At 45.2% G+C, this 72,089-nt stretch overlaps 1 protein-coding gene across 2 annotated transcripts; it reads left to right on the top strand.

The window, feature by feature from the left end:
• Positions 1-24,830: 24,830 nt before the first annotated feature.
• Positions 24,831-35,003, top strand: LOC121277211 (programmed cell death 1 ligand 2-like). 2 transcript variants are annotated; one of them, XM_041186368.1, is made up of 6 exons: positions 24,831-25,343; positions 28,560-28,628; positions 29,596-29,955; positions 30,405-30,683; positions 31,646-31,792; positions 33,511-35,003. In XM_041186368.1, the coding sequence occupies exons 2-6, from the start codon at positions 28,574-28,576 to the stop codon at positions 33,546-33,548; spliced, it is 879 nt and encodes a 292-aa protein (XP_041042302.1). In that variant the 5' UTR covers positions 24,831-25,343; positions 28,560-28,573; the 3' UTR covers positions 33,549-35,003. The 2 variants fall into 2 exon arrangements, with proteins under 2 accessions (XP_041042302.1, XP_041042301.1); XM_041186367.1 differs by lacking the exon at positions 24,831-25,343 and adding an exon at positions 25,415-25,624.
• The last annotated feature ends 37,086 nt before the right edge of the window (positions 35,004-72,089 follow it).

The following is a 72,089-nucleotide window of genomic DNA, read 5'->3' as shown; positions in this document are numbered from 1 at the left end:
AAGTAGAACTGGTTCATTTCCTTGCAGAGCCTTTCTATTGACAAGGACTTGTTGAGAAGCCTAGACACCAACAACACATAGAGCCCAGCAAAAATTTGATTCAGCTCCATCTAAGGCCCCCAAAAGCATTGATTTGCTCCCTGGCTCTGGCACCAAGCCAGCATCAGTGGACCCTGATCAATGGTACCCATCGCCGCCAATGATCTGGAGTATCCAGCTCTACACTGCTCCAAACCCAAGGAATACAATTCACTGTCTCAAAGGACATTGACAATTTGGATCCACCCTTCACCAAGAAAAGGAGGCATGAAGACAAAAGATTCCATCACCTTCGCCCACGCCCATGTTCACTGGATTATAACCAGGTGATTTTCACATTCTAGCTCATTCTGTCATTGTGACCGAAATGAAATCCAAGGGGGTTTTAATCGATTTAATCAAGGTATGGTCCCTTTAACTAAGGGATCAAACCCTATGTCAAATCACAGGGTGAGTCTCACCCTCACACTGTGCATCACAGTGAGAACAGACATCACAATAGGTTTGTAAGCTGGGTAAATTTGAGTCAGGAGGCTGTACAACCAGTTTCAGTGAAAGAATTGAAACTTCACAAACTATTACTAACAAGCTGATCTACCTAGGAGTGGAAGTGATCGTCTGGAAGAACTACACAGGTTTACTATGTGAGGGGAATGTGACCAATAACAACATCAACAACCTATAGATTGGACAGAAGGCTGCGAACATGGAATGGTTTGTCTCAACATGGTTACCTTGTATTGTAATTTGTAAATTGGATAAATTTGAGATGGGAGAATGCACAACCTGTTTGAGTGATGGAAATCAAGCTGACCTGACTTTTAGTCCCCAGATGATCACTTTAGAAGTGAATGTGGACTTGCAGAAGGTCTGAACAGCTTTGCTTTATGAAGGGAGCTTGAACAATGGATATATCGCTAGCCAGCTGACACTCAAAAGGTTGCTGCTGTAAAAGTTTATATATGTAGTTGAGAGCCTTCCAATTGAGAGCACTAATGGTTGATAAGTGCAGCTTTGGGATAGAATGAAGGGCTAAGTAAGGACAGGGCTGAGAGAGGGAATGAGTGAACAAGTGAACAATCAGCTTCTCAAATTACCCACCAACACTGAGAGTTCAGGGTGAAACCTTGAAGAATGAGGAGTGGGAAGTTGAAGAAATTCTTCCCATAAATGACTAGAACTAGTGTTATTGAGATAGAAGCTGTAAAATGATTCCAAGGAGTTGCCAGTTGTCCAACTCTAGAAGCACTGAAATCTAAGCTGGCGCCAGTAACATTACTAGAAATGAAACAAGCCAATTATTTTGCACACAGAATCTGAATTCAGTATTTATGGGTTAAATGGTTTTACTATATGAGGGGAGCTATAAAATATCCATCATTGTTTTTGTTGCAATCCTATATTTTCGGTGTCTAATTTCTTTTCTTGCCACAGGTATACAGATAGTGTCAAGATGAGCGAGAGGAAATTAAGTTTTTAATCAAACAGCCAACAGACTCATCATGAGAAACAAAACAGCAAAAGCAAGTGAATCTAATGCAAGAAACAGAAAATCCTGACTAAAATCAATCAATACCAGTAGAGATACCGCAAAGGAAAGAGCGGTGCAATTGAGAATCTTACCCAATCCCTCTGTGTCCCAACCATTTCTCAGTGCCAGCTGCAAATCCTTTAATTTAATTTTTAATTGATGGTTAAAAACTAGGCTCCCCACAAACTTTCTAAATATTTTGTTACAGGGAATAGTTGAGGCAAAGGCCATTGCATCTTTTCATGGAAAGTTGGATAAATATTGAAATAGTGGAATTTGTTGGTCAGACTGCAGGACCTCACAGAAGCTGCCTATAGTTGGGTTGTGTCTGGACACTAAAGTCACTAAGGTATTTGTCCTTATCATTCTGCTATGCTTTATTCTGACATCAATTTCTATTGTTAATTGTAAACATCCCCCAGCTATTCCAGGCTGGCTATTTCACATCCAGCCCATGGCATTGAGAACCAACCCTGCTCTCACTCCAGTCTCAGTTTGACACTGCTTGGTGTTAACTATAATGGTACTATTTAGGACCCCATCTATACAGCCATCACTGCCTGATGTCAACTGGACACCCACCTTGGGACTGAACAGGAGAATCTGAAGGAGGGAGATGCTCTGGTTGTTGCCTCATTTTTTTCAAGTGAAATGGGTTGGTTAATTTCCCTCATTAACCAATTCCTGCCATCCCGCCATCCCAGTACACAGCATTGGTTGAGATGTTGGCACAAATCATAATCTTCAAGACCTTGTTCACCTGAAGCAGTGAATCTGTCTTGCTGGCCCATTGCAGATTTGGAAGGGTGGGCCACTTCCAGTAATTCCATGTAGAAAATACATATTATTTAAGAAGATTCCAGCAAAGGAAGAAGTTTTGCAGATGTGAATTGTTTTGCTTTCCAATGCAGTAAATGCTAAGTTGGATGTAGCAGCAGGAATGACCATGGCTATATTGTTTCAGGATTAGGGGACCAGGGCTGGTGTAAATATCATCAGCACTTGTAGCTTGGTTTCCATGTTGTTGATTTGCCCATCAGAGGAACCATGAACTATAGGGCATTATAGCAGGTGACCTCAGTATTTTCTACCATCCAGCGAGTGAGTGATGGTCACAGTCAGCTTGATCATCCCGAAATCAACTGTTCAGGAGATTTCACCACTTGGGCCTTACTCTGTCAGTAAAGTTTGCAAAGCTCACGCTTGTCACAGCATCTGAATTAGCGCTGGTGACCCCGGGAGCACAGTGTTTTCCAGGGGTTGGTGCTACCATCATTGAGCTATGCAAACTGATGCTTCGATATATGGCTGGGGGCCTACAGTCAGGATGAATGTGTTTCGAGGTCAGTTGACTTTGTTGAGTTTACTTGAAATTTCAATAGTTTTGAACTATGAACTGTACAGGACATTATCAACGCTCAGCCTCAGTGCAGGGAAAGTGATTGTGTCTGCAGACAGACAATATTAGCAGTAACATTATTAAAATAATTCACTGTCACTGTGTCAAAAACCTAGAACTCCCTTCCTAACTGCATGGTGGGAGTACCTACACCACTTGGACAAAATGGTTCAAGAAAGTGGCTGACTGCTACCTTCCCAAAGGCAATTAGGGATGAACAATAAATGCTGGCCTTGCTAGCGACATCACATCCCACAAAAGAATAAAAATACAAGATGTTTCGCGCTCTTGGGTCCCTCTTCAAGATGACGCATTGGGCAGGGTTTTATCTGCTGGAGGCAAGTGGATACAGGTGCTTGCTGAGGCTTAAAGCCCTAGAAAGTGGCATCAGATCAGGGAAAATACAGGGATCCTGCCCATTTCCAGTTTTACTCCACATGGGTTTGAGAGTGAGTGGGAGACCCCCATGGAGCTATCAGGTTTGAGATACTTTGATCGCAAAATAATTACAGCTTTAATCCAACACACTGGATTTAACTATTTCCTGAGCTGTGTAAAACTCACCAAGGTCAGAAAGAGACAGAATAGTGGGGAGAAACTTATGCAGCTCCACTTTGAACCTCTGATGAGGAACAAGAGGAGCAGCAACAACAATACCCACAGCAGCAGCAGCAGCAGGAGCAAAACCAGCAGCAGCACCAGCTCCCTTCTCCTCAGCCACATACCACTCAACAGGGCAGAGCTGATGGACTGAGATCCAGCTGGGAGGAGGTGAGACCCTAAAACATGGTCTACATGCAGAGGGTCAGCTCTCTCAACCTGTGTGATTACCACGATGTCAGGAGGCTCAGAATTTCATGGCAGGTCAATGCTGACATCTGCAGCCTCCTGGAACAAGACCTCCTTCCCAGTGGACCAGCTGGACACATGTTGTCAGTGGTCAATGTGCCTCTCACTGGAGGGCTATCCCCCAGCTCTCTGCCTGTCCCCGCAGTTTTGTGCTCTCTTCTGGAAGGACACTCCTGCTGCTCACTTCCTCAGACACTTCCATCCACAACTGCTTGGATAGTCTGGCCTCTTCCTCTCATCCTTGGCAAATATCATCTCACTTCAGACCTTCCGAATCTGCAGCGGGAACCAGCTAAGTGTCTGAGACCTGCGGTGGGGGAGCAGCATTGCAGGAATCACTGTCCAGTTCAGCCATTCTAAGCTCTGGTAAATTGCTGTCCAGATGCTGCAGATGTCAGCAGGGACCTGCCATGAAAGCCTGAGCCTCACGAGAACTCCTTCCATTGACAAAATCAACACATCACACAGGCCACTATCGCTGAGTGGTCATGAAACACGGAAGCCGGTTACTAATGCTGTGGCTGAGTTAAAGAGCCATCGCAAAATCCACTATTCAATCAAACAGGATCCCAAACCACTACCAACCTCCCTCACTGCGAGAAGGGATGTTTAGGATAAGATTCCATCCATTGCTTCTCATTGGTGCTTGATTCATGGAGAGAGATTCCTGGTGCCACATTGGGTCAGAGTGGGAACACAACAGTCAGGAGAATCAGCTGCTCTGTAACCCTGGATGATTCACAAAGAGGTAGTCCAGTCGCTACATTATATTGCTGCAGAAGGTGCTGCAGAACTCCTTCCATTGACAAAATCAACATGTCACCCCAGCCTCTATCGCTGAGCAATCAGACGGAAGCCAGATGTTAATGCCGTGGCTGAGTTAGAGCCACAGCAAAATCTACTACTGAATCAAACAGGTTCCCAACCCACTACTGACCTCCCCACTGTGTGCAACTCCTTTAGGATAAGATTCCACCCATTATTCCCATTGGTGCTTGAATCATGGAGTGAGATTCCTGGTGCCACATTGGGCCAGGGTGGGAACACAGCAGTCAGGAGGATCAACTGCTGTGTAACCCACCCTGACCAGGGGATGATTCACACTGAGGTGGTCCAGATGGTGCGGTCTATTGCTGCAGACAATGCTTCTAGTTAATCATTTACTGGATTCACAAGCCGTGCTTTTCAGATACCACTGGTACTGAATGCTGCCAATCTGAACTCAGGGGCACACTGGAGAATAACAAGACACTTGAAGAGTAAAGATGATCCTCATTTAATTTAGAGAATCGCTATCTTTCCAAACACTGCCCAACAGTTACTCACAGTGACAGAGGGTGCCGTTGGGCCAAATAGATCAATAGGTTAAGATGTTAACACTTTCTCCCTCCACAGATGCTGCTAGACTTGCCGAATCTTTCCAGAATTTTCTGTTTTTATTTTAGATCAATAGATTTTTATTCACAGCCACTAGATCCAAAATTGGAGCTGGGTTACTTGGGTCTGGAACCTCCCAGTAGTCTGTTTCAGCAGAACACCTATCAGATTTTAGCATTCCTGCCATGTGATAACAGGTACTCTACATGTATCCCTGAAACATCTACAACACTGAGTCACCCTCATATCGCCAACACTTCCCACTATGCAGACTGGCATGCATGGAGAATGCTCGCTTTACTGTGTTTGTTCTGGTCAGTTAAGTCATCATTCCCATACAAGTGCTTCCATCATTCTTGTCCTTCATGTTTCTTGTTTAGTTCCCTATAATCTGTACTGACTAGTTTGAGTGAAGGGCAGCTCCCCGGTAAATTGATCCATTGTAAATTCCTGTTCATTCCACAAATAACACAGCACTTTCTAATTGCCTGTTTGTCACCTGATCCTTGTGGGGTTATTTGGTTTATTTTTCCTCATTATGGGTTGTATTTAGGTGTCAACAATCTGAGTTCTAGGGTGTGTTAAATGTTAACAATGAACAGGAGCTGCACAGTTTGGGGAAAACGTGGGTTTGCTCTCCAGAGTTAGGACATTTAAAAGAGAAATAGCTTTGAAAGTGTGATCATGCCTCATGAGATTTTCCTGTGACAGACGGTGTTCCTGTACCTTGATGATCAGGCCCACATTCTGCTCCTTTCAAACAGTCAGTTTGTTGGAGCTGATGTTTTATCCAATGACAACTGGCTCAGTAACCACTGAGACCAGGACAGCCGAGTGGAACAGGATCAGATCCCAGTGAGTGAAAGGAGTGGGGTCATATCCCAGTGAATTAAAGGAATGGGATCTGATCCCAGTGAATGAACAGATGACGATCAGGTCCCAGTTAATTAAAGGAATGGGATTAGCTCCCAATAATTTTTTGACTTAGTTATTCATGCATAGAATGTGCATGTTACTGGCAAGGTCAGCACATCTTGTCCATTTTCCTTTAAAAGGTGGTGTCAGAAAGGGAGTTCCAGGTTTTTGGACCAGTGACATGAAAGCACAGTGATTTGCTCCAGGTCAGAATGACATGCGGCTTGAGGGGGAACCAGGAGATGCTGGTGTTCCTGCACCTGGTGGCAGAGGTTGCAGCTTTGGAAGGTACTGTCAAAGAAGCCTTTCAATGCTGCAATGCATCTTGTTGCTGGCACACACTGCAGCCGTGTTGCACCAGTGATGAATGGTGGGAATGTTTAAGGTGGTGATAAAGGTGGCGATGGACTGATTTGTACTGAATGGAGTTGAGCTTCTTGAGTGTGGTGGGAACTCCCTCATCCAGGAAAGTGGAGCATATATTCCCTCACACTCCTAACTTGTGCCTTTAAGGTGACGGACAGGCTAGGGGGAGACAGGAAGTGATTCACTCTTGCAGAACACTCAACCTCAGACTTGCTATTGTAGCCAGTGTATTTTTGTGCCTTGTCCAGTTCAGTTTTTGGTCGATAGAGCCTCAAGATATTGGTGATGGGGAATTCAGCGAACTCAGGTAATGCTGTCAAAGGCCAATGTCAGATGTTTGTAAGGAGGACCTTTCAGGGTCAAATGGGCTCAGTTTGCTTTTGTCAGGTCCAAATGCGATACTAGGTAAAGGTCATCAGGTCCAGTCAATATTATTCCTCACGCATTTTTGAAGGGATTTTGATCTTGATTTTGAGCCGTGTGGATTTCTAGGCTACTCCGAGTGGATCTGGAGTCACACAAAATCCGGATTGGGTAATGATGGCAGCTTCCTTTCCCTCAGGGACACTAGAGAACCAGCAGGGTTTGGATAACAATCCGTTAGCTTCATGATCATCATTCCTGATACCAGGCTTTTTCTCCAGAGCTTATTTAATTAACTGAATTCAAAGCTAGAAAATGGCATGGTGGGACTTGAACTCAAATCACCAGATTATTAGTCCAGGGCCTTTGGATTATAAATTAAATCCACTAACATAACCACTGTGTTACCATCCCCAAGATTAAAGGAATGGGATCATATCCCAGTGAATTAAAGGATGTTTACAGCTGGCACATATAAAAAAATTGGAAGTTTTCATTCAAAGCATAAAGACGCAGGTCAGAATCATCCCAGATTTGCACTGAGTTATTGCAGGTGGGTAAAACGACTTTTTCACACCATATCATCCCAAGCCCACCGCATTAATTATGCATTCCTGGGAAACAGAAAGGGAGTTCCGGGTTTTTGGACCAGTGACGTGAAAGCACAGTGATTTGTTCCAGGTCAGAATGACGTGTGCCTTGAGGGGGAACCAGGAGATGCTGGTGTTCCTGCACCTGTTGCCCTTGTCCTATAGGTGGCAGAGGTTGCAGCTTTGGAAGGTACTGTCAAAGAAGCCTTTCAATGCTGCAGTGCATCTTGCCGGTTCCATGGCAGGTGGGCTCTCATTCGCCCACCACACCTTCACCTCACCGCTTCATCACGCCGGGCGCCATATTTAAAGTCCAGCCGCGCGCACACCTCTCAGAGCTTCTGGCTCATGACGGTTGCAAAGAAGACATGGCCCTGAAAGGCAAAAAGACTGCAGCACCACCCCCAGGTTCAATGAAGCATTCCTCGAGCGCCTTTTGGACACAGTGGAGGCTCGCGTGATGTCATCTACCCCCGCTCTGGCTGCAGAATGGGCAGCAACCTCAATAATCCGGCTTGGGAGATGGTGGCAGCAGTGGTTGGCCCCAACGCCCTTCAAAAGAGGACAGCCAACAAATTCCGCAAGAGGATAATTAATCTCCCTCCATTCCGCCAGAGTAAATCACTTCTCATCACTCTCAACTCACACACTCACAAACCCATCACACATCCACAGGGCCCTCACTCACTCCTGATTCAAGCGACATGATTTACTTTCTCACACACACCTTCATTGACCTCATCCCATCCATAGGACCACTCGCCACCCACACAGGCCAGGCATATTTTTCATCTGGCCTGACAGGCATCCTGCTTACACTCTGCCCATTTCTGCAGGACAAGCTGACACACAAGAAGAGGGAGAGGTTGCAAACTGGTGGAGGAATGCCTGAAATCAAGGTCCTCACAGGCTTTGAAAATAGAGCAATCCAGCTGGCCGGCGATGATCTGGACCAATCCTGTGCTGATGGTGAGGTCAGCGGTGCTCTATCAAGTGAGGATCCAGCAGCGCAACTTCCATCAGACAGCCATGCTGTGAGTGATGTATCCTGTTTCACAGGCCACCGCCATGCACTAATTATCTCTCCTTGCTTCCACAGACACATGGGGAGGTGGTATTGTCACTAGACTAGTGTTGCAGAGACCCAGAGTAATGCTCTGGGGACTCAGGTTCAAATCACACCATGGCAGATGGTGAAATTTGAAGTCAATAAAAATCTGGAACTAAAAGTCTGATGATAACCACAAAGCCATTGCTGATTGTTGTAAAAACCCATCTGGTTCACTAATGTCCTTTAGGGAAATCTGCTGAACTTATCTGGTCTGGCCTACATGTGACACCAAACACACCAGCAATGTGGTTGACCCTTAAAGGGCAATTAGGGATAGGCAATAAATGTTGGCCAGTGACATCCGCATCCCATGAACAAATAAAAAAAACTGGGAAACAGTCAACGGAGTCCACGACCCAGGGCCTCCAATCAAGCCCCAAAGAGGAATCTGGAGGCACCCTCCCTGAAGTCCCGTCACAGCGCTCACCCACATCCTCCACCAGTGCAGGACACACACCTCGGTGGGTCTTCATTTTACAAGGCCTCAGGGTCACATACTAGTGAGCACATTGCACTGTCTGATCCACAGCAGGTGGCAGCAGTGACTTTCCAGGTGTCCAGCACTCAGAGGACTGCTGGAAGCCAGAAATTTTGCTGAGTCCGAGTCAGATGATGAGCCTCTGGACTCGGTCATGTCATAGTTGCTGGAGCTGCAAAGTCAAGCTTGGGAACAACAGGAAGAGATTCCCGCTGCACTCCTCAAATTGCAAGGCACAATGCAGGAGTCCATCTGCCTTCAGCTTAAGGTGATAGTGCCAGCATGCCAAGGCACTGAGGTCAATGCTGGTAGGATGGAGGCCTTGGTCCAGGACGTTGCTCCTGCACTGCTGCATGGGCTCAGTTTCATCAGTGACACCATATTAGCCTCTAACAATGTGTACACAAGAGGATGCTCGGCAGTTCAACCTCACCCCTTCTCCTCAAGGAGTCAGCCTGGGCCCATAGGCACCCTTAGGGAGAAGGATCAGCAACTGCACGCTCATGGCCCATCCATCCAGGTGACTCCAGGAGTGTCCAGCTCATCCGAATCCTGGGACCTCAACATCTTCAGCTCCACAGGCCGAGGAGGGTGCCACTGCCACACAGCAGTTCCCCGAAAGTAGGCCGGGGCCCACCAAGTCCTGGCCCTCCAGAGGACGCCTGCCAAGGTTATCACAGACAGGGCATAGCAGTCAGCAGGCTGCCTCCACCTCCGCTGTGGGTATCCAGGAAGCACCACGATGTAGTGGTAGGGTTAGGGAAATTAAGAAAATGTAGTTGCACAGCCTGGGTACGAGTGTTATTCACTTGTACATACTGTTCACTATTGTCAATAAATTCCCAAGAATGTTACCCTGCCTGTGGCTCCTTGTACTGATGAGCAGTGCTCGTGTCACTCAGATGTGAAACCTTTCTGCACAAGATAAAGACAGGTGTCTCAGTCCAGGGTCTCTTCCCTGTGCTTTGTGCAGCCTTCAGGCCAAAGTGATTGTCCGGCCTTGCACTACCTGGACACATTGCTGATGCTTGCACCGTGACAGTGCTTGTCATTGCTGCCAGAGTGTAGTGGGCAGGAGTCACAGAGTTCTCTCATTCTCTCTGTGTTCTCTCAGCATCTTTAAGGTGGGTCTGGCCCCCATCTCTTCAGCACCTCTGACCAGTGATGCTGTGCTCCTGAAGGGTTCAGGTGTTGAAAGCTGATAAAGGATCAGATGCTTTTAAAGTTTCATGGCTACGTCTCTATGATATGACCCTGACTACAAAGCACAAGAGAGCTGCCCTCGGCTAGACAGGAGTCAAACACTCTCAGAGGCTGTATGAAGATCTATGGAGTGTCCTCAGTGCATGTCGTCATCATCCTCTACAAATCTAGCAGCTATGAGGGCCTCCCGAGCCCACCTGCCTCGTCTAGCCATTGCAAGGGCCTCATCCCCATCATCGTCACCTTTGAGGACCTCCTCACCCTCATCCCCTTTAGCATCCTCCTCATCGAAGGAGACCTCCAGCTCCTCCATCTCCTCCTCAGCCAATTCATCTCTCGTTCCAGCGCCAGGTTGTAAAGGGCATAGCAGACGACGATGATATATGACACACAACCTCTGTGGACTATATTGCAGGCACCAGAACCTTATTTTCAGCATCCTGATGGTCTGCTCCACCAAGGTGCGAGTTGCAGCATGAGCCCCATGATACCTTCGCACTCGGAGGCCGCCGCATGGGTGTCATCAGCCATGCCCTCTACAGGTATGCCCTTGTCCCAGAGGAGCCAGCCCTGCAGATTCTGTGGGCCCTGGAAAACGTCAGGGATCTGTGACCAACTGAGGATGTAAGAGTTGTGCAAACTCCCTGGAAACCGCGCGCAGACCTCCAGGATGTATTTGTGGTGATTGCACACCAGCTGCACATTCACCGAATGGAATCCCTTGTGGTTGATATAGTTGACCGTGTGTTGTGATGGAGACCTAAACGCCACGTGAGTGCAATCGATGACACCCGGCGCCTGTGGAAAACCAGAGATTTGGGCAAATCTAATCGCTCTTGCATCCTGACTCTCATGGTCCTGAGCGAAATGCACAAAGTTGTGTGGTCCTCATGAAGGTGGCATCTATGACCTCATGGATGCTTTTGTGGGTGGAGGCTTGTGATATCTCACAGAGCTCACCTGTGGAGCTATGAAAGGAACCACCGGCATAAACATTGAGCACCACACTCACTTTCACAGCCACTGGCAGTGGATGCCCTCCATGTCCCCCTGGCAACAAATCCTGCAATAGCTGGCAGATGTGACCACCCAATTCCCTAGACATGCGCAGTCTTCAGCGATACTGGTTCTCAGTCATCTCCAGGAATGAAAGGTGGCATCTATAGACCTTGGGTCTTGCTAGGCACCAACCAGCCACAGCTCGCTGTCACTCTTCGGTGGCATGTGCGGGAGCCCCGGCCACCCCTTCTTCCAGAGGGTGCTTCTTCTTCCTCTGTATACCCAGGCACCTTGGTGGCTTTCTTCTCTGTCATCTTTGCTCTCTGTAAGCCACGAGACATACAGCTCGGTCACCAGGCTCCATGATCCTGACATACTCCTCCTGCAAAATGAAAGAGACGCATGGGTTAGCACGGGTGCACTACGGACCAGTCTTGGTTATGGGTGAAGGCCCATTAACGCATCCCGAAGAGTGCAGGCCACCACTTGGATGGCCAGAGATTAGTGAGCTGCATGACAGCCCGAAACTCCACCTACTTCCACCCCACTCCACCCAACCGATTGGCAGCAGCTTTGCCCATTGGACCGCATGCTGTGCTCTCAGCTCAGGCACAGGCATTCTTCTAACCTGCGCTGCAAGGCTGCACTATTAGCTTGAACCATGGGGCAGACTGATCCAAACCAGGATGCTGACATTGCAAGCGGCTATGAGCGCCTCCAGCAGTGACTGCTACATGGACAACTTTAGCAAGGAGATTATACAACTTGCCCAGTTGTCCAACTGTCCTGCCATCCACTAAAACGCTCATTAATTTGCAGCCTGTGCTCGAGGGGTGAAAAGTTCTGGAGCACTTGGTGGCACTTTGGTGCCTCTGTGTTGCTTGAGTGGGCAGATAAGCTAGAGGCCCGACTCCAATCACATCAATCTGGCTGCACCTGAACTGTATCAGCTGCAGAGGAATGGTCACTTTATACAAGGTTTCCCTAATGTGTGGCTGCTTGCCTCGCCCACCATCACCCCCCCAACCCTGTACGTGCTTGTGCACTATCACCAACTGCAGGGCAGCCCTTGCAATCCACAATGCATCTCAACCTTGAAGTCCAACAGGTGACCCGAGTGAGTGTGCACAATGTTACTGTGCACTCAACTTCAAGTACCCCGCAAAGTGCAGCCCCCCGCATGCTGCCTTTCATATGCTGTTGTGAAACACTAGGCGGATGATCCAGCAAGGTTGCGGGGGGACAATTCTGGCGGTATGGGCTTATAATGCAGATGTATTATAATGAGGTTCTCTATGTCTGACGGCAGAAAACACAGTTCACCATCGGCAGGCAGAGCCGACGATCATAAATTGGTTTCACGAATTTTGTCCTTCTTGCCATACTGTCCACGTCACCGAACACGCCAGTGGGCAGGGACTATTCCGCCCACAGAAGTGAGAACTCTGGACAGCCCATCAAAAGCTTTCAAATCTTCGAAGAATGCGCGGGAAGTGGCTGCTTTTACAGAGCTGGGGACTGGAGATAGTGTCTGCAAAGTCGGAGTAGAAGAGCAATTGCCACATTATGTAAGGCCTTATTAGGACCAGAGTGATATCCTGGACTAGTTTTCAACCACCAATGGAGGTTGGGGAGGAATTTTCCAGAATCGTTTTATAACCTGGTTTACCGACTCTCTCAGGAGATAGGACATTGTCAGCTGAGGTGATGAAGCCTTTTTATTTGTCCCACTGTTATGTGGAGCAAGCTGGATGGGCAAAAGCATTTTTCCATGTTCGTTATTTTTCATATGTTTTCATGCTTTGTTGCAACAATTTAAATATGAGAATTTTAACATTTAAAAATAAACATGGAAGGAAAATGAACTAACTCTGTGTGGTCTGATTTGCATATGGGTCATGGCAAAGAACAGATAGAGGAATAGAGGAGTTCTCCTGTAGAGGGACTGCAGCCTGGGGATTAGCACTGGGGTCAGCTGCTGACTGGGTGAACTCTCTAAGCCACACACCAGAACAAAGGCCAGATAGAGAGCTCTGAAGAAGGGTCATACGGACTCGAAACATTAACTCTGTTTCTCCCTCCACAGATGCTGTCAGATCTGCTGAGTTTTTCCAGCATCTTCTGTTTTTATTTCTTAAGAGCACTATTGATTTAAAGCCTTACCAGCCGCACTTCTCCTAATGTCCATACCAAAAAGAGTCACGCAGGCTTGACTCACAAATTTCAATTCTACACATGGCACTGACTTTGGAGTCTTGCCAGAATGTGGTCTACTTCCCTGATGTACTGTCTCTTTTCCCCTTCCCCGACCCAGTCTGGCAATTAATTTGGGAGGCAACCAACTTAAGCGCCACTAAGAACCAGACTGTGGGAAAATTGTGCTTTGTGGCAGGCTGGAGACGGAGGCGGGAATACGATGCAGGATCAGTTCCGCCTTCCAATTCCCACCTCCAATGGGAAAGTCCAGCCATAGGTATCTTGTTTCCTTCGATCAGCTGCTCAGAGCCCAAGGTTTTATAATTAATTCCAATTAGTTGTGAGGAATGAACCTGAATAATTTGATTGCTATTTTTGACAAGTACCATCTTGCCATCACAATTCATTACCAAAGCCCTTCCATTCCCTATGACATAGAGTAGACCCATTATCGTGATTTGAGTTTTGCCTGAGTTAGTCTAATATGATGACATAGTGCTCTATCACTGTTTTTTCTAATACCTCAGCCTGAATTAAAGCCTATCTCTCTGCATGCAAAAAATGCTCAGAAAAAGAATCATTAATTGTCAGCATTAATCTAGATCTGAAGCGTTATCACAAGAGGTTGGATTTTACACTTCACCGCTGGAGGATGTGAAGTCGGGGGGGCATGTAAAATCTAGCAGGTGGCCTTCCCACTGCCTACCTGCCCACCCCTAACCCACCTGAAATCTTAGGGTGAGGGGGAGGTGACAGGCTTGATATTGAGGCCCTTACATCACCAATTAATGGCCCCATAATGGCCTCATGCTGCCTCTGTCAATGTTGGTGGGGCAGCTTTAGCTGTATGGGCTGGTGTCGGGTGAGAGGGATCTTCTCTTGCAGGCACCTGGGCCCATTGGGGGCACACACCCCACCCCACACCCCACCCCCAACCCTTCACCCAAACATAACCCCCTTAGTTATCGATTGGCTGGCGGCTCTCTAAGATAGAACCTCCTCCTGAGATAGGGTGGAAACTTTGCCTGAAAGCAATTAGTACTGTTCCCAGTATTAAATTGCTGCAGCGGGCAGCCAAAAGGGTTGCATGCAGAGACCATGGTGCCTCATAAAACCCAGCCCAAAGAATTGAAGATAATTTGGGATTTCACCCATAAACTAGTTGGTAAGGGCTATATGCTCCAACTTTTTGAAGAGAATTCTTCATATGAACTGGCCATGTTAGGGCAGGTAACAATTCACATTCTATAAATCAGCTAAAATTTTAAGCACTATGTCATGAATCACAACATGATTCCTTTCGCAAAACTATCACTAGAAGAGCACTCAGTTGCTGTATTCATGACAATAATATTCTCACACATGCCTCTAAACTCCTCATTGGTAAATTCACCTCAGTTAAGATCATATATCAGTTAAGATCTTTGTGGATGTCCCAAGTCTTTTTCTTACTAAATGTTAGTGTAGAAATACTAAATTCTGTTGTTAGGTCAATAAAATATGAGATGAAGCAATTTCTGTTTTTGAATCATGCCTTTAGATCCTTGGCAACTATATTGATAAAGTCATGTACAAACTGAATGCTTACAATAGGAATTCTACAGCTAGTCACGCATCTCCTGACTCCCCAAAACCTGTCCACCATCCACAAGGCATAAGTCAGAAGAGTGATGGAATACTCTCCATTTGCCTGGATGAGTGCAGCTCCAACAACACTCAAGAAGCTCGACACCACCCAGGACAAAGCAACCTTCTTGATCAGCATCCCATCCACCACCTTAAACATTCAAGCCCTTGACTACCAACGCGCAGTGGCAGTGGTATGTACCATATACTAGATGCACTACAGCAATCACCAAGGTTCCTCAAGAGTACCCTCCACCTCTTCTACCTAAAAAGACAAAGACAGCAGACTCACGGGAACACCATCACCTGCATGTTCCACTCCAAGCCGCACACCATCCTGACTTAGAACGATGTATCTAATCCTTCACTGTCACTGGATCAAAATCCTGTAATTCCCAAATAGCAATGTAGGAGTATCTGCAACAGATGGATTGCAAGCTGTTCATGAAGACAATGCTGATCACCACCATCTCAGGGGTATTTATGGATGGGCAGCAAATTCTGGCCATGCCAACAACACCCACATCCCATGAAAAAATAAAAATTAGACTTCTTACAGATTTCAGACTTCTTGCTAATCTCTTCTATTAGCCTTGTATGTTCATCAATTACACCTTCATCCTTTCGCAGAATTTTTAACCAATGAGCATCAGGGTGGGCAAATTGTCTGTTTAACTTTAAGACAATTTGTTTTTTCTCTCTCTTATCCTTACCACCTGATGCCATTAATGAACTGTCTGGCACTCTGATGAGAAACATCGAGTTTTGTTAAGGGGATACAATAATATCCTGACTGGGTTAACCACAGGTCACCTAGTTTTCCAAAATATAATTGCCTTATCATGCTCCATGTCAATTTTTCTTTGTGTTTTATTTTCATGGAAGGTGTACTCAACATCATTGGTATTTCACTAGAGACTATCTCAATACTTACAAAATGACTTTTTCAGTTATTTTACATGGAATTCCTACTGTCAAGTGACCTTATGATGTTGTCTTCACCAAATCTAAGGGAAAAGTACTTTTAAATTCCTTAACCTTGCATTGATCCTCACTGCTTGGTGAATCACTATAACATTTTAACCAGTCTACCCCCCACACATTTGAGGTACATGCACTATCAAAAACAGCATAATTAAAGGATTCCATTGCAAATATATTCATCACAAGATTAGATTTATTCTGGCCAGTATAATCTTTCAGATTCATCATTATCTCCATCCTCTTCCATAGCAATATCTTCTTCATGTGTTACTTCCAAGACTCTGCTTCTTTTCTCTGGGCAACTCACCATAAAATGATACTTAAAGTCATATCTAAAGCATCTATTAACCTTTTTTTGGACATTCCTTGGACTCATTTATCTATTATTGCTGTTCCAATGTTGTCTTTTGTCTTTATGACACATGCTTTCATCACCACTCTGCATGCACTTAACCCTTCAATTGCATAACACATACATCCAGCATGTGGACTATTTCAAAACCTGCTAACCATTGAGCCTTGATACAATGAAATGACTATTTTTTTTTTTGCATTAAGGTTGAAGGGGGTGACTGTTTCCCTGGGAATTTTTTAAGGCAGCAGACATCTGATCCGACAGAGCTTCCTTCTGCGAGAACTGGACACCAGTTAGAGCCAGTTGCCTGTCCAATTGAGACAATTTAGCATAATCTAGTAATTTAAACCCTAGTACTGATCCAGGGATGTCCAAATCGAATTTTGCCAACATTTAGTACATTTTTTTTTAAACAGACCATGATATATTTTTTCATGGAGTGATCTTCGGTTTTCCAAACTCTATGAAATTCTGACCAGGCCCCATTAGTATTCAGATCACCTTCCTTGTAGATTTCATCCTGGAAATCGATTAGAAAGTCCAAACCTTCATCACAATCCACCTGACTGACATCCATCTCAAAATATACCTTACTTTTGACTACTTTGTGAAAGAAGTGACAACACCAATAGTCTTTGCTAGAGCACATACCCATGTCCACAAATTAATTTCATTCTTTCGGTAGTCATATGGATCAGATTCCAAAAATATCACGGAGTAATCATATCAACTTTCTGTCTGCCATTTTCCATCATGGCCACAATGATTTCAAGTTTTACACTAGAACGGAAGGGAACAGGTCAATGTTCCCAATTTTCACATTTAAGCTCCCATTCTTTGCTACCAGTGAGGTGAGATCAACGGCCCTTGACATCAAGGCAACATTTGATGGAGGTGTAGTATCATGGAGCCCAAGTAAAATTGAACACAATGGGAATAAAGGGGAAAACTTTCCAATGGCTAGAGTCGTACCTTGCAGAAAGGAAGATGGTTATGGTTGTTGGAGGTCAATCAGCTCAGCAGGAGTGCCTCAGGGTAGTGTCCAAGGCCCCATCATCTGTAGCTGCTTCATCAATGTCCTTCCTTCTATCTTAAGGACAGAAGTGGGGATGTTCACTGATGATTCCACATTGTTAGGTTCCGTCTGCAACTCCTCAGATACCATGGTAGTCCATGTCTGTATGCAACAAGACCTGAACAACATTCAGACTTGGGCTGATAAGCGGCAAATAACATGCGCACCACAGAAGTCCCAGGCTTTGACCATCTCCAACAAAAGAGAACCTAACCATCTCCTCTTGACATTCCATGGAATTACCATTGCTGCCAGCCCTAGTATCAACATCCTGGGTATCACCATTGACCAGAAAATGAACTAAATCACCATATAAATACTGGGCTACAAGATCAGATCAGAGGTTGGGAATTCTGCAGAAACGTTGCATCTCCTGTCTCCTCAAAGCCTGCCAACCATCTATAAGGCACAAGTCAGGAACATGACTGAAAGTTCCCCTAGTGCCTAGATAAATGAAACTGTAAGAACACTCAAGAATCTTGACAACATCCAGGACAAAGCAGCCTGACTGCTTGGCATCCCATCCACCACTTAAAACAGTCACTTCTTTCACCCCAGGCACACCATGGTACCAATGTGTACCATCTCCAAGATGCTCTGCAGCAACTTACCAAGGCTCTTTCAACAGCATCTTCCAAAATTGCGAACTCTATCACTCTGAAGAACAAGGGCAGAAAGTGGATGAGAACACTACCACCTGCAAGTTCCCCTCCAACTCACACACCATCCTGACTTGGAAATATATCACCACTGTCACTGGGTCATAATCCTGGGACTCCCTCTCTAAAAACACTGTGAATGTACTTGCGGAAGGCAGTTCATCATCTTCTCAAGGGCAATTAGGGAAAGGCAATAAATGCTAACCTTGCCAGTGATGCTGACATCCCATTAATCAATAAAAAAAAGGTTAAACATGGATAGACAGGTGGTGAAGGATAGAACACAGAAGTCTTTATTTGCTTATTAGTTTTTATTTACAGATACATATTACATAACATGCACCTCCAAGACCAAGAACAACAGCAAACTTTCAATTTGCACCAATCTCTTTGAGAACAAGTGTGTCCCCAATTAATACCCTCAATCCAAATGCAATTTATATTCCCTACTGTAATTTCTCGGCTGCATTTGTAATATTATTTTCCTGCCAATTTGTAATACCTGCCTATAGGCACAAGGAGCTCTTTCAGTCCTCTTTCACCAAAACCTCTTCCTTATTATTTTTATTATAAAACGGCGATTTTTTTTTGCTTCAGCACCCAAGCTGGATTTGCAGCATTTCCTTAAGATTTGCTATAGATGCAAATACCTTAGTTATTTGTTTAAGCTTCTCTTTGCTTCTTAAAATCCCTGTTCTCTTTCCTTGGAATTATTTGGTAATAAAAGATATTGCTTTCTCCTGCTTCACTTCCTGCCTGCAGACCACTTGAAGATAAAAGAGTAACCTGCGGCATGCAGCTGTCTTTGTGCATCCTCCCTATGGGCAGCAAAGCATTGCCTCAACGCCTCCTCACAATGTCATGAGCAGGATCGTCATAATTTACCCTGAGGCAAGTTGCAATATATCCACCTGACAATGCGCATTGTACACTCCACTGTTCTGCAACATTGGACTAGTCCCATGTTGTGTTCAGAATTCCTTAAATTTCAAGTAACAACAGTGGAAACTCCTCTAGAGAACATGAGATCCTGAGAAATTACCTGTGAATGCATAGTTGTTGTATTCAGTGAGGCAGCAGTTACCTAACAGGTTCTGCACTCTGGGATTCCACATGAGGGAAGTGGTCTATTTCTGCACTGTTGAAACTGAAGTAGATGTAGCAGCAGATGTCATCATGGGACGGACTTATAACTTACAAGCAGCACTTCTGGATTTCCCATTCTCATCCTCACCACCCCCACACACCCCCCAACCCACCCTAAGAGCTTCATCCTTGAGGTAACAGTTTTTACCTGCTTGCTTTCGATGATGCATTTCAAATGATGGAAAGCGGTGGTATGCTTCTAAAAAGTTTACTATTTGTGTCGGTATACATTTTTATATATGTGAGAATTTAGGGACATAAGCAGGTCGTTCAGCCGCTCGAGTTGTTCAATTGGATCATGGCAAGTCAGTATCTTAATCATATTTACTATCCCTTAATATACTTACCTAACAAAAACCTATCCACCTCAGTTTTGATATTTTCAAACTTCCATAGCTTTTTTTTCTGGGAGAATTCCAGATTTCCCCCCACCCTCTGTGTGAAGAGCTGCATCCTAAATGGCCTAGTTCTAATTTCAATGTTAACGATGTGGACTCTTCCACCAGAGAAAGTGGTTTCCCTTTGTCCGTCCCATTAAATCATATTACCAACTTAAACACCTCAGTTAGGCCACCCCTTCATCTCCTGTACTCTAGGGAACACAAGCCCAGTTTATGAAACTTGTCCTCGTAATTTAGTGAACTAAGTAATAAGGGTGGTCCTCAGCTAAAAGGTGAGTGCACTGGGAATCTCAAGATGTTGCATTGCCCAATGACACATTTTTTGAGGTTTCCCCTAGTGGAAGGGTTTATGTAATTTATCAGCACGTGTGACAGATTTCCAGGAACAAAAACAAACCTGCGACATCAAATGGGAATTGTAGATTTTAGGGGAAAATACTGGAAAAGCGAAAGAAGTTGAAGTAGAAAAAAATTCTAAAAAAGAAATAAAATATTCTGACTAAGAAGTCTGCAGGACTTTTCCCTGCTTTTGCACTCAACTACATAGCAACAAGTATAAACCATGGTGTGTGTGCTAGGGAGTCAGATGATCAATCTGATACCTGAAGGTGGCACCAGCATGCACTACTAAGTTACAGATATGCCACCACATAGCAATGGCTCCTTTTCATTTAAATCACTGAAATCTAATTTAATAAACGATTAACTTGATAGCTGGTGCATTTTAACTTTTTCTTTCCCTTCCTTCCTATCCTAATAACCGTGACTCAAGTTCACTGTATTTGAGTGTTGGTGAAAAAAGAAACATATTGAAGCTCTTCGTCTTGTGCTCATCAGGACATTTCACAAGAATATTGATACTGTCAGTCACCATCGTTGGTGCATTCTACATGGCAATGTCTCTACCAATCAGAGTCCACTTGCCAACCAATCAGCATTCTTTTCTCATACAGTATAAAGTGTTGTTTTCCTCTTGTGTTGTGCTCTTGCGAAGTGTCCTGGTGAGTGCAAGATGAAAAGCTTCGACATGATTCTTTTTTCAGCAATGCTCAAGTTCTGTACTACCCAACAACTATTTCACTATATTCCCACAGAATCAGGCTGTACGCCAGTGCCCCATTCTAAGTAGCAATTTTTTTGTTTCTGAGCCTCCATGATTATTGTTGTTAAGTTATTCAGTGTATACTATAGAAGGAAATCTGTCCTTATCTGACATCAGCGGTGTTCGCTGGATAATCATGTGCAGGAGGCAGTCTGGCTGATATCTTTCCTTCCTCAGCCATGGTCTGTTAGCTGGGGATCCACTGCCCTGGGTGAAATCAGCTAATTCAACACAGGATGAACAGGGAGCCTTCAGGCCTGTACCCCAACCGTGCCATTGTGGAGGGCTTTTGTCTCCACTGCCTGGCGGTAACCTGACAGAAATAAAATTAATGCAGATTCTATGAAGGTCAGGTGATTCACTACTAGATTACCACCCAAATGGTGAAGACAGCAATAATCTACCCCAGTTGAGATTTGCTTTACTTTAAAAAAAATAGCTAATCCAGCTGGTTTTTCCCTTTTTCTCACGCATGTGGCCTCAAACAATGCAGCCGATATCAACTGGAAGTGTTTGTACTGTATTCAGTTGCAAACAGACATCGAGTTACTGTAACAGCGCATAGGGAATAATCTTGTGGTATTTCCTATTAAGTAACATAAAACAGTAGAAAATAGCACTGTAAGTTCTACCAAATTTCTTGTATTCAGCAGGATTACTACATGTGAGATTACTGTTCCCAATGCCTACCACAATGTTTATGTTTTTGGGAGTATTTATATTCCAAAACCACAGGGAATGTTGCTTCAATAGATGTCTTTCATTAGGTATGATGGAATTGTCTTAGGGTACAATAAATTAGTACCCTGGACTAAAGACACAGTGGCCGAGTTTGAATTTAACCATGTGGAATTATAAAATTCAGCCCTACCAAAGCAGCCTTAAACATGATTCCAATCAAAAAATCCATGGTTGATGCTTAAATAACCTCTAAAGTGGCCTAGTAAGCTATCCAATTGTCAAGGAAACTAGCTATGGGGGATAAATGTAACCTTGACAGCATAGCTCAATCCTAAGAAGAAATAAAATAAAAACTTTTTGCTTCCATGATATACCTGTTTCTGTGGAACAGAGACCAGATGTGACTTATATTCCAAGAGGAAGAGATGAATAACTGAATACAATAAACTGTTGTGGCAGAATTGGGAACTAGGAGGTGATAAGATGTCAGAAACATAGTTGATCCTGTTGGTGGGAATTAAGGGGTTAGAATGTTCAGGACAGAAAGGAAAAGCCGTGGAATGGGCACATAGCCAGGATTTCCTCTGTCCCCTCTTGCTCCACTGTTGTCATGGGGTTTCCATTGCACTTGTGATGAAATTCAGTGATGAGGCAGGAGCAACTCACAGGAAATTCCCATATAAATCAGAAACATCCGGAAAGCATAAACTGATAAGGCTAAGATAAGCCTCCCAATGCAATAATTGGGCAGCAAGAGTGTGGCACAATGATTTGGATGATAACTCAAAATGTCTGCTATAAGCCAGAAAAAAACCAGAAAGGAAGACTTATGCAAATGGATTATTTTAATAAATCCAACCCAATTTAAACTGAGAATATCCAGTTTAAAATCTAAGCTAGTAAAGAGGCTTTCTCATCTAATGTCACAGGGATGCCATAAGAGATTATTTGCATCTTGATCTGTTTTGCCAATTGCCTGCTACAGAGGCATTGCTATCCCAGAGTAACAATGGGCATAATTAGTGTTACGGACAGGAGCAGGGGTTAATTTAAACAGCCCTGATTTCTCCTCTCACCACCCGTCTGTAAATGGAAAAGTGTTTTAATTTGTTTCCCCTTTTATAAGTGGTGGCATTTTTCCCAGCCCCTAAGTTTTGATATGTTCCAATTTTCCATTAATAACCCCACAGCAAACTCAAGATAGGAGGAACTCAAAGGGTTAGTTTATTTGCATGCACACAAAACACGGTAGGGGAGTTGCTACATAGCTCCCTGTGCACCCACACAGTAAAAGGGGGACAGGGAAAGAAAGATTTACAGAGAAAAATGATCGCACAGAAAAGAATTATTGTTTCACATGAGTGCAGAGTCCAGAATCAAAGTCCAATGGTAAACTCCTTCACAGAGGTCAGCAGGCTGAACTGCAGCTGGATAATTCACTTTTCCTGTAGAGTTGACTTCCATGATGAGATAGGCACGCAGAGATGAATCAGGCTTGTAGCTGATGGTAGAAAAGGTCTAGTAGAAACAGTGTAGATGGGCCAGGTATTCAGCCTGGCAGAGGCCCTTTTTTGTGCTGCTGACTTGGCTGCATGCCTGCTGAACTAAAAATCTAAATGACGCGTGGTGACGTCGGGATACCCACCTGACATCACCAAGCGTCATTTTATGCCAGTTATATATTGGGAATACTGAAGCCATTATCTTTGGATCCCGTCACAAATTCCATTCCCTAAGCACCACTTCCATCCCACTGTCTGACACTGAACCAGCCTGTTCAGAAACTTAATGTCATATTTGACCCAAGGTGACCTGCCCACCACTTATCCATGACATCACTAAGACAGCCCATTCTCAAATAATATAAAAGCAAAATACTGTGGATGCTGGAAATCTGAAATAAGAACAGAAAATGCTGGAAAAACTCTGCAGGTCTGGCAGCATCTGTGAAGAGGGAATCAGAGTTAACGTTTCAAGTCTGTATGGCCCTTCTTCAAAGCTAAAGAGAAGTAAAAAATATGATGGATTTTATACTTATATGTTTAAGAGGGGGTGGAGCAGGGGGAACGAAATAGAAGGTTAAGGATAGCAAGGATAGGTGACAGCTAAGGAGAGATTGACAAAGATGTCATGGACACAAGACAGAGGGAGTGTGAATAGTAGCAGTAAAGAGTAAAGAAAATGCTGAGAGTGGCATAAAGGTAAGATAGCAGAAGGTGTTAATAGCAGAACAAGGGTCAGCACTTGTGAAGGCACAACTTAGAAACAAGTGACAGATGGCCCTGTTTGTGGGGGTGGGGGGGCGTGGTTGGGGAAAAAGGTTAAAAAAATGAACAAATAAAAGAATAAAATAAAATTTAAACAATAAATAAAATAAATGAATAAATAAAATTGGATTTTAAAAAGGGGTTAAGATGGAGGACAGCGTTCATGGTTTGAAGTTGTTGAACTCAATGTTAAGTCCGGAAGGCTGTAAAGTGCTTAATCAGAAGATGAGGTGCTGTTCCTCCGGTTTGCGTTGGGCTTCACTGGAACATTGCAGCAGGCCAAGAATGGACATGTGGGCATGAGAGCAGGGTGGTGTGTTGACATGGCAGGACTGGAAGGTCTGAGTCATGCATGCAGACTGAGTGAAGGTGTTCCACAAAGTGGTCACCCAGTCTGCGTTTAGTCTCCCCAGTGTAGAGGAGACTACATTGGGAGCAGCAAATACAGTAGACCAAGTTGAAGGAGATGCAAGTGAAGCACTGCTTCACCTGAAAGGAGTTTATAATTCTCATCCCTGTTTTCCAATCCCTCCATGAGCTTGCACCTCCCTATTTCTGTAATCTCCTCCAGGCCCACAATTCTGCAAGGTATCTACACTCCTTTAATCCTGTCCTCTTCAGCAGCTCAATCGTTTTCTTTTGGAAAAATATACTTTATTCATAAAATATGACTGCCCAATCGTTATTTGTCATGGCTTTAGCCTTGGCCCTGAGCTCTGGAATTCCCTTCTTAAACCTCTCGGCCTCCCTACCTCTCTTCCCTTACTTTAAGGTGCCCCTTAAAACCGACTTCTTTTGACCAAGATTTTGGCCCCTTTTTTCTAAAATCGCCTTACGGGGTTTGGTGTTGAACTTCGCTCTTTAACACTTCTGTGAAGCCTTGGGATGTTTTATTTATGTAAAAGGCGCTAGATAAATGCAGGTTATTGTTATCGCGGCAGGGATCATTTTGTGGGGTGCTCCCTGAGCCAACTTGGTGTTTTTAATGCCTCCCGTGAGCTGGATGACCACGACTGGACATAGTACTCCAGGCGTGGGGGTGGGGGGTGGACCGTAAAGTTTTAACATTTCCTTTTGAAAGCTGTACGTGATCAGGCATTGGTGGGTGATCAAACAGTTAAGTGCAGTCTTCACCCTGTTCGTGAGGGTGGCCAGTAACTGGAAGGCTTCCCTCTGACTTGCTCATTCTCATGTCGGTCACTCAGCGGCCAAAAGATGTATTATTAATGAAATCCTCGGCGGTGAGCCTGCCGAAACGGGAGATTGATTGATACTCGAAGCGACAACTTGGGAATCAGCGACCGCCCCCGTCCCTCTCCCGCCTTCACTGCCGAGAAATCGACTACTTCCAGACAAGGCTTCACATCATAAGGAAAGCGAAGCTTTGCCGCTCGAAAAGACCCTTTAACCCCTTAAGGATGAAATCATATTTCGTGTTATTCTCGGATTTAGGTCTTGAGGGACCGGCAGCCAGCAATGTATTAGATAAAGACACGAGCGCTCAACATTAATTTGTTGTTTCATCGCCAAGGCGGGAGCCGGAGGGCAGGGATGATGAAGGGTCATGAGGACTCGAAACGTCAACTCTTTTCTTCTCCGCCGATGCTGCCAGACCTGCTGAGTTTTTCCAGGTAATTCTGTTTTTGTTTTGGATTTCCAGCATCCGCAGTTTTTTTTGTTTTTAGCAGGAATGATTTTCCCACTCTGGTTGCTGGAGTCGGGGCTTCTGTGAGAATAATTACTGGAATGAAAAAAAACACCAGCAGCACGTGAACGGAAGTGTAGCGATTCGAAACGATGACACACAGGGGAATTTCTATGTCAACACTATATAGAGACTGTAGCCTCAGTACATTATTGTACATTTACTGATAGAACAGCTCACTAGCTGGCAAACAAAGCGGAGATTCAGGTAAGACAAGGCAGCTTACTGCTAACCCGCATGTCCTGGATGTTGACTTTGGCGTGTTTTTGTTTTGTTCTGTTCATTTTCAAGTCAAAACTAGTTGGGAACACATTAAAGGGAGCAAGCAGGGGAATGGAATTCGTCTGAAGTGGTTAATGACAGGAACATAATCCTAGCTTTATGACGTTACTGAAATTAACATTTAGACTGCCTGTACAGTTTTTAAACAGGACGTGAATAAGAGTTGATGTTGTCGAGTCTGTGCATTGTTACATTGTGAGGACGGGTGGCTGGAAATCTGTGCTCCCCATTCGCATTCTTGCTGACAGTTTTCTGCATACACCATTGTTGCAACGTCTTCACCTGGCTCTCCAAATGAGCACATTTTCTAAACTTTCTTGATAATACCTAATTGCACAGTTCTGTGCATCCTTACATGGTTGGTAGTTAGGGACATGCATATTGACTTCAGTCTTCCTAATTTGTTAGCTTTCTTATTGGATGTGTTTGATTGATTCCTGTGACTGATAGTATTCCTACTTGCTTAGAGCCATGCATTAGTTTTGATAAACCTTAAACAGGATTATTGACCATAGTTGGTATTTCATTTAAAGGAAGTTTGCCTTTTTATTCTACTTGTAGTAATGAAATTTTTTGATTAAATCTAGAGTAATGTCCCATTAGTTAATCCATTAGTTTACATGTCATTATCCAACAAGGTTGTGGCGAAAAGTAACATTTTTTAACGCAAACCTTTACCTTCAATATAAAACTGAAATTCTAATTGTCAAATAATGGATATCAGAGTAGAGGAGAAGAATTTAGTTCTTGTAGTTTAGATGTATAAATGTCTGGAGCTTGACTTTTCTCATCAATGACATCTAAACCTGATTAGGTACTGTCCTGTAAACTTTCAGACCAGTTCTACATTTGAGCAGTCTTTTCACAGACCAGAATGATAAGGCTGAATGAATCTGAGGCACAAGTCTGTGTTTGTATAGTGTTTAAATAGAATCTCCCCAGCCTTTTCCACCGCCTTTTAAAATCTGTGTTTAGCACTGGTTACTTAAATATTTACTGTATTGTAACTTATTTATAGTTCTTTCCCTTTGAACATACGTAGCAGACTCCCTGAGGGAAATCTGAGAGTGTATGCCTTGGGTTGCATATGTTACCCTATGTTTCAGTAACACTGCACTGGAATGCATTCCTAACAATTTGAACATGCGAATGCCGCAAGTCACACCAGAATTTATATTTTGACTAAAAGTACTGTTTTTGTAGAAATTAAATAGTTATAGTCCAGAGCAAGGTTATAAGGCAATAGTTGAGAATACATATAGTACTGTAGGTACAGTTAAATGTCCAGGTCCTATCATTTAACATGTATCTTAATCCACATTTTTTTTTATTCATTCACGGGATGTGGGCTTCGCTGGCTGGGCCAGCATTTATTGCCCATCCCTAGTTGCCCTTGAGAAGGTGGTGGTGAGCTGCCTTTTTGAACTGCTCCAGTCCATGTGGTGTAAGTACACCCACAGTACGGTTAGGAAGGGAGGTCCAGGATTGTTACCCAGTGACAGTGAAGGAATGGCAATATATTTCCAAGTCAGGATGGTGAGTGACTTGGAGGGGAACTTCCAAGTGGCAATGTTCCCATCTATCTGCTGCCCTTGTCCTTCCAGATGGTAGTGGTCGTGGGTTTGGAAGGTGCTGTCTAAGGATCATTGGTGAATTCCTGCAGTGCTTCTTGTAGATGGTACACATGTTGCTACTGTGTGCTGGTGATGGAGGAAGTGAATATTATCTACTTTGATGACAAGTACCATCAAATGATATAATTCACTGGGATGTTTAGATCTGAGATTAAATGTTCCTGATGTATTAAATTACTAATTTAGTCTCTTCAATATGTGAGTATATATTTTTGTTCATTAAAAGATATTAAATTAGTAGGAACAAATGTACTGACTGCTTTACTGTCTTTCCATACTTTGAAATTGAAGTTACATTTTTACAGTTGTATTTCTAACACAGGGTTGAGTTGATTTTTGATAAATTTCAAACCTGTGTGGGGTACCATGTTGGCTCATGTGCTTCCTGTCCTTGCACTCAGAACTCTTCCCTTCTCCCCCTCACTCTCAAAACTTTGTGGCCCACACCCATGCTGCTCTCACAGTTCTGTGACCGCCCTCACCGCCACCCCCACTCTCTTCACCTCGCTGTTGGCTTGGCTGGGCTGGAGGAGTATCAATATTCCTACCTAAGTGGAGTTTTAAACCAATGGGATGGGTTATTGCCATTTGTGGGTCTTTGGTCCTTAACCTTGCCTGTTGTGGAGAACATCTGTATTTGGCACCCACATCAATGATGCTTCTGAAGCTCCAGATAGAATCTGTGTATGATGTAATTTAATTATCATTAGTTTTGATTGTCTGTTATATTTAATTCTATACAGCCAAGATTGAATGATGTGGATTATAATGTTAGATTCATACTCAAGAATGTGCCATTTATGTAGCTTGTTTTGAAGGAGTTGCTGTGGTTCTGTTTGTTTTCAGTTAATATAGTTTGAGTTGAACTTTAGATATCAAATCAGTTCGATAAAACAAATGTAGGCCCATGACAGGTAAATAGAGTAGTTCCTGAACACATGGTACTGTACACAGTCAGGAGAAGGGGAGGTGATTAAAGCACAGAGCGATATTTGAGTGTTCTTATGAACTCAAACTTGCCCATTCCAGAGCACAATCTTTCCTGTTGCAATCATGAGTAAAGTGTCTACTTGTTGATATTAATAGCTATAGTATCAGCCAACCAATTAAGAATACAGGGAGGTCTTAAAAGAGCTTAATGTTTATTCAGTAACCAATCATATCAAAAAGCTAACCACTCATCTATGAAATATAATTTAATTTAAAAATACATGTTTATGTTTCAGATAACTTCAGAAAGATGAAGATTATATCGTTAGTGCTTCTACTGGGAGCTCAACTACCCATGGTGACAGGTATGATGCCAAACACTGAGCTAAATAAGAACTTTACTATTTCAGCAATAAATCAGTGTAAAACATAAATGCATGTTGGAGCTATTAATGAACCATTAGAACTTGCTAAAGTGCCCTGTGTTGAACCACCAGTAGATAACTGATTCAAACTTTTCAACCAATTGTCATTGAATCCTTTCATAGGCCTCCGAGCCAACAAAGACCAGATGTCACAGCCCTGAGAGGATGTAGTTCTGTGACTTCTGAGTCAAACAGACTAAAAGGGTCTGGGTTTGATGTGCAATGAATGCAGAATTAGCTGATTTTCAGATAATGTATGGGTACAAATTGAATTCAGCATTCCTGGGTTGGTGAAGAGCAAGTTGGAGGGTGCGCCAACCACTAATGACCATCTGGAAGGGCATGTGCGTAGATCAGGTGAGAATAGAACAGTAATTTCCTCATGCCAACCCACAGCCACAGAGGCTACTGACACTCAACTGCCTAGGCTGAGGAAAAGCTGATAACAAATGTGAAAATGTCATGTGTGTTTGCTTGTGACTCCTCCTCCATGCTTAGTTATCACATTGGAGTTGGAAGGCACAGATTATATTTCCTAAAGGAGTTCTCAGGCCAGGGAGAAACTTGTTCTATTCTAGGTGATCCTAATTACTCACCGATACCCTGTGTAATTTAATCTAGATTCCTGGATTCTGTTTTCACACCTTGGGCACTAAAATTTCAGCCCCCATTCTCCAGGTCAAATGTGAGTCGTTAGCTTAGATTAACTAATGGGGTGAATTTCCACGGGTTTTCTCCTGATCGCCCACCATGGAAACCTTATGAAAACTGTGTATACAGTATTAATGGCATTTTTCAGGTTTGTCTGCTGATGTTATGGCAGCAGTCAGGAGGACCACCACAGAAGTTCACCCCCTAGATGTCTATGTCTAAAACCATTGAGTAACACCATGTTCTGTCATTCCAGCTATTTTTATGGTCACGGCTCCCAGATCATCCTACAGTGCATCCTATGGGAATAACATTACTATGGAATGTAGATTTCCAGTTAAATCCAACTTCAATACAAACCAGATAAAGGTGTACTGGCATCACATGCTGAGCAATGGAAATTCTAAATTAGTCTATAAACTGTTCAATGGGGCACCAGCTCTTCAGGAGCTGCCTCAGGAATACAGCGAACGAGTGTTCATGTTGCTAGATGAACTCCGCAGTGGCCGTGCAGTGCTGGAAATCAGCCAAGTCAGAGTTTCTGATGCAGGGACCTACCGCTGTGTTATTGATCTCAATGGAGTGGATTATAAAGAGACTGCACTGGAAGTCACAGGTGAGCAACTTTTTCCTCCTTCCTTGGCCAACAGCTGATGGATTAGTTCAAATTAGATTTAAATTGTTCTCAGAGTGTACCAAAGTGTGATGTTGCATCTGTAAACTCCTGCACAATGAAACAGAACAGAGGCAGAGGCTTCCACAAAGGACAGGATGAACATCCACCATTTTGGGCAATATTTGTGACCTACATTCAGCTGTAAAGTGGAAGTTCGGGAATAGGTTTCCAGTCTGACCTCTCAGGGCGGGTTAGTAGATAATAGGTGAAAGCTTAACATGGGAAAGTAAGAAAATAGCAATAGAGAAGAAAATCCTGCACTGGTTTAAATAGAAACGCCTTGTATGCTACACAGTTAAATCTTGCTGCAAAACATAAACAGTAACTGCAGGACTTCAGCGGGCTTAGAAACACAGCAGGTTAGATCACTCTGTGACTTTATTTTACAGCTTCTTACAAAGACATAGAGACCATCAAAACAAAGGAAAGGAAAGAGACAGAGTTTGTTTGTCAGTCTGCAGGGTACCCTTTAGCTGAGGTTGTCTGGTATTATGCAAATGGATCTGACATCAACGAAACAGCAAATACCACCCACTTCACTGGAACCAATGGATTGTACAATATCCGAAGTGTACTTAGAATAAAAGCAGAGAACAATGATGCTTATTTGTGTATATTCTGGAACAAGGAACTTAACATGAATACATCAGCTATTTTACAAAGTAAAGGTAGGTCACTTTCGTTCATTGTTTGTTCAATGGCATTTCAGCAATATTTAAGGAATTTGTGAAGCTGACATTTGTGATAGACATTTCAATGCAATGTACAACCACACTTTGATCAAAATAGTTTTCTTAGTACTTTTTCTTTGCACAGTAGACTTATAAATGCAAGCATGTAAGGTAATACAGTTTGTACAATAAAACAATGTGTAAGAACAGTAAGATGCAAATGCAAATTAAATCTGATTGGAGGATAGCTTATTTCTTCCCATTACATCATGTGAACCTTGTGTCACCTCTTGTTAGAAGAAACTAAATGCCATTTTGAAAATCTCCAACATAGTGGTTTGGCTATAAGTTAATTGACCTGTGTTGACTCCAGCACTGCAGCCTTTGCTGGGTGGTCAAATGAATATTTGGCTCTTTCCTTCTATACTAAGGCTTACATCAATAATGGAGCAAAAGTTAACATGCTAGAAATAGTCCTGGTGTTAACATTGTCATAAGGATGTTGGCAACCCCATATAAGCACAGCTCAGTGGTACGCTATGTAGTTTGCCACATGAGAGCAGAATACTGATTTGGAGCTATAATCCCTCAGCTTGTGAGTTTCTGATCTCTGTAGGCATGTCAGAAAAGCAGTTTCATGTAGATGCTGAGAATGAACCAATAACTGAAAGAAACAATCACATAAACACTAGTCACACTACTTTAAGTAGATATTTTTAAAACAAAAATAACTAGCACCTTTTAGTGTAGTAAAATGTCCCAAGCCACTTCAAGAGTATGACCAAATAAAATTTCCTAAAATATAGGTAGGACACAAGTACACAACTTTAGTTACGTGCGTGTATGTCTGCTTGTTTCTACTCACTATAACTATTGATTTCTATTGTAATATATTATAATGTTGGCTTGTAAACTAGCCTGATGCATACACATTTTAATTACCACTGCTTAACCTTTAGAAATGGAAGAGACAGATGAAAAAATTGATGTGTTGCTTTCAACAAAGAGGGGTTACCTCATTGTGGCAATCGCTGTCCCTGTAACAATCCTACTTGGAGTCATTATGATCGTGTCATTCATACTAAAATCAAAGCAGACTCAGCAAGGTAAATCATTGCTGTATTTGGTGGATCTGTTGCGTTATGACGTGCAATTTTAATAGTCATGGAATTGAGAATTATAAAGCATTAAAAATGCCCTATCCATATTTTTGAAGTTTTATCTATGTACTAATAGTGTCGTTTTTTGCTTAATCATTTGTGTCAGTTGAGCTTTTCTTCGTTTAAATGTTTGTGTCTGGGTTTTCCCTTCGTCCGTCAATCTAATAGTGAAAACAAGGATGGGAAGAAAAGGTAAAATGTAAAATCTCATTTGTTGCTGCTCAATGACATTTTCCCAATCCCCTTTGGCAAGCAAATCCCTTTGTGAGAAACTTAAATTTGTAAAAAAAAATGTAAAATCAGCAAACTTGTGAAATTAATTTTCAGGCAGCTGAATGAAAAACACCATTCCAGTAAGATAAAATGTTCCTGTCCCATTTTTGTATCAGGAAAGTGGGTGTCCTAAATAAAGAACCCAGACTCCTGATTGTTGCTCTGCATTGGCTTGGCTGATCTCGGCCAAGGCAGAGCTAGGGTTATTTTCATTGGCCTCAGTACCTTTTTGATCATGGTGTTAGGGGTAAGGTGGGGAAACCAGGCAGGATTCCTGCTCTTGATTGCTTTCCAGTGAGCCTCATCAGGAAAGTACACTTGTGGGAATATAGGGCAAGGACATTACTATGCTTTTCTGCAATGCCCTGCTCAGTTAAGTGGCCAGTTGAAATTCTTCCTGCACTCTAGCATGAGAAATGGCTATCGGAAGGCTGATGGCGCCAGTGACATCAAACTCTGCCAGGAATCAGCATAAGGAGGGAAGTGAGGAAGAACTTGACTCAACCTTTTGTTAGTTAGTTTTTGTGGTTCAGGCACTGTGGTAGTAAAACTTGAAATTCATTGGAGATGCAAAAGGGGTGGTAGCAGCTCAGCTGGACCATATACATCCATCATTGAGTTGTCAATAGAAAGGAACATTGGGCAATCTATAGCAGGCGGCCAATCAGTAAACACCCATTTTTCCCCTTCGCGAAAATTGGATTTTACTCCCCCATCCCCACCAATCACTCCCTCCATGTGAATGAGGTCCACATCATGGCTTTACAAATAGCATTGTGTTGTTTCTGCCTTTGTAGTTGTCATGGATCCCATGATCGCACCTGCAGAAACGGAATGTGAACCCCCTTAAACATTGAAAATGTGGGACTAAAATAGGCAGAAAAGTTTTAGAATGGCAGCTTGTTGAAGCCAAAGGTAGGTGGGCTATTATTCTACTCTGAGGGTTGAGCAACCTGGTAGAAAAATCACAGTCAAATGGCTTTCCGATCTCTCAATTGGCACCAAAGATAGCTTTCTTGGTAGTAGAGCACTGAGGGATTTGCAAGTGCACTGAACTAATTGCGTTATCATTCCTGATGTTGCAGTTACATAATAAAGGACTGCAACCTTCTTAAACATTGATCAAAGGAGGGCTAGAAATGTCCTATAACATAATACAAGAGATAAGGTGAGCCACTGAATGAATAAACTAAGATAGCTTAAATAATATCTTGATTATTTAGAATCCCCAGGATATATAAATGAGGTACAGACTACAGTATCATTTTAACATATTGATGCAAAATCTTCCATTAATTTATGTATTGCCCTTGTTTGACTGTATTGTATGACAGGCAAATGTGAGTTAAATAACTGTACTCAACATTTGCATGTTTTCTCCTTGTAATTAGGCAAGATAAAGATCTCGGAAACCAGCTTGCTAATATGAAACCTTCACTGTCAGAATTGGAAAGAATGCTTTCAATCCTAAAACCTGTGGTTTGCTTTGGAACCTGAGAATTGTGTATACTTCTACGAGATGAGCTGACTGTCCAAGGCCACACAAAGTCTCATCGGTTTGTTGCTGTACGGTGAACGTGGCTTTCAAGATGAGCCAACAGCCACTTAATTATCCAGCATCCTGTTCGCCATGCACATTGTCCTGGTCAGACTTCAGCCACAAATGTGTGAATATGCTCTTTGTTTTTTGAGTCCGGTGATATGGTGACAGAATTAGTTATGCAATTCACTGAAATCTGTAACTTAACCTCTAGGACTGGATCCAGATACTCAATATTATGCATGCTTGGAGTAATTCCAGCAGCTTCACGCATCTGTCAAGTGCCCAAGTTTCACGTCTGGACTGCTTTTTGTTACTGAGGAACCACAGCTTTGCCTGGCAGTGGATGACAAAGGAAAACTTCGGCAACATTCTTAAATTCAGCTTGGCATTCTGGACATAAAACCTTTTTACTGAAGGGGAAAACAAATCCCTGTTAGGGATATAAACAGCCAAAGATTACTGAAACTAGTCAGCTGGGAAAGTTCAAAGGGGTTTTAAGGAAGAGGAATTTCTTACCAAGTATTGTTTGAAGCCACAGTTGCAGCATGTGGATTTATTTTATAATTGTGATCCAGTTCAGAATCAAAGGAGTATCTCTGCCATATCACAGTAATACAGGCGTTTTAAACTGCTGCGTTAGTGCTGAGAATTTTTTAAAATCACATTGTTTAACATGTTAGGGAGAAGAAGTGAAGCAGAAGAAATCTTGTTCTAAATTTTAGCATTTAGCACTCCATCTTCTAAATCTCCAAAGCTGGAGTTTAGATTTGAATGTGCTTCTTGTATCTACCTCTACATTTTTGTTACTCTTTTTCTCCCTTGCAAGGTTTTATGTGACCATTTCCAGCCATGAGACTTTTGAGACCTCCAGCACTCAGTTCTCAATCAGTGCCACAGTGAAACCATGGGTGCTCAATTTTGGAGATTTGTCTCCACCCCTTTCAGCGAATCTCAAAAATATTTACATTGCTCAACTCCTAAGCTTGAAGATTGTTCAGAACCACCCACTCAACCAGGGGAGAGGCTTCAGAAGAAGACACATAGCAAAGGTTTAAAAAAGAGAATACTTCTGCTATGAGATCACTATTTGAGCCATCAACAATGACATCTTCAGGACTGTGAGCCAAAATCTGGCAGTTCTGGCAGAGGCAGAGTGGAGCGCTATGTTTAGAAAGAGTAGCAAAAGAATATGGCCTAGTTTCATGCACTAAAATATCTCAATAGACATTGTTTAGAATTGTCAATAAAAGACATTTAGAGCCAAGTAAACAAATATATGGGAAGCATTTTCCCGTCAGCGAGCGGAGGGGCGTGGCCTGCTCGCCAACGCATAAAATGACGCATGGTGACGTCGGGCAGGCATCCCGACATCATCACACGTCACTTAGATTTTCAGTTGCGCCGGCCGAACTGTCAAAGGCCTATTAAAAAGTAATTAAAGCATTTAAATCAGCTGCCTATCCAATCTTAAGGTTGGCGGGCAGGCAAAGAGCCCATGCGGCCTTCGCATATTTCATGGAACCTCATCCACGGGCGGGATGAGATCTCATGACGTGTTTAAAAAATCAGTAAAATTTTTTCCAAAATTTCATTAACATGTCCCAGCTCATGTGACACTGTCACGTGAGGGGGCATGTTTAAAAATCCTTAATTTTAAAGTTTAAGACTGAAACAGATCTCCCTGAGGCAGCTCAGGGAGATCCCTGCGCTCTTTTGCGCGCATCACGATGGGTGTGCCTTCATTGGCCCGCCCATGTAAAATGGCAGTGTGCACCCGATCGGGGGCGCCGACCGGGTTCACGCTCACTCCCGCCTGCCCCTACACAACACCCCCCCCAACGGGGGGGAATTTCTGGCCTATATATATGTGTAGGCAAATTTCTTTTTGACTTTTAACGAGTGTAGTAAGTGATGTCATATGTGATGAAGTGATGATAAGTCATAAGTGATGAGCTAAGAGTGCTTTTTTCATTGCCTCTGCTTCCTGGTGGGAGATGGATAAAACTTTCTTCCAGTGTTTTTGTATGATTTATTAATTGTTTACAGTGAAACTATGCAAAGTTTGGTTTGAGTTTTCTGCTTAGTTAGTTTAAGTTAACTTGCCTGAATGGCAGATCCTATTAATAAGCTAAATTTGACTTTATCAGCAACTGTGAATGTTCACCAATGTAAATTTTGTTTGGTTAATATAGATTGTATTTATATACCTCTGATTCTATTTTTGTAATGATTTGTAATATTTTAAGAAAAAAATCATAAAGATTGTGTTTGGAAAACTACATTTCTTTTCAGCGTGCATTTATAATAAATCTAAAAATGAACCTGATTGCATGTCAGTGCTGATTTTGAAGGGTGTTATGAACACCCTTACGGCTATATTGGAACTAGCTCTACCTCCAAAAAGCATGGAGCAGGATTCATCAGGTGTCAGGGCCTGAATAATCGATGAGGAAGGCATCCCCCATGCCCAACTTCTCCCCCACCACCGATACCAGCTGTCCCACAACCATTTAGCACTCAATGGGGCATTAATTGGCTAAGGTCAAGACTTCTGCCCACATCTGGGAGGAGGTCCCACCTTAAACAGCTGCTGGCTAACCAGATTGGCTGGCAGCTCTCTCTAGTTCCAGCAGCACCAGGTTCAGGCAGTGGCCACTGCTCTTACTACTGGCAGTCCCTGAAGAACAGGAGCTACTGCAGGCTGGAGTTGGATAAGTCTAAGGTATCAGCAGGTGAGGGGGTGGGGATCTGGGTTTGAGAGACTGGGGTGAGAGTTAAGGGTGGATATGACCTTGTGGAGGGTGCCTCTGATGTGCACAAGGGACTCCAAAGGAGATTCTTCACCCCCTCCTGCCCCAGCTCCCGCCTGATACCAGCTCGCCCAATGGATGCTTCCAGGCACCCACCCGGCGCATACCTTACCCCTGGGTAAAATAGCGAGAGTGGGATGAGGCACTTAATGGCCACTTAGGGCCTCAATAGGTCCAAGGGTGAGCCTGATGCTTCCACCGCCCCATACCCCCCCACCCTGTAAAATGGGAGATGGGTTGAGGTGGGCAAATAGGTAGCGGGCAGGGCACGTGCCACATTTCACAAGCCCTCCCACCCCCACCATCAAACCCACCAGGAAGCAACTGTAAAATAAATTAACTTCATGCTGCATGCTTGTTATAATGGTTTCTGGATGCAATCAGCACTCACTTGCACTGTTCATTGGCTGCTGTTATGAACAGGAGGAGCTTTAATTTAAACAGCACTAATTTCTCCTCTCACCACCCGTCCGTAAACAGGAAGGTATTTTTGATTGCTTCCCCCTTTATAAGCAGTGGCATATTTCCCAACCTCTCAGTTTTGGTGTGACCCAATTTTCAATTAATAATCCCACAGCAAACTTGACATAAGGTGAACTCAAAAGGGTGCACACACTCAAACTGCGGGAGGAGGGTAGCAACTTGGTCTCCTTCACATTCATACAATAGAAGAGAGATAGAGAAAAGAAAGATTTACAGGTTAGAGACCACAGAGAAAAAGAAATATTGTTTCACAAAGGTCCAGTGTCCAGAATCAAAGTCCAATGAGGTATTGCTTCACGGAGGTCAGTGGGTTGAAAATCAATGCTGGATATTTCTCTTTTCTGTGTTGACTTCACACGATGAGATAGACACATAGGGATGAATCAGGCTTGTATGCAAGGGTGCGGAAATTCCAGCTGAAGCAGTGTAGAAGGGGCCAGCGGCTCAGAATAGGCAAAGGCCCTTTTCTATGAGGCTGTTTGTAGGATGGTAAACAGCAGACTGGCCTTGCAGTTCCACTAGGCAATATTACTGATTCCACAAACTAGAGACCCATGTCACCTGACTCCCACCTCTTCAAAGTCTTTGACAATGGGTGTGCATCACTTATCTGAGTCCCCGAGGTTGTTAAATGACTCAACCATTAAAAATTGAAAGGAAGATTGAAGGGTCCTTTGTCCTAGCAGATGAGTAGACTCTGGCTGGCCAGCCTGGGTTATGAAATGCAGATGGCCTCTGTATAGCTCTCTTTGAATTTGGTCTGTACAGCCCACAGGGCAGTCATTAGTGTCTCTTCAGCGATAATGAGGTGCACCTTTCTTCGACATTGCCAGGTAGCTCCTTTGTTCAAGGGCCACGGACAGACACAGATTCGGCCATTTTAAAAGGTCTTTGTCCCGTTTTTAAAGTTTTCGAAATAGTCATGAGGATATCTATATATCGTTTATAATAAATCTACAGGGTGAGGTCTTAGTTCCCTCAGAGCTGCACGTATCAGAAGGGCTTTGATATCATTACTTTGTAGCACTTCTTAAAGCTAGCCTGCACATCTTAAAGGGAGGGTGCATCGTGACTCTGGGCACAAGTGCATCACAGCTTGGTCAGGGTCAGCATAGAATAGGTGCCAGCTCACCTCATTTACTCCTCATTACAGTGAGTTCCACATTCTAACCACTCTCTGGGCAAGGAAGTTTCTACTTAAAAAAGGTTAGGCCTTTATTCATTAGAGTTTAGAAGAATGAGGTGTGACCTGATTGAAACATACAAAATTCTGAGGAGGCTTAACAGGCTAGATGTTTAGAAGATGTTTCCATTAGTGGGGGAATCTTGAACTAGGGAACAAAGTTACAGAATAAGGGGACATTCATTTAAAACTGAGATCTTGTGGTGCAGTGATAGCGTCCCTAACTCTGAGCCAGAAGCTTTGGGTTCAAGTCTCACTCCAGAACTTGATGGCCACGGAGGGTATGTTCATAATGTGACCAAACAGGTTGATTATCAGCCTTTTAGTCCTTCTAATACACCTGATGACAGGAGGTAAGAGCAGAAGAGTTTCCTGAGCAGTCATACTGCAGAAAGCAATAGCAAACCACTGCAGCACTTTGCCAAAGAGGGTGATGGACACATTCAGTGGAAGTCCATGGTTGCCAATGCCCTCTTAGGACATGGTATCTGAAGGAGGAGGAGTTCTTGTCTCCTCCACAAGTGAAAACATCTTCTCTACAGTTATCCTATCAAGCTCTTTTTTAATCTCAAAGACTTGTATCAGGTCATTCCTCGGTCTTCTCTTTTCAAGAGAAAAGTGCCCCAACCTGTTCAATCTTCAAGATAGATATAACCTCTCAGTTCTGGTTTCACGCTAGTAAATATTTTTTCACCTTCTCCAGTGCCTCTATATCCTTTTTGTAATATGGAGACCAGAACTGTTTACATTACTCCAAGGCCTGAATTTCCAGCTCGGTGGGCAGGCGCGATGGGCGGACCTGAGATCAGCCGGGAAACGGACCGCGATTGGCCTCCAACCCTGATTTCACGCTGGCTGGCCAATTAACAGTCCTCACAGACTTTGAAAACAGAGCCATACAGCTGGCTGGTGAGGATCTGGATGGGTCCTGTGCTGACTGTGAGGTCGGTGTTGCTCTACCAAGTGAGGATCCATCAGTGCAACATGCATCAGACAATCACACTGAGTGATGTGTCCTGTTTCACAGGCCACTGCCATGCACTAATTATCACTCCTTGGTTCCACAGGCACATTTGCCAAACAGCCGACAGAGTCCACAAACCAGAGCCTCCAATCAAGCCCCGAAGAAACCTCTCAAGAGGAATCTGAAGGCATCCTCCCTGAAGTCCTGTCACAGCGCTCACTCACACCCTCCACCAGCGCAGAGACACACACCTCAGTGGGATCTAGCTTTAGAGTAGCCTCAGGATCACAATCTGGTGAGCACATTGCACTGCAGCAGCAGGGGCTTCCCAAGTGTCCGGCACTCAAAGGACTGCTGGATGCCAGAAATTTGCTGAGTCTGAGTCAGATGATGAGCCTTTGGACTCAGTCTTGTCACAGATGCTGGAGCTGCAAAGGCAAGCTCGGGAACATCAGGAAGGGATGTTTGCTGCACTCCTCAGATTGCAAGGCATGATGGAGGAGTCTATCTGTCCTCAGGCTGAGGTGATAGCGCCAGCATTGCAATGCATCAAGGTCAACACTGGTAGGATGGTGGCTGCCATGGAGACCTTGGTCCAGGATGTCACTCTTGCACTGCTGCTGGGGCTCAACTCCATTGCTGATATCATAGTTGGCCTCCAGCAGTGTGTATGCGAGAGGGGTGCTGGGCAGCTCGATCTCACCTTCTCCTCAAGGAGTCAACCAGGACCCTTCGGCGCCATAGGGAGAGGGATCATTAGGTGTACTCCCCCCCCCAACCAGGGACATCCACCCAGGTGACTCCGGGAGTGACTGGCCCATCCTATTCCTATCTTCCTGTCACCTCAGCAGCTCCAGCTCCACAGGCCAAGGAGGGTGCCACTGCCACACAGCAGGATCCCAAAAGCAGTGCAGGGCCCTCCAAGTCTCAGCCCTCCAGAGGACGCCCGCCATGTTCACAATAATGAGCAGGCTGCCTCCACCTTTGCTGTGGATGGTGGGAGATAACCAAGACATAACGGCAGGGTTAGGAAAGTTATGAAGATGTAACTCTTTCAAAGTCAAACAATTAAACTAAATTAACAAAATCAGGGATAAAGTAAAAGCAGCCCCTTTCAGGGAAACTGCAAAAACAAAGACAAAATTCAAAGAAAACCTACCAGCATTAAATCAAAATGTGATCAAAAGGGTTTAAAAAGTACCCCAGTCCCCATGGTGCTTGCCGAGGATGGAATGCCTCGAGGGTGCCGGTAGACACCACGTGCTCAGTCTCCAGGGACACCCGGCTGTGAATGTAGCCACGGAAAATGGGCAGACAGTCTGGTCGGACGACCCCCTCGATCACCCGCTGCCTGGACCTGTTAATAGCTGACTTGGCCAGGCCCAGGAGCAGATTCACAAGGAGGTCCTCCTCCCTCCCAGCCCTGATCCACACTGGGTGCCCAAATCTCAGGAGCGTGGGACTGAAGTGCAAACAAAGCAACAATAAAAGATTTTTCAAGAAACTAAAAAGGGGGTGCAACCCTCAACAATTAACATATAAATGGTCCACGAACTCCACAAGGCCGCAAAAGATCTTGAGAGTCCATGAACTGACACATCCTACGATTATATGAGGCTGCTGCGTGCAACACCCTCCACCGCAGTTCCCCGATGGAAAGTGGGAGGACACTCACGGAGATGGCCCCCCAATGGGGACCTCCACCGCTGGACAGCAACAAGGCAGCCAGGGCATGTCCAGGTGCTGGGCGAAGGCGAAGAAGTGAAGGGTGTGCAGCAGCAGCCCCTGCTAAAGGACACGGAGGGCATTTCCACGAGGTAACTCGGCACCAGCTCCCGAGGGAGGGTTCGGGGCTTGGGGTCAATGTGGAATTCTGTCCAAACAGGGATACACTTGGATGGAAGGCCGCTGCACACCCGCACCACCTTGGGGCCCAGTATGATGTTGGGGCCGAGCACAATCGTCCTGAGATCTTGAACAGCATTGGCCATGAGCTCGACATGCACAAATGCACGATTCGCCAACTCCTGTGGTAGCACCCAGCCCATTCCTCTGCCATCCAGCACATCCCCGATCCTGGTCACCCCGGCAGCCACAGCCCTCCTCTCTGCCAGCCATTGAAAAGGGCGGAGGTGCAGATTCCTGAGCAGACGCTCTCTGACGATAGCCACTACTGATGGGGGAGAGCTGCGTCACGAGGCAACCATGTTTCAGACTTTGATCCGGTTCTGGTAAAAGATTGGCAACGCCTGCAAGGAGCCACGAAGGCCCCTCAGGTCGATAAACAGGAGCTGCGCGTCATAATTCAGGGGAAACCTGGCGGGGGAAATATGTCGCCAGGGCACACCATCTCGGAGGAGGCTCAACGTAAAGGTATCGCTGCAGGGCCTGAAGGCAGAAAGTCGCCACCTGGGTGCTTAGGCACACCAATGCCTGACCATCCTCCCTAAGCAGGAGACTCAGAACCTCAGCAGTGACCCTGTGCAGACATTTGTCCCTGAAGAAGTCAACGAGCATTCTCTAGATTTTTGAGACAAAGTCCGGGGAGGGGTCAAAGTGACCAGCTGGTGCCAGAGCATGGCAGCAATCAGCTGGTTTATGACCAGAACTTGACCCCAATAAGACAGCACTTGGAGGAGTCCTGTCCAGCACCACCGGCGAGTGGTAACTTTGGCCTCCAGCTCCTGCCAATTTGCCGGCCAGGATTCCTCAGCAGGGCAGAGATGGACCCCCAGGTAGAGGAGGCTGGTCCAGGTGAAAGGCCTGAGCTCCTCAGGTAGGGGATCCATCTGCCACTGACTGACCACTTACCCCAGTTGATCTTGACAGAGGACGCGGCAGAGTAGACCTCCTGGTACTCGCACATCCTCCGCAGGTCAGCCGGGTCAGTGAACATGAGGAGCACATCATCAGCGTAAGCCAAAAGGACCACCCTGATGCCCAACCCGCGCAGAACCAATCCCGGCAACCTCCTCTGTAAGAGGCACAGGAAAGGCTCCACGCAGATAGAATACAATTGGCCAGAGAGGGAGCAGCCCTGACACACCCCTCTCCCAAAGTGAAGGGGCGCCATCAGGGACCTATTAACCTTAATTAGGCACTCTGCAGCAGCGTACAGGAGTCAGGTCTGGGCAACCAAATGCATCCCAAACCTGAATGCTCGCAGAGTTCCGAATAAATATTCATGATCTACCCTGTCAAACTCTTTCTCCTACTCAAAAGACAGGGAGGCGCTCGACAGACCAGCCCTCTGGGAAAAGTGGATAATGTCCCAGATAATGTTATCAAATATGGTGTAGCCGCGACGGTGTAGGACTGGTCAGGGTGGATCATGTGGTCCAGCACGGTGCCAAGGTGAGACGACATGGCCCTGGCAAAGATCCTGTAATCAGTGCTGTGGAGGGAGACTGGGCACCTGTTTTTAAGGTGGTGGAGACTCCCCTTCTCAGATAGCTGGGCAATCATGGCCCTGCGCCATGAGAGGGGCAATTCACCAGTTGTGATAATCTCCCCCAGAACCCCCGCGTAGTCACTCCCCAGGATGTCCCAGAATGCCCTGAAGAACTCCACGGTCAGCCCGTCCAGCTCCGGGGATTTGCCCCTGGAGAGGCTGTCGAGGGCACCGGTCAGCTCCCCCAGACTTATAGGGGAGTCAAGCTTTCCAGCGCCCTCCGAACTGACCTGCGGAAGGTCCTCCCCCAAAACTCTGCAAACATCCTCACTGGATGGATCTGGAGAGAACAGGGCAGTGTAGTAATCTCGGGCGATGGCCCTGATGCCCTCCGGGTCCAAGACAAGGGATCTGTCGTCGCCCAGCAGCGTAAAGAGCTACTGACAGACCCCGTGCCTTTTTTCCAGCGAGTAGAAGAAGGGGGAGCCACGGTCCAGGTCCTTGAGGAGCTGGGTCTGTGACCTCACGAACGCGCCCCGAGACCTGACGAGTTGCAGGTCCCGCAGCGCGCCCTTCTTCTCATCGTACACCGACCGCAGGGCCGGGTCCGTGTCGGGCTGACGGAGACGTGCCTCCAGGTCGAGCACCTCCTTCTCCAACTCCTCGACCCTGGATTTGCGTCTCTTTGTCGACACATTTGCGTACTCCTGACAGAAAACTCAGACGTGAGCCTTGCCCACGTCCCATTTGTTAGAAGTATATGCTACCATCACCATGCCTTGTGTAAGAAGGAGAGGACTATTTTAATCCTTCCTCTCCTTCAGGAGCCCAGCCCTTGAGGGCCTCGTAGATGGACCAGAACACAAGAGGTAAAGAACGCCACCGGTCCAGGGCCGACTGGACTTTGTCTCGCAGACCGCGATTACTCGCTAAAAAATTCTAGGGTTTCCATAAAGGGATGAGGGGAGAGTCAGTGGCGGGCACCAGGGGATCTACCACCTTTCCCAATAACGACTCTAAGCAGTCCCCAGTGCTCACCGCCAAAACTCCATCCTCCTCCAGCTTCCAATCCCTCCCCTGTATTGAGTACGGGGGCTGGTTCGGAGCTGCTGGTCGGCTCCACCTCCACCTCGATCCCACCCCCAGGATCAAGGGCAGAGAGGTCCTCTCTGGCCTCCTCTTGGGAATATGGGCCAAAGGGTGGCAGCGGCTCAGGTCCCCGCTCCCCCTCAGGCACTGGGTCGCCCGGTGAGTCTGGAAAAAGCTCCGGAACTAGGACAGAGGCTTTAAAGATTGGGAGGGAGGGGGGAGGCTTTTCTCGACGCTGCTGCCCGATGACCCAGTAGTCGGGGCCATGAAGGGACTGCCGCAGTCCCCTGGCGGGACAGATGGCACTTCGGGGGCACAATGTGGGTCGGGGTGGGGCACAACTGCAAGGGCAGTACCCTCACCGACCCTCAGGGGGCCTTGCTCAGGGGACTGCAGTAAAGGGTCGGAGATTTTGGCTCCCTCCAGAGGGAAGAGTGGGGGCTTACGGGGCAGAGACCAACTTTACATTGGGGGAGGGGACACATGTGATCTCACAAGTTACGAGGTCCTCCCTCTCCGAGGGGTGGCATCTCTTCCGGGGTAAGCTGGGGGCTGGGGAGACCTCCATCTGTGAGGCCCTCACCGCCTCGTCCAGCCCTCCCGGACAGTCTGCTCTCTGAGGTTTTGGCTGGTCTATCTTTTTCAGGATAACCACCGGCTCCCCATCACCATCGGATCTGGTGCCCGCGCATAAACGTCGTTGGGCCCAACACATGGCGCTGAGGCGCATGCAGGCCCAGGAGCCCCCGCAGACACGTAGCCGGGGCCGGGTGATGATTTTCTCCCCGAGCCAGTGTCCCTGGGTGTCTAGGGATCAGGGTTTGTTTGGGGAGTTCAGGGAGTTTGGGGGTTTGATGGGGCTGTCTCCAGATGGCGGGTCTTCCATTGCACCTTCTTCCGGCACGGGGGTTTCTTCCCCCGCCTCATTGGCAGCCGAGATGGCGGTGGCCACAGGCAGCACCTCACCTTGTGGGGAGGAAGATGGGGGGTCGGCGGGGGGAGGAACGGCAGAGCCAGCTGCGGCCGCCTGAGTGACATTGACAGCCTTGGATGCGGGGCAGTTCTTTCTGATGTGCCCCACCTCCTTGCAAGCATGGCACCACACACCATCTGCCAACCAGAAGACACAGTAGGCAGCCCTCTGAAAGGTGACATCAAACCCCCCCTCTCTGCATTCCTCCCGGGCCAGACGACCAAAGGCCTGCAGTTGCATGGCCTGGCCACAGGTGTTGGACACTTGTACACACTGTTCGCTATTGTCAATAAACTCCTAAGGATGTCTTCCTGCCTGTGGCTCCTTGTTCTGATGAGCAGTGTTCATGCCACTCAGATGTGATACCTTTCTGCACAAGATAAACCTGCAGGTGTCTCAGTCCAGGGCCTCCTCCCTGTGCTCTGTGCAGCCTTCAGACCAAAGTGATGGTCCGGCCTCACACTCCCTGGAAACATTACTCGACGGTGCTGGTCATTGCTGCCAGTATGTCATGGGCAGGTGTCACAGAGTTCTGTCATTCTCTCTGTGTGCTCTCAGCGCTTTCAAGGTGGGGCTGGCTTCCATCTCTTCAGCATCTTTGACCAGTGACGCTGTGCTCCTGAAGGGCTCAGGTGCTGAAGGCGAACAAAAGATCAGATTCTTTTAAAGGCCGGGATTTTTTGTGCCTGCTGGCATCAGGCATGTTCGGTGGCGTAAGCGGACAACATGGCATCATCAATTTAATGACTGCGTGAAATCAGTTTGTGATCTTCCACTCAGCCCGCCGATGGTGGGCCACATTTCCCGCCATCAGACATCGGGAACCTCATTGTAATAAATCTGCATATCTTTATAAGGTCAGCCCGCCGGACTCATCCGCGCCCCCCTTCCCCCCCCTACTTGGCTGGATCATCCGCCCACGTCAGCGGGAAAACACGTCAAAGTGTTTCACAACAGCATATATAAGGTGTGCACTTGGCAGGCTGCACTTTGCTCCGGACTTCAAGGTTTGTTTACCTACCTTGCTTCAGTCAACACTCACAGTCATCCAGCGCCAGGCTTCACAGACAGCACCGCATCACTTTTAGGGGTGTTCATGGGTAGGCCTCCATCTACCAGATCAGCCATATGTGGGGGGCTTTTCAATGGCTGCAGGGCTAGGTCTTGCTTGGGGAAGGGGGAGAAGTGGCCTCAGGCAAGGGAAGAGGCTGCAGGGTGAGAGCTGTACTGGGGAAGTGGGGTATCCCGGGGTGTGTGTAGGGGCACATGTTGATCTATGCAAGTGGCCTCAAGATGGTGAGGGCTGAGGAGGCAGTCTCCAGAGGAGTTGAGGTCAGATAGATATGTGAGGGTGTGTGTGAGAGAGTGGGTGGTGATGTCCCTTGGGCTGGCAGTGAGTGAGATGCCAGTGAATGTGTGATGGGCTTGAGTGTGTGAGTTTAGAGTGATGAGATGGTTGCCATACGCTGGCTGCACAGATGAGATCATTCATCCTCTATCTGCAGTGGGTGGTCAACCTCTTCTGTATAGCATTGGCACTGATCACCACTGCCATTGCCTACCAAGCCAGAGTGGTAATGTTGTTGCCCCTCCTGAGGCCAGAGTGAGGGCAGAAGACATCACAGCGTGACTGCACAGCATCCAAAAGGAGCTCGAGGGCTGCAATCTTCTTGCCTTTCAGAGTCCTGTCTTCTTTGCTGCAGTCCTGGGCTGGAAGCACTGAGAGTGGCTGTGCTTTAAAAGTGATGCCTGGTGTGATGAAGCAATGAGGTGACAGCGTGGCAGGCGAATTGGAGCCCGCTCGCCAGCAAAACGGCATGTATCCTGGGAATGCATAATTAATGCAGTGGTTTTGGGATGATATGGTGTGAAAAGCCACCATTGTGGCTGGTGGGTAAAACATCGTTTTTCCTGCCCACTACCGCACTTAGTACAAATCTGCGATGATTCCACCCAAAGTTTCATGGTTGCATCTCTATGATATGACCATGATCACAGAGCGCAAGCAAGCTGCTGTCAGCCAGACAGGAGTCGGACATTCTCAGAGACCATGTGAAGATTTATGGAGTGTCCTCACTGCATGTCGTCACCATCCTCCCGCAATCTAACAGCTATTAGGACCTCCACTGTCTCTCCATGACAGAAGCCTTATCACAGAGGGTATGTGCGCTGTCATAAGCCAGACTGGAGTCAAACGTTTATAGATGCAATGTGAGAATCTATGGTGTCTCCTCACCGCATATCATCATCATCCTCCACAAATCTAGCAGCTATGAAGGCCTCCCGAGCACGCCTGACTTGTCTGGCCAGTGTGACGGCCTCTTTGTTGTAATCGTCACCTCTGAGGGCCTCCTCACTCTCATCCCTGTTGGTGTTCTCCTCATCGGAGGAGACCTCCAGCTCCTCCTCAGCCAGCTCATCTCCCCGTTGCAGTGCTAGGTCGTAAAGGACGCAATAGGTGATGACGATGATACATGACACCCTCTGTGGACATTGCAGGGCTCCACCAGGCGGGTCCAGGCACTGGAACCTCATTTTCAACATCCTGATGGTCTGCTCCACCAAGTTGTGAGTTGCAGCATGAGCCTCATTATACGTTTGCTCTGCTGCAGTCTGAGGCTGCTGCACAGGTGTCATCAGCAACAACCTCTGAGGGTAGCCCTTGTCCCTGAGGAGCTATCCCTATAGCTTCTGTGGACCCTCGAAGACATCAGGGATCTGTGAACAACTGAGAATGTAGGAGTCATGGACACTCCATGTGCACACCTGCAGGATGTGTTTGTGGTGGTCGCACACCAGCTGCACACTCAGTAAGCGGAACCCCTTGCTGTTGACATGGTTGACCGTGTGTTGTGACAAAGATCTGAGCACCATGTGAGTGCAGTCAATGGCACCCTGCACTTGTGGGAAACCTCAGATCTAGATGAATCCAATTGCTCTTGCATCCCGGCTCTCCTGGTCCAGGGTGAAATGCACAAAGTTGTGCGCCCTCATGAAGATGGCATCCGTGACCTCATGGTGTGTTGTGGGTGGAGGAGTTGGGGGTGGTGGAGGCTTGTGATATCCCATAGAGGTCACCTGTGGAGCCCTGAAAGGAGCCACTGGCGTAGAAATTGAGTGCCGCTGTCACTTTCACAGCCGCTGGCAGTGAATGCCCTCCATGTCCCCATGGCACCAAATTCTGCAGTAACTGGCAGATGTGACCAATCAGTTCTCTAGACATACGGAGTCTTCAGTGACACTGCTTCTTGGCCACCTGCAGGAATGAAAGGTGGCGTCTAAAGACCCTGGGTCTAGCTAGGTGCCATCCAGCAATGTCTTGCTGTGGCTCTTTGGCAGCATGTGTGGAGCCCCAGCCACCCCTTCTTCTAGTGGATGCTGCTCCTCCCTCTACTCAGCCAGGTGCCTCAGTCACTCTCTTCTCCGTCATATTCACTCTCTAAGATACGAGGCATAGAGTTAGTTCACCAGGCTCCATGATCCTGGTGTACTCCTCCTGCAGGATGAAAGAGAGAGACATGTGGGTGAGCATGGGTATACTTGGGTGGTCAGAGTTTAGTGAGCTGCATGTCTGCCCAAAACTCCACCCACCTCCACCCCACTCCACCCGACCGATTGGCTGCAGCTTTGCCCATTGGATTGCATGCTGTGCTCTCAGCTCAGGCACAGGCATTCTCCTAACTCGCGCTGCAAGGTTGCACTGTTAGCTTGAACCACAGGGGGAGACTGGCCCAAACCGGGATGATGACATTGCAAGGGGCTGTGAGAACCTCCACCAGTGACTGCTCCATGGCCAGCTTTAGCAAGGAGATTGTACAACGTGCCCAGTTGTCCAACTGTTCTGCAGTCCACTAGAATGCTCATTCCTTTGCAATGTGCCCGAGGGGTTAAAAGCTGCAGAACACTTGGTGGCATTTTGATGCCTCTGCATTGCTCAAGTGGTCAAAGAAGCTAGAGGCCCGACTCCAATCATATCAATGTGGCTGCGCCTGAACTGTCTCAGCTGCAGAGGAATGGTCATTTTATGCAAGGTGTCCCTAATGTATGGCCACTTCCTCACCCATTGACTCTCCAAACCCAAATGTGCTTGTGTGTTACCTTCAAACACAGGGCAGCTTTTGCCACACCACCACCCCACACCCCCCCCAACTCCTCCACCCACAGCACACCTCAACCTTGAAGTCCAACAGGCGATACCTACGTCCGATGGTGGGAAATGGGGCCTGCCATCAGCGGGCAGAGCGGACGGTCGCAAACTGGTTTCACGATGTCATGAAACTGAACTTTGGCCTTCTCACCATATTGTCTGCTCACGACTCCGAACACTCCCAATGCCAGCCGGCATGGAAAATCCTGGCCAGCGTCTTTTACAATATTACATTTGGACTAGGTTAGTTCTGGTGGGTTCTTGCATGGACTTCAATTGGCTCAGCTGCTTTCAAGAAAAGAACAAAAGCAGGTGTGTATCCTACCTTCTTTGAAATATCAATAGTAAAATTAATATTTATTACTGTGTTACTATTACACAATGCATAATATCAACAATAGTACTGATATACATTTTAACTAAAAGATCATAACATTGATTTTGCAATTTGTACAGGGCAAGTTTTTTTTAACCAAGGTGGATATCGGGGGGGTTTCAAATAGACATAGGGCAGAATTTCACACATGTCAAGCGGGCTGGGCGGGGGTGGGCTATGGCGAACGGGAAGCTGATTGCCGCCCACAATTGGGGACGGAAGGCAATTTTACACTGGCAGGCCAATTACAGCCTGCCTAGTGTGAAATGTGAGCAGCAGCGCTGAGTGCTGCCTGTGCGGGCCATGGGAGGAGGGCAAGCGGGGCGAGCACAAACTTCATGCATGCACGCGAGGGGGAAGGGAAAGGAATACTGAGTTCAACAATTTTAGGTCATGAACTCTTTACTCCATCCCCACCCCCTTTCTGATTTTCCCCCTCCTTTTTGTTTTTTCCAATAATTTATATAGATTTTTCTTTTCCCACCTATCTCCATTATTTTTAAATGTATTTACATTCATTGCTTTATCTCTACCTTTTAGCCTATTTCGATCCCTTCCCCCACCCCCACCCCCACTATCTGTGCCTTGCTCGCCCTGCTTGCTACCCTTAATTAGCACATTCCTTTAGATAATATCACCACCTTCAACAACTCTTTGTCCTTTTGTCTGTGACATCTTTTGGTTATCTCCTATCACTGGCCCTCTATCCAGTTCTTCTTGTCCCACCACCCCCCCCACCCCTTAAACCAGCTTATATTTCACCCCTTTTCTATTTTTCCTTAGTTCTGTTGAAGAGTCATACGGACTCCAAACGTTAACTGTGTTCCTCTCCACAGATGCTGCCAGACCTGCTGAGTTTTTCCAGGTATTTTTGTTTTTGTTCTGGCTAGGCTAGGGTTGTTTTCTTTAGAGCAGAGAAGGCTGAGGGGGATCTGACGGAGGTATACAAAATTATGAGGAGCATAGATAGGGTAGATAGGAAGAACCTTTCTCCCTTAGTGGAGGTGTCAATAACCAGGGGGCATAGATTTAAGGTAAGGGGAAGGAGGTTTAGCAAGGATTTGAGGAAAAACATTTTCATCCAGAGGGTGGTTGGAATCTGAAACACACTGCCTGAGGGGGCGATAGAGGCAGGAATCCTCAAAACATTTAAGGAGCATTTGGATGAGCATTCGAAATGCCATAGCATACAGGCCAAGAAATGGAAAATAGGATTAGAGTAGATAGGTGCTTGATGGCCAGCAGAGCCATGATGGGTCAAAGGGGCTGTTCCTGTGCTGTGTAACTCTATGACTCTGTGAGTCTAAGGAGCCTTGGTGAGTTTCTGCAGTGCATTTTATAGGTGGTGCACACTGCTGTCACTGCTTTGGTGGTTGAGGGAGTGAATGTTTGTGGATAGGGTGGCAATCAAGTGGGCTGCTTTGTCTTGGATGGTGTCAAGCTTCTTCAGTGTTGTTGGAGCTGCACTCACCCAAGCAAGAGGAGAGCATTCCATCACACTCCTGACTTATGCCTTGTAAATTATGGACAGGTATTAGGGGGTCAGGAGGTGAGTAACTGGCTGCATGATTCCTAACCTCTGACCTGCTCTTGTAGCCACAGTATTTATATAGCTAGTCATGTTCAGTTTCTTATCAATGGTAACCCCCTGGATGTTGATGGTGGGGTATTCAGTGATGGTAGTGCCATTGAATGTCAAGGGGTAATAGTTAGATTCTCTCTTGTTGGAGATGGTCATTGCCTGGCAGTTGTATGGCGCGAATGTTTCTTGCCACTTGTCAGCCCAAGCCAGGATATTGTCCAGGTCTTGCTGCATTTGGATACGGACTGCTTCAGTATCTGAGGGGTTGCAATGCTGAACATTGTGCAATCATCAGCGAACATCCCCATTTTGACCTTATGATGGAAGGAAGGCCATTGATGAAGCAGCTGAATGATTGGGCCTAGGACACTATCCTGAGGAACTCCTGCAGTGATGTCCTGGAGATGAGATGACTGACCTCTGACAACTATAACCACCTTCCTTTCAGCTAGGCATGACTCTAACCAGAGGAGAGTTTCCCCCCTGATTCCCATTGACTCCAGTTTTGCTAGGGCTCCTTGTTGCCACACTCGGTCAAATGTGGCCTTGGTGTCAAGGACAGTCGCTCTCACCTCATCTTTGGAGTTCAACTCTTTTGTCCATAGAACCATAGAAAAGTTACAGTGCATAAAGAGGCCTTTCAGCCCATCATGTCTATGCCAGCCAGAAAGAGAACAAAAACTAGCTGCTCATTTTAATCCCAATTTCCAGCGCCGGCTCCATAGTTTTGCAGGTTACAGCACTTTAAGTGCAGATCCAGGTATCTTTTAAATGAGTTGAGCATTTCAGCCTCAACTAACAACTTAGGCAGTGAATTCCAGAGATCCACCACCCTCTGGTGGTGGAAAGGTTTCTCCTCATGTCCTCTCTCATCCTTTTACCAATCACCCCCTGGTAATTGATCCCTCAGCTAGGGGAAACAAGTCTTTCCTGTCTATCCTATCTAGGCCCCTCATAATTTTGTACACCTCAATTAGGTCACCCCTTAGCCTCTTCTGTTCTAAGGAAAACAACCCTAGCCTATCCAATCTCTCCTCATGCCTGCAATTTTCAAGCCCTGGCAATATTCTTGTAGATCTCCCCTGCACTGTCTCCAGAGTAATTATATCCTTCTTGTAATGTGGTGACCAGAACTGTACACACAAAATTCCAGCTGTGGCCTAACCAGCATTTTAAACAGTTCCATCATTATATCCCTGCTTTTTTATTCAGTGCCACGCCCAATAAAGGAATAAACTCCATATGCTTTCTTGACCACCTTATTCACCTGTCCTGCCACTTTCAAGGAACTGTGTTCATGCACACCAAGGCCTCACACTTCCTCAACTCCTCCCAATAACTTCTCATTTATTGAGTATTCTCTTGCTTTGTTTGTCCTCCACAAATATATTACCTCGCACTTTTCCAGATTGAATTCCATATGCCACTTCTCCACCCATTCTACCAAACCATTGATATAATTCTGGACTTGACAGCTATCCTCTTCACTATCAACTACATGGTCAATTTTTGGGTCATCTGCAAATTCGCAACCATGTCTCTCACATTTAAGTCTAAATCATTAATATATACAACAGACAACAAGAGCCCCAACCTGTGGAACACCACCGGAAACGGTTTTCCATTCACAAAAACATCCACCGACCATTACCCTTTGTTTCCTGTCACTGAGCCAATTTTGGATCCAACCTGCCACCTTCCTCTGTATCCCATGAGACCATTCCTTATCAGTCTGCCATGTGGTCAAATGCCTACTGAAATCCATGTAGACAGCACCCACTGCACTACCCTCATAAACCCACCTTGTTACTCCCTCAAAAAATTCTATTAATTGGTAAGACATGATCTTCCCGTAACAAAACCATGCTGACTATCCCTGATCAAACTGTGCCTTTCTAAATGACAGTTTATCTTGTCTCTCAGAATTGTTTCCAATAATTTGCCCACCACCAAAGTCAGACTGATCGACCTATAATTTTCTGGCCTATCTCTCGCAACCTTTTTAAACAATGGTACAACGTTTGCAGACCTCCAATCCTCTGGGACCTCACCTTTATCTAGTGGGGATTGGATAATGATCCTCAGAGCATCCTTTATTTCCTCCTTGGCTTCCTTCAACAGCCTCAGTTATGATCCATCCAGCCCGGGTGATTTATCCAACTTTTAGGATGCCAGTCTCTCCAGTACTTCCTCTATTAATGCGGCAGGTTTGGGATGATATGGTATGAGAAGCCGGCACTGTGGCCAGCTTTACCTGCCCGCTACTGCAGTTAGTGCAAATCTAGGACAATTCCACCCTGAGACTTGAACACACATTGAACTCCTGATTCAAAGGAAACCACACTACCAAAGAACCATACTACCACGTCCATGTTTGAACCAAGGCTGTAATGAGGTCAGGAGCTGAGTGGCCCTGTCCGAACCCAAACTGGGCATCAGGGAGCAGGTTATTGCTGTGCAAAATGCCGCTTGATAACACTGTTGATGACCCCTCCCATCATCCTGGAATGGCAAGGGGTTGTGTAGGTATGTGACAGTGGGGAGATGGAAGGTGATGCCAGGAGGGTTTGCAGTGATGGGGGAAAGGATATGGGCAACTCGAGGAGGGTAAAGGACAGGGGAGCTGATGAGAAATTTCACTACGACCATGATTTTCGAAATTGAAAGTGAGCGGAGCTTCGTGTTGACTGGGCACAGGTGCTGCATGGGAGAGTGATCAGTGGGTGGGCGGAGATTCAGGTCAGCTCGGATGTACCCCAGTAGGCAGCTTTGAAAATATTCGGGATGGTGAGATGAGCGTGATAGATGAAGGCTTGGTGTGTGTGGGAGAATGCTTGTTTGAAGCTTGAAGGCCCTGCCACACACACACGCACACATACACGCTTCTCCCTCCAGAATCACTCATGATCTGGCTGCATGCAGCTGAATTGCTGGTGGTGGGGGATACGGTGGGAAGCCTGTCAATGAAACTGAAAGACAACATTACACATTATTCAGTGAAAGTGAATATTTTTTCAGATTATAAAATGTGTACAACCACATATGATCAGAACATCTTAATTTTTCTAGGCCTACCACTTCTTCTAGGTGCTCCCCTGACATCTGCTGAAGGGATGGAGACAGCCTGCCAATAGCTGGCCCTGTTGCCTCTGATGACTTTGGCATGCATCCTCTGGAAAGCCAAGGCCTTGAGGGCCCCGGCTTGCTTTGGCTGTCCTCCTGTGGTGACAGAAGATGAGATTGAGGGGGGGCTCACAGGCAAAGGGGACTTGGAGGGAGCGGACAGCCTCTGAGATTCCTGAGTGGCTGATCCAGGGGTGTCCAGCTGCGGCTCCTCCCTTCAGGTGCCCAACGGGGGCCCCGGCCTGACTCCTTGAGGGAAAGGAGCACCTGGAGGGACATTGAGGTACCTCATTTCCCTTTCATGTTACCTGTGCAGTAATCACCCATTGCTACCACGATGGAGTGCAGGTCTGAACGCATCCCCATGTTCTGCTGGACCAGGGTCTCCACGGCGTCCATCATCCTTCCCACGGAGATCTCCTTAAGCACACACATGGGTACCACTTCATCAGAGAGCAAGCAGACACAGTGCTCTAGCTTACGTGTCACTCTGTGAGGTCATCTGCCTTCTGCTGACTCTCCATGGTGAGTTGGAAGGCCGAGTCCAGGTGCTTGTCATTCTGACACAGACCTCAAAGATGCCTCTGCCCGAGCAGTCCTCTGAGTGCCGGGGAGCTGAGCTGAACTTGCCTCTTCCTGCTGCAGACATGTGTCTGTGCGGTGACCACCAGATTGTGAACCCGAGTCTGCTCTAGATCTGGGTCCCACTGAGGTGTGTGTTTCTGCACTGGTGGAGGGTGTGGGTAAGCGCTGTGATGGGTCTTCCAGGCTGCTCATTTCCAGCTCTTCACTGGCAGAGATGTCCTCTTGGCTGGCGGTGAGGACCTGGATGGAGCTGAGGGACTGGCTGGCTGAGGGTGTCGGTTGCTTGGCAGAGCTCCCTGTGAACCAAAGTAGTGATAATTGATGCATGGCAGTAGAGTCAAAAACAGGAGAGACAGCACTCACAGTTTTGTTGAAAGGGAGATGATGGGGTATATGATCCTCACCTGGGTTTTCGCCGCGAACCTCACCATCACTGCAGACATGGTCCACTTCCTCACCAATCAGCATGATGGCTTGTTCCTCAAAGTGAGTGAGGGGTCTAATGTGGGCCGCTCCACCCCCGGTCTGGGGCCTCTCCCTGCTGTTGTGAGCCCGCTTCTCCTGCATGAAAACAGATGGAGAGAGTATGAGCAGGACACATGGTACTGCCTGGAATATTTGTGTGGTGAGTGAACAGAATGAGGATGCGAGTTCCAGATGGAGATGTGAGGGTGTTTGTGAGAGATGTGAGGTGTTGTCCCTTGAGAAGTGAGATCCCTGTGGATGTGTGATGGGTTTGTGAGTGTGAGTTGAGAGTGATGAGGTGGTTGACTTCCACTGGTGAAACAGATGAGAGCATTCATCTTCTTCCTGCACTGGACGGCTGTCCTCCTCTGTGCTCTGGTGGTGCTGACTACCGCTGCCACCGCCTCCCAGGCCAGACTGGTGACTCTGCTGGACCTCATGCAGCCAGAGCAGGGGTAGAGAACATCGCGGCGGCCTTCCACTGTATGCAGTAGGCATGCCAGAGAGGTGCCACTAAATTTGGGGGCTGCTGTCTTCTTTGCTTTCGGGACCATTTGTCTCCTGGAGCAGTCCTAGTCTGAAGACATGAAGTAGGCTGCGCACTGGTGAGTTTTAAATATGGCGCCCAGAGTGAGGAAGCGCTGAGGTCACAGCACAGTGGACAAATTCAAGCCCACCCACCAGCGATTAGCTGTATTTCCCATTTTCCCATGAATACATTGTTCATGAGGTGGGACGCGCCAGGAACGGGACAGTACTGCGTGAAAACCTGCCATTGCTTCTGGCAGGTAGAACGTGTTTTTTTACGCCCAATAATGCACTTAGTGCAAACCTGGGAAGATTCCACCCATACTCTAACATTGAGACATCTTAGCAAAGCTGAAGAGGTACAGAATACGTGGCAAAACCTTCCTGGCTTATGTAAACATGAGGTTATGATATTTAGCTGCATGTTACTTTTTAATAATAAAACCCAGGTTACTTCAGAGAGTGTATAATGTAATGGACTGAATTCCATCCCTTGACCTCCAGAACCTGATTTCAAAACCAACCCAGGCTGGTGCAGTGAAGATAAAAGCTAATACTGCAGATGCTGGAAATCTGAAATAAAAACAGAAAAGGTTGGGAAAGCCTCAGCAGTCCTAGCAGCTTCTGCGGAGAGAGAAACAGCGTTAGTGGTTTGAGGCCAATATGACTCTTCTGAAGAAGTCATATTGGACTCAAAACGTTAACTCTGATGGAGCGAAGGTTTCTTTTCTCTGATGACTGTAAGCAGACTCTGAGATGAGCACTTTAATGTCACTTGGGTACCTTTGTGGGCAAGTGAAGTCCTTGCTTTCCTCTCCACTCCACTTCATGTCACTATCACCATGCCCCCTATCTCTGCCTCCCCTCAGATCAATTATACTACCTTCCTCTCTCTCCTTAGTGAATGAACCTGTTTAGGAATACTGCTAGGAGGTTGAATTATCATTAGATTCTTGAATGTTGCAGAAATAATTCTATAACTTGTCAGAGGCAGGTGCATGGAGCAATCAAAGGCATGTGGCAGTTGGGAGGGGAGAGGGGTCCAAGATTATTCTTGCAAAATCTTGCCAAGGTTTAACCTCAACAAGTTTTCCATGACTGAATATATACCAATTAATAATGAACTCTTGGACGTTTGTTTCAAATTTTGAGATCATTTAAACCTGTTTTAAATGATATCTTCTGTCTATTGTTTGGTCTCTCAATGTATTCAACAGTGGCAATTCCCAGATTTTAGTGCAATTGCAGCAAATAACCAGGAAGTAAAATGAAGCATCAGAGCTTTTTCTCAATAAATATGTAGTTTTATCTTGTTCCACTTCTTCCCATTGGCAAGATTTCAGAGAAAGGGGAAATACAAAATGATTTAATGGTACTTTTGTTTATTCATTTCCCTTAGGCCACGTCGCAAGTGTAATTATGTTGTCCCGTTCTGATGATTTCCCATCAATGTTACAACTCATGGGCTTTTGTACAGTTTCCCATTCTGATGATTTCCCATCAATGCTACAGCTCTCCAACTCAACTGGGTTTCTCTAAAGCGCTGGGTGAGTTAAAGGATTTCTAAGAGGATTTTCTGATTAGATTCACCTGTGAATCAGGAAACTAGGGGTCAGAAAGAGGACATTGGGCCTCATTATTAACCAATCCCATGAGATGCAGGAAAAGAATGCCCCAACTGCAATTCGGAGCCCAATGTAAAACTCACTGCTGTGTGCACTTCCCAAGGTTCGGGAATCCTGGCAGTAAACTGGAGGTGGGAGCTGCTAGCTGAAGAAGATAAATGGATTTTTAAAATACCTTGCAGGCCAGGAGGAATTGTTCTCTGTTGGGGAAGTTTCTCCAATCCTCTCCCCATCTGGGATGTTACTGCTCCTGGCTTCCTGAAGCTGGGGTCCACTGAGCGCTTCACTGCTCCCAGATTCCTGGGGTGCGCTGGCCTCTTCAAGTTGTGGGCAAAGTTGGGGTGCACTGGTCTACTCATTGTCTCCAATGTTCTGGAGCTCGGGTGTCTTGTCCTCCAACTCCCTAGGGCTTTGCTGCTTCTTCTGTAGGTGCCTCCCTTGCACTTCTTCGTCCGAAGAGCAGCTGCCCTTGTTATCCATGTTGGATGGGAGACGCCTCTTGCTATTTGTCTGGGAAGTGGCTTGGTTCCTTCTTAGCCCCTTCTTCCTTTTGGCTCTCTTCACCAGCTGCCACTCCCCCTGCGGATTTTCTGCTGCTTCCTCCTCCATTGATTCACTCTCCTGAGGAGTGGGAGGTTCAGGGGGCAGTGCAGTTGATCTGCTGCCTCAATCTTTTCCTCCACCTTGTCCCTCTCCATGTCCTCCTTTGTCTCATTTGCATCAGCGAAGGAGAATGAATTTTTTAGTTACTGAAACTTGATGTTTCATTCTGAATATGTTTTGAGACTATGGAAGTTTTATTGTAAAAATTTACTTTTCCTTTTAGTTTTAATTAGTGTTTTATTTGAAGAGAGAAGAATCAAGACCGCCCTTCTTAAGTTTTAGGTTAAGCCAGATGGCGTATGAATGGAGAATGGAAACTGTGTAATAAAGAATCTGTGTGGGTAATGTGTGTGTTCAAGAGAGGTTTAATGTGTTTTCCTACATAAACTGTAATTTTGCATAGGAGTCTCAGCACTTTGAAAACAGTGTAGTTTAAAGAGTTGGTTTAAAGAAAAGTGCAATTAAACAAACCAATGTTTTGAGTTATAAGGCTGGAGTTGAGATTTCTGGCCAACAATTGCCTAGATAAATGTATTATGTGTTATATATCAATGTGTTGATAAATACATGGGACTTTTAATCTGGATACAAATTCACAGGCATGAGGATGGACAAGTTTAAATGTGCTAAAAAAATGTATTAAAATGTATTTGTACAACTGTGAAAAGACCAATTTGTTCTCAAAATATAAAGATAAGCCTGAAAACTGGAAGAAGAGTTGCTATTTCGAGCATTCAAAGGAAGGTTTACCTTATGTTTAAGGGATAAACAAAATTTTCATTTCCAAAAGAAGGTTTTTGAGAAAATAAATTGAACTCAAACAAAACCTGCCAGCCCAACAATAGTGCTATTTGGATTTGGGATCATTTTAAAATGAAAGCAGTCAGGCACAATCTGGTGGGTTACTTTTGAGAAAATAAAATGTTGTTTAAGGGAAAGGACAAACAAGCAAAACACATTAATGCCTGAGATCAAGCAGAAATGTTTGATTTCTGTTTAAAGGTACTATGAAAACTTTTATTGGACTGCAAAGTTCCTCCAGGGCTCCTGAATGAGATAAGATGGTAACTATTGTGTAAACCTGTATGAGAAAATAATTGAGTATGGGATAGGGTTAGGGAAAAAGGACAAAACACCAAATGGGAATTGGAATAACTCACATTAGGTGTAGTTCAACGGAATATGTCAATCTGGTATTGATGTATGTTCTAGTGAAAGGAAAGTATAGGTGAGATGAATAAGGTGACAGATTTCTCTTGGAGATTTTTATGTCTTTGCCTACAAACCTTTTTAGAGAACTGAATTTGATAATCTGGCCACCAGTTGGGAGTGTACAGGGGGAGATAGGCAAAGATCATGAGACAGAGATCCCCTTTGATCCTTTGAGAAGATTACCTGAAAGTCAGGAAGAATTATTTGGATTTCCAGCATCCGCAGTTTTTTTGTTTTTATCTTAGAATTATCAAATGGTGCATCCTTTTAAAGACAGTGAAATCCTGGATGATGAAGTTGATTGGCAGAAAAAACAGCATGATCCCTAGAGACCTGATAAACCTTGCGCAAATGCAAAACCAGGATTTATGGGAGAGGGCAGAGAGATAATGATCAAGACTGATGGGTGAAGGGGAGCTTTTCAATTCAAGTTTTAGGAACAATCTAACAGATAGGGAGATTGTGAAATAACTAACATGCGAGATTACATGGTGCATCTGCACTAAAGAATGGGTCCCAGACTTATTCAGTTACCTGACAAGCAATGTGACATGAAATGGTTAATATGGCCTGAAGAGTAAAAAAAAACTCTTAAATGACAAAGGCACTGACACATATTCCATAGAAAAACCAACTTCAAGAGAAACTTAAGGTGGTGATGGCCGAAAGAGTAATATTAAAGTGAAAGGAATCCTGGGTTGTGGCAACTGAAGGCTAAGGAAAAATAATACCAAATAAGGATTATTCACAAGATGGATACAGGTAAATGGAAAGCTTGGGAATCTTTTAATTCCATGCATAACCTGTTGTTTTAATTATATGTATTTATATGATAATGGCCCAGAAGTTAACAACAATCCTGCAAAAGGATAAGGAACATTACTAAGTGAGGTGATATCTGCAGGTGGGGAGTTACCCTGCAAATGGATTCTAACTGAAGAACCCATTTCACAGGCACTGCCCTGCAACAGAAGTAAAATAGCAGCAAGAAGCTGCTGACAGGGAGAGACAGGAAACTGAGCCTAAGCTCTCTAAGCTACGGGACAGAGTAATATTAAAGGTAGTGCCTTCCAATGTGCCAAAGGCCTGCAATTTGCTGCCCAAGGAATGGTAATATGCACTTACATTTGTAGAGCTGCAAGGAATGGGGTTACTAAAGAGAATAAAAAACAAAAACAGAATTACCTGGAAAAACTCAGCAGGTCTGCCAGCATCAGCGGAGAAGAAAAGAGTTGACGTTGCGAATCCTCATGACCCTTCGACAGAACTTGAGTGAGTCCAGCAAAGAGGTGAAATATAAGCTGGTTTAAGGTGTGTGTTTGGGGGGGAGGGGCGGTTTGGGTGGGGGGGAGAGAGAGAAAAATGGAGGGGGTTGGTGTGGTTGTAGGGACAAACAAGCAGTAATAGAAGCAGATCATCAAAAGATGTCACAAACAACAGAACAAAAGAACACATAGGTGTTAAAGTTGGTGATATTATCTAAACGAATGTGCTAATTAAGAATGGATGGTAGGGCATTCAAGGTATAGCTCTAGTGGGGGTGGGGGGAGCATAAAAGATTTAAAAATATTTAAAAATAATGGAAATAGGTGGGAAAAGAAAAATCTATATAATTTATTGGAAAAAACAAAAGGAAGGGGGAAACAGAAAGGGGGTGGGTTGGAGGAGGGAGCTCAAGACCTAAAGTTGTTGAATTCAATATTCAGTCCGGAAGGCTGTAAGGTGCCTAGTCGGAAGATGAGGTGTTGTTCCTCCAGTTTGCGTTGGGCTTCACTGGAACAATGCAGCAAGCCAAGGACAGACATGTGGGCAAGAGAGCAGGGTGAAGTGTTAAAATGGCAAGCGACATGGAGGTTTGGGTCATTCTTGCGACAGACTGCAGGTGTTCTGCAAAGCGGTCGCCCAGTTTACATTTGGTTTCTCCAATGTAGAGGAGACCACATTGGGAGAAACGAATGCAGTAGACTAAGTTGGGGGAAATGCAAGTGAAATGCTGCTTCACTTGAAAGGAGTGTTTGGGCCCTTGGACGGTGAGGAGAGAGGAAGTGAAGGGGCAGGTGTTGCTTCTTTTGCGTGGGCATGGGGTGGTGCCATAGGAGGGGGTTGAGGAGTAGGGGGTGATGGAGGAGCGGACCAGGGTGTCCCGGAGGGAGCGATCCCTATGGAATGCCGATAGGGGGGTGAAGGGAAGATGTGTTTGGTGGTGGCATCATGCTGGAGTTGGCGGAAATGGCGGAGGATGATCCTTTGAATGCGGAGGCTGGTGGGGTGATAAGTGAAGACAAGGGGGACCCTATCATGTTTCTGGGAGGGAGGAGAAGGCGTGAGGGCGGATGCGCGGGAGATGGGCCGGACACGGTTGAGGGCCCTGTCAATGACCATGGGTGGAAAACCTCGGTTAAGGAGAAAGGAGGACATGTCAGAGGAACTGTTTTTGAAGGTAGCATCATCTTACCAAAGAGAATGTCTGACCTGGGAAAGGCCAAAATAAAGTCAACTTATTCCTATTTCGAAGGATGGAATTGTGAAATACTGGCCCAAGATCTAATTGGTGAGGTGGAATTAGATATCGAAGATGTTAGATTTGGAACAGTACCCGGCATGCATACAGGGAGATCAGTAGTTTGAGTTTCATTAATCTGAAGCAAGGAAGAAGAAAGCTACTGATAATACAGCTGGCCTGCGGTGGCAAAGGAAATACACTTAAATTTCCACTTGTAATGCCACAAGGTGCTAGGAATAGCACCTACCCAGAGCGGGGGAGGGTGTAAAGTTGAATCTTTAGGAGTGGTCGTTGATGGGTCAGTGTATATGGTTATTAGAGCTAATAGGATGTTGCTCATGACCACAGGCAGGTGCTGCACCAAGTCACAACACTAATAATATGCACATGTAAAACCTTAAGATCATTAAGTGACAACTCCTCAGTCAAGCCCTTGAAGAAGGCCTTTCAGGTGGTCCAGGCACTTCCAACCCAGTGGTGCTCCCTGACTGCTGAGAATAATGATCTCGATGGAGGCTGTAGAAACAACAGAACATTCTGTCATCAGGTTTCTGACTCATTCGCCTGGGGAGATTTCCACATGGCAGGGAGAACACTGGCAGGTATGGTTTTCAGCCCTTGATGGGATAACAAGTTAAATGAGGATTAAAAAGCTGCACAAAAGCAGTTAAAAAGGCTCTACTGATAGCTAGAAACAATACCGACTGGAGTCGGCACGCTATCACCAAGGAGAGAGTACAGGTGGACTTAGCCAGAGAAATGGTCAGGGTGTTAAGGGGCTCTGTTAATGCTAGCACTGTGGCCAGCCACACACAATGTAATTGGTGGGAATTAGGCAGAATAGCTGCCACTATCACTTCAATGCTCGTCCTGATCACCAGCGTCTGGATTTGTTGTCACCAAAGGGTGATGATCTCACACATTGTGCAAATGGTAATGATGTCCAACAGGGGATATGTCCCAGTTGCTGCCTCGGCACTACCTCTCCAGAAGGAATGACAAGATAATATTTATATGGTGGGATTTCTTGCACCCACCCGCCGCCATGACCTTCCGGTCCCGCCGCAAGTCAATGGACATCTGGCTGGGGCGTCTCCTCGCCTGCATCGGGTCCCACCCACGACAGGGCCGGAAAATCCCCACCTTAGTGTTCCCAGCCTAGTGGGCATCACTAGGATGACCAGCAAAGCTGTAAGTGAACTGCAAATTGACTAGGGATGTAAATAAACCAAGGACTTGATGCCCACAGGAGTCCAGTAGGATCCTTGCACAACCCTGTTGGTTGAAGGTCCAGTCAGATGAGTTGTGTCCACCTGGGTCAGATGTAATCTGACCAGGGGCCAGCAACAGGAATTGATGTGGGGAATAAAGGGTTAATACAATTAATAAGAGTTGTATTCATGAAAGCTGTCTCTCTTGCTGTACACTTCCACCACAACCTTTGGCCTACATCTGCTGTTGTTTTCCCAGATGTGATTTGCTACAAATGAAGTCACTACAGCCAATAAGCCCAAGCTGTTTTTGAGTTGTATCTGGTTTTCCTTACGTCCTGTAGTTTCCCACTAACTTGCAGACCAAACATGCCTGGCCAGCAGCAACTGGATTGTGTAGAAATATATGCATTTGTAACTGCTGTTTGAGAGATTTCAGCAGTTCCGAATCTTTCCCTTACATGCTCAGAATAAGGAATACCTTTCTCTGACCAACTCCGGACTCCAAGTGGCATTTGTCCAACAACGAGAAAGACAAAGGAAGTGTATGAGAATAGATTAGCAGGTAATATAAAAGTGAATGCAAACATCTTTTATAAACATATATATGGTAAAGTGGCTGACAAAGCAAGGGTAGGTTTAGAGGCCAAAAAGGAGATATATTTGTGGATGTGGAGAGGATTGGCTGAGGCACTAAATGAATACTTTGCATCGAGCTTTACTAAAGAAGAGTGTGGTATCAATTTCACAGTAAATGAGGTAGTAAACTAATTGGGTAGGATAAAAAGAAAAAAGGAGATACTTAAAAGGTACCCAGTCCAAATGGAATGCAGTGTTGGTTGATGGGGGAAGGAAGAGTGCAAATTGTGAAGGCTCTAACCCCAATCTTCCAATTTTTTTTAGAATGGGACTGATGCTGGAGGAATGGAGAATTACAAACATAAGATCCAACTCAAAAAAGGAAGAGGGATAAACCCAGCAATCCCAACTAGTCTAACACTAGTGGCAAAGAAACTTTTAGAACATTAATCGAGGACAAAGTTAATTGGCACTTGGTAAAATATGTGTTAATCGGTGAAAGTATGGAGTTGTTAAAGGCAAGCTCTGTTTGATTAACTTAATGGATTTATTTGATCAAGTAACGGACAAGGTAGATGAGGACAGTGTGGCTCATGCTGTGAATTTGGACTTTCAAAAGGCATTTGAAAAATAGTGTATAATAGGCCCGTTAGCAAAATTGAAGCTCATGAGATTAAAGGGAGAGTGGCTGCATGAGTACAAAACTGGCTAAGCAACAAAGAGCAGAGAGTAGTGGTGAATGGTTGCTTTTCAGATTGGAGGAAAGTGTGCAGTGGTATCCCTGGAGATCGGGGTTGGGACCGATATGCTTTTTTATAACTATTAATGACCTGCCTTTCAGCATAATTTTAAAGTTTGCAGCTGACATGGAAGTAGGAAATGCAGCAAAGAGTGAGGAGTATAGTAACCAGTTTCAGGAAGACAGAGGTTGATCAATGAAATTTAACACAGGGAAGTATGTAGTAATTCATTTTGTTAATATGAGTTAAGAGAGGCATTATAAACTAAATGGTACAATTTTAAAGAGGGTACAGGGACATGAAGATCTAGAGGTGTATGCACACAAATCCTTAAAGGTGGCAGGCCATGCTGCAGGCTATTTAAAAAATAACATATGGGGTTGATGACTCTATTGATAGACAAATAGGTTAAAGAAGCTAACTAGTGTTTTATAAAGGTTTAGGAAGTTAGGTTAAACCTTTCTTTAAAAAGACTAGTAAGGCTTCAGCTAGAGTATTGTGTTCAATTCTGGATGCCACACTTTAGGAAGGATGTTAAAACCTTAGAGAAGGTTGAGATGATATTTGATAGAAGTGTTCAACATTATGAAAGGTCTAGACAGAGCAGATAGAGAGAGACTGCTCCCTTTGGCAGAAGGGTCAAAAACCAGACACTGATTTAAGGCAATTGGCAAAAGAAGCAGTAAATGAGGCAAACTTTATCACTGGATGAGTGGTTAGGATCTGGAATACACTGCCTGAGGGTATGGTGGAGACAGATACAGTGGGCCCACCAAAAGGGAATTGGATAAGCACCTGAACAAAAAAAAAATTGTGGAGCTATTGGGAAAGTGTAGGGAGTGGGACTAGCTGAGTTGCTGTTTCAGAGAGTCAGCATGGACGTGATGGGCTGAATGGCCTCTTTCTGCACTGTAACCACTATGATTCTATAAGTGCAATTAATTGGATAACTCTTTCAAAGGTCTGTCACAGACACGAATTACCTCCTTCTGTGCTGCATAATTTCACAATAGTATGATTCTATATTACGTGAAAGACTTAAAGTTTTAAAAAAATTCATTTGTAACATAACATGAATTGGCAAATAATAGGCAAGGTATCTGCATATGAGGTCACTGCATGTTAGAAGTACTAGCAGGTAAATCGGACGCCTCCTTTTTTCAGAGTAATTCTCCAAATAGGTACAATGACGTAGATGAGTGTCATTTTTCCACAATAGATGGATGTATTGATTTGCATTTTGAAAAATTTGGTGACTCATTGCCAGGGATTTGCAAATCTCACCATTGCAGTGCCAGCAGGTGAGTCAATCAATGTTTTTCACAGGGCTGAACTGTCTGAGGAGTGGCCATCCCACTCCTGTTTTCTTACCCAGTCCTTCACCATAATGCGGGATCGTCATGGGAAGACAAGTCACGTTCCCTTTTATGGAACTAGCTGTTGCATTTTGGTAAGTCTTCATTCGCTAACACACTGAAAAGCTTTGTGACATTTAAATAGATTTTCAGTGTGTTCGTGAGGGAAGAAAGTGGGTAAGGTGCCTTCTGGGTAGGGTGGCAGGGTAGATAGGGTGAGGGGGTAGGGTGCCCACTGGGCAGGGTGGTAGGTGGCAGGATTGTAGGTGGTAAGGTAGAAGGATGGGTAGCGTGCCTGCTGAGTAGGGTGGCGGGATGCGCAGGGTGGTGACATTGGGTCAGGTCAGCTTTGGGGGTTTTGGGAGGAGACGAGGGTCAGGTGGTGGGGGTTGGAATATTAGGGGGGAGTCTAAAGTTGAAACTTCCTGGGTGATTCCCACGGAGACCTTGCATTGGTACGTCTGAGAGGTACATCCAGACTCTATCTGGAGACCAGAGGATCTGGGCCATAATGTATGAATACAGTGCAGAAATAGGCCATTTGGCTGAATTGGTCTACACTGCTGTTTATGCTCTACATGAGCTTCATACCACCCCTCTTCACTTAAACCTGTCAGCATAATATTTTATTTTCTCCCTCATGTGCTCATCTGGCTTCCTCTTAAATTTATCAATGCTACTGACCTTAAGTAATTCTTGCAATAGTGAATTTCCACATTCTAACCAATCTCTGAGGAGATAACATCATCCTGAATTCCCTATTGGATTTATAAGTGATGATCTTATATTAATGGCCTCTAGTTTTGGATTCCCTCACAAATGGAACAGTGAGGCAGAGATTTGTCTTAGACAATAGCACAGAATGAATAGTGCCACATGTTACACGCTTCGCCCGATGCTCCATTCAATTGACAATCATAGAGCTTAATGTTGGGCCCGGCATGGAACAGGTAGTCAATGCGACACCATCTGTCTTAATGAATTTCTACCTCTTTTCTCTAAGTCTACCTTTCATAATCTACTAAACCTCTATCAGGTCACCCATCCATCATCCCTTTTCTAAAGAAAAGAGGCCCAGTCTGCTCAGCTCTTCCTGATCGTAATAACATCTCAGTTCCGATAGCATCCTTGTGACCCTTTATTTGCACCTTGTCCAGTGCCTTCAGACCCAGATCCATTAACTGTTCACAGCACTCCAAGTGTGGTCTAAGGTTGTGTACAAGTTAAACATAACTTTTCTGCTTTTCAATTCTTTTCCATGAGAAATGAACCCTATGGCTTGCTTTACTTTTTTTAATGGCCTTATCAACCTGCAGTGATTTGTGTATCAGTACCCCCAGGTGCCATTGCTCCTCAACCTCACTCAGACTCACAGGGCAGAATTTTGCCCTTGATGGGCGGGCGGGCCCCACCGGCTCGGCGGCGGGCGGGCAGGCAGCCAAATGCCACCACCGAAACAGTCACCGCCTTCATTTTGAGTGGGCGGGCCAATTAAGGGCCGCCCAATGGGAAGCCTTATGCGGGCGGTGGGGGGGGATTCCCCAACTGTCAGAGTGCGCTCTCTCATGCATGCACGCGAAAGAGCATCTCCCTGAGATTAAGTGCTGTCTCAAGGAGAGTGCTGAAAGTTTTATAAACTTCAAAAATAGACAAATTAAAAAATGATTAACATTAATTATTAACGAGATGGGACATGTTAATAAATATCACATAAACTTTATTAAAGTTTTTTTAAAACAGACATGAAACCTCATCCCGCCAGTGGATGTGGTTTCATGTTTTTTCAGAAGCCCGCTGGGGCTCCTGACCTGCCCGTCAGCCTTAAGGTTGGATGGGCAGGGCCTTTAATTGGCTAAATGGGCCTGTCAATAGCCTCAATTGGCCATTGACAGGTCGGCGGGCGGATAGCTGATCGCGCTGTCTGCCCACCTTCCTGAATACTTAAATGGGGCAGGACGACGTTATCCTGCTTCATTTTCACGTCGGCGAACTGGCCCCACCCCCAGCTTGCCGACGGAAAAATTCTGCCCATATTTTCCAAGGAATATGTGGCCTCCTCATTCCTCCTACGAAAATGTACACCTCACACTTATCTATATTGAAATTCATTTGCTAATTACATATTGATCCAGCAAAAAAATAAGGTTTATTTTTAGAAACTAGGGTATAAAAGTTAGATTTTGAAAGTGGAAAGTACACACAATTCAGTGCATAATCTGCAAGAGGTGGACATTCTTGGATCTGTAAGATTTCCAGCATGCATTGTATATTGCATTGCTGAAGCAGAAAAATGCCAAGCACGAACTGATCACATTTCACACCACACAAACGGGAAAAGATTAATGGCATGCAAGTTCCGGGAAGCAGCTACAACCACACAAACTGGAGAAATGGATGGCCACTCACAGTACTGGAAGAAAAAGCAGAGAGGAGCAGAAAACTCCTGTGCATCTGGAACTGCTTAATCGTTATGCTACATTGTGATAAAAGGCAAGGTCTGAGACACAGGGGCAGGCATAAGCAAAACCAGGGTACTGTGAAGCAAGTTGTTATGTCAGAGGGGGACAGCCAGAAGGAAAGAATTGCATGGAGGTTATTTGGAGACATTATGAGTAATTAAGATCAAGGATGAAAAACAAAACCTTAAGGGTGGTGACCTTTAGTCTACTACCTGTGCTATGCTCTGGGTAGGTTAGGAAAGGCCACTTTAGGTCCACTATTGGTTAGATGAGAGATGGTGTGAGAGGCAAGTTATCAGATTCTTGGGACATTATGATCAGTTCTGAGACTGTTCAAGAGGGACTGACTTCACCTGATCTGGAGGCGGTAGGGTTAATTTAAACTCATGTGATAGCAAGTAAGGGAAATCAGAACAGATTGTAGATTAAAAGTAATTAGGAAAGCAGAAGCAAGAAGATTAACGGGTAACCAGAGTCATACTTGTCTTAATGCAAGGAGTAAGGCATAAAATGGATGAGCTAGAAATGCTGATTAGTAAAGACAAAATAGATGTACGAATGACTGAAACCTGACTGAAATCAAATGATAATTGGGAAGTTACAACCACTTTAAAGCCAGGAATTTAAGATAGGAGGTGAGGGGGCATTATTTGTTAGAATGGGACTAGTTAAATTGGAGTGGATACTGGAAGTGAATCACGTTGAGTACAATTAAAGGACAGTAAAAAGGGAAAAAAGTTGCAGGAACATGCCACAAACCACCGAATAACCAAAAGATTGAGGAAGTTTCTGGGAGATGTGAAGGTAGCCGAGTTCCAAGTCTTTAGTAATAATCCTAGGAAATTTCAATTTTGCTCACCTTGATAGATGCACAATGGGAAAACACTGTATGCAAACAGGAATTTAATAAAATTGTGAGGCACTTGCTTCTAAAATAGCCCATTAAGGAATCTGCAAGAGGTTATGCAATATTGGATTGAGTTTTAATTAATGATGAGGGGCCACTGGAGGCCATGGAAGAACAGCACGTGTCTTGCTTACCTCAATATGGAGCCAGGTGAAACAGAAATGCTTCTCCTGCTTCCTTAGCAATACACGGAGTGCAGTTATCCCACAACCTACCCCTGGATTTAATTATGGGCCTGCTCAGAACCAACTTTTGATAATGGCCCAAAGGGTAAGTTGCAATGAGGGCATCCACCCACTTTGTGCCAGTTTTCTGCATCAGACCAATTTCCTGACCTATGTTTCCTTGAGTATGAAACAAGTGGGTAAATTTCAGGTTAGTCATGTGTAATTGGAGCCTTGAAACAATTATTGCTATTGTAGAAGTTTCCATGAAGATACCAGATATATCAGGAGACATATCTGCAAATTGGTACAGTTGCTGAATTCAGCAACTTGTGAGTAAGGTGAATTTGCTTAAAATGTCAGCTAACCATCAATTCATTCAGAATTGGTCATTGACTCCTCAGTCTTCCCCTGTACTCCTTATTCCTGATCAGTTGCTTCCTATGGTAACAGGACAGATTGAAAATAAACTCTCAAGTTTATGGTAAAAATGAAAGCGTAGGTGTGAAACCAGTCATACTGATATTCCCAGATTAGGCTTCAGCTTTCAGTTCCCCAAGGTCTATTTTAATTTTAAACTCAGCAATTTACTTTTCTCATAAATTTAACCTGGTTTTAATTTATCAAAGACTTTCTTAACCCTTTCCATCTCAGGTCTCTGCTTTTGGAAGCCTACAGTGCATTGAAGAGGAATTATATTTTAGCTCAGCAGGATTGGTAGTGTGCTATTTAAGGAAGAGCACAGGAGTTCTCTGCAGGTCTTCATTGAACATCACTAAAACAGGTTGTCTGGTTATTTAATTACAACAAAAAACTGCGGATGCTGGAAACCAAAACAAAAACAGAATTACCTGGAAAAACTCAGCAGGTCTGGGAGCATCCGCCGATGCTGCCAGACCTGCTGAGTTTTTCCAGATAATTCTGCTTTTGTCTGGTTATTTATCTTGTTGGTATATGTAGGATCTTGCTGTGCGCAAATTAGTTTCTGTTATGATCTCGGTGGAGACCAATAATGTGTTTAGTTTATTAGAAACTAAAAACCCAGGCATTTACTAAAAGAATAAAGGCACAAGATTCAGGGTTTAAACAAAAGAATTTTACTACATGAAAATCAAAGAACATGAACATTAGTAACTGCACTATCTTAAATAGTAGGTAATGCTAAAGATATTAAAAGTACAATGAACACAGTTATTTATAATCTAAATCAAACTTCTCATATCAAATTTCCTTCTACACCCATTTGAATTACACCCCCCAACAACTCAAGTGAGATACTTATTAAAAATTGTAAGTTAAACCATAATTAAGGACAGCAGACGGGCTCTGGAAGCTGGAGGGCTAATGGGAAGTGCTCCAGCTCAGAAGCAGCTACAGCCTGCCATTGCAGGGAAGGAAGAGAGAGAGGGTGCCTCCAACTTGAGATATCCTCTCAGTAATGTTAACAAATTTGAACTAAATGATGGCCACCACTGTCAGGCTACCATTGTGGAAGGGAAACCCCTCCACAGGATGGCCTGAGGCCAGAGCTGTGGCCAGGTAGGTGGGGGGAATCGCAAAAGTCTGCCTCGAGCACTGATACCCCCGGTCTACCACTAGGAGGCATCTGAATGCATGGCCTTTAATTGGCAGTTCATTAGCTTAATAAGCCACCCATGACTTGCAGGTGAGCAGCAGTTCTGCACCTGAACCAGTATCAAGCAAAATTGTTTGGGCCCATCAATGCAAAATTACAGATCGCCTACTATATCATTCTTGCCCCTTTTCAGGGCAAAAATCCTACCCACAGCATTACTACTGTTAGGAAATAGAGATAGTTTAAGTAGGTTATATTGATATTTGTGGGTGTTAGGAATGAGTTTAAGCTTTATTGTTTAAGTTTGATTTGTATTTTTGTATCTGTGTGTTAAGAAAAGGTCAAGTTGAGTTTTAGTTTCACTCTAAAAGTTGCCTACATTCCTAATGAGAGTTTATGACTGTAAGAAAAGTTAAGCAAACACAATAGCAGAAAAACTGGGCTGTTGCCTAGCAACAAGAGTCCAGAGAGGCAGGTCCCTCCCACAAACACATACAGAAAAAAACCAGAAACAGCAGTTTTTGGGTTCAGCTTTGAAGACAACTGCCAGGCAGAAGCAGCTTAGAAGGCTCAGATAGCCAGTCCCAAGCTAAAGAAGAAAGTCCCCAAGAATCCAGGGGAGTGGAAGAGGAGAAAATCCCAAGCAGACCATCTAGTCAAAGGAAGGATAGGAACCTGGAAAAGGTCCTGTAAAGTGAAGTTCAAAGTGAGGGGCAGAGAAAGGTTCCAAGCGTCAAGCTGCAGGAATGAGAGTCAAAGCAATATAAAGGCTTATGGGAAGTCAGAAGGCCCAAAGAGGCAACTGAAGGTCTGTAATTCTATGGGAATGTGAAGCAATGATGTACCGTTGACAACTGAGTCAGTGAGAGAGTGCGTGGAAGAAAGCTTGATGCATGAGGTGACCCAGGGAAGAGAAACATCAGAAGGAGAGTTTTAAACCCTGGAGGTGAACACTTGCGGAAGGGGTCTGAGAGAAAGTGTTGGCCTGGGAGAAGATTCCAAGACAAGTTCTTGGAAAGTGGAGATTGGAAACCCTCATGTGAATGATGGAATTCAGTGAGACTGGTTGACTCACGGTGTAATAAGCATCTGCCGGGTGGGGGAGGGGGGGGGTGGTTGGAGTTGAGGAGAGATCCATAGCAAGTGTCTGGGGTGGCATCTGTCACTTGGTTTCAGAGCGTGGTGTGCCTGACCACAGGTCGCCTATTGGTTTACATGGACTATACTTACTGTGAACATTAGAGTAGAAGATAGCTTTTGTAACTTGTGTTATCCTTACAAATCTGTATATATCTGTAAAGGGATAGTTGGGGTGAAGGAGTATTGTAATAGAGTGCATATTTTCTTTTTTGATAAATGTTTTTGTTGAAAGTTCATCAGCTGACTCCTGTGACTCTGTTCAGTAGCCCCTCTCCACGCATCTAAACAAACAAATAAAAGTTAGGATCTACCAAGCTGGGTTTCACCCTGGGATCAGGCTTGTCCATCTGGGGGTCATAACATTACTCAGTTCTCAAAATGCCATCACAAATCTATGCATGCAATGTAAAAGAAACTTCTTATAAAGAAATTGTTCCACTTACGTTTCTCAAACTGGAAAGAGGATCTTGGTCTGAAAAATTAGCCTGTCTTTTCAGACAGTTGCAAACCTATTACAAATTTCCAATATTTGGTGTTATCCCTCTTTGAATTTTCTTTCCCTTCCACCCAATTCTCTCCCTTATTCTCCTTCAGATAATGGCTCCCCATAACAATACCTCCTCTAACTAGCCATTCTAATCTCATAACCCTGAA

Source organism: Carcharodon carcharias, chromosome 4 (genome assembly GCF_017639515.1).
Source record: "Carcharodon carcharias isolate sCarCar2 chromosome 4, sCarCar2.pri, whole genome shotgun sequence".
NCBI classification, from domain to species: Eukaryota; Metazoa; Chordata; class Chondrichthyes; order Lamniformes; family Lamnidae; genus Carcharodon; species Carcharodon carcharias.
Note: the sequence above shows the minus strand (reverse complement) of the source record. Positions and strands in the feature narration are given on the sequence as shown.

Coding starts and splice junctions, on each gene's coding strand:
- LOC121277211 (XM_041186368.1), top strand. CDS start 28,574: ATGAAGATTATATCGTTAGTGCTTCTACTGGGAGCTCAACTACCCATG. Junction 30,684..31,645: donor AGCTATTTTACAAAGTAAAG/GTAGGTCACTTT, acceptor CTTAACCTTTAG/AAATGGAAGAGACAGATGAA. Junction 31,793..33,510: donor ATCAAAGCAGACTCAGCAAG/GTAAATCATTGC, acceptor CCTTGTAATTAG/GCAAGATAAAGATCTCGGAA.